The 61,303-nt window shown below is 42.5% G+C and overlaps 2 protein-coding genes across 3 annotated transcripts in view; one reads left to right on the top strand and one right to left on the bottom strand.

The window, feature by feature from the left end:
- Positions 1-15,712: 15,712 nt before the first annotated feature.
- TMEM182 (transmembrane protein 182) lies at positions 15,713-46,134 on the bottom strand. Its single transcript, XM_032790283.2, has 5 exons — positions 45,763-46,134; positions 45,260-45,359; positions 44,692-44,790; positions 31,404-31,541; positions 15,713-16,684 (listed from the first exon to the last, which is right to left on the bottom strand). The coding sequence occupies exons 1-5, from the start codon at positions 45,901-45,903 to the stop codon at positions 16,449-16,451; spliced, it is 714 nt and encodes a 237-aa protein (XP_032646174.1). The 5' UTR covers positions 45,904-46,134; the 3' UTR covers positions 15,713-16,448.
- A 15,066-nt stretch (positions 46,135-61,200) lies between these two features.
- The window catches only part of MFSD9 (major facilitator superfamily domain containing 9), a 15,593-nt gene continuing 15,490 nt past the window's right edge, over positions 61,201-61,303 (top strand). The window contains exon 1 of one of the 2 annotated variants that reach the window (XM_032790281.2): positions 61,201-61,303. This exon is cut by the window's right edge and continues 114 nt beyond it. In XM_032790281.2, coding sequence (XP_032646172.2) covers positions 61,271-61,303 — 33 coding nt within the window. In that variant the 5' untranslated portion in view covers positions 61,201-61,270. The other variant, XM_032790282.2, reaches the window with a different exon arrangement.

Below are 61,303 nucleotides of genomic sequence, written 5' to 3'. Positions count from 1 at the left end.
ACTCAAAATACAGTGTGGACTTTCTGGCCCCCAAACCTTCCCTGGGGACCCAAGATTCAAAACTCCTTGATCTTAAAACAAAGGGAAAATAACCATTCCCTCCTTTCTTCTCCCAGACTCTCCCCTCCCTGGGTTACACTGGGAGATCACTGTGATTTAACTCCTTGAATCTATAACACAGAGAAATTCACCTTCCCCCTGTAATAAAGCCTCCTGTCCACAAACCTGACTTTAGTGATAGTCTGGGGTGTTATTGAAACTCCCCAAGCTCACTACCAGCTTGGATATCTCTCGCTGCCACCAGGTCAGAATTTATAGGGCTGACCACCCTTTCCTCTCTCCTGGTGTCCCCACCTTCCTTTTGGGGACCCCAAGACCCAGACGCCTGGGTCTCTCTCTCTCTCCTCTGCCAGCTTCCCCCTTTCCGGGTTGCCGGTGCAATGCTTATACTTCACTCCTTGAATACAACCAGAGAGGCAATCTAGCTTCCCGAGGCTAGCATTCACCTAGTCAGCTCACACAAGAGATTCCCCCTCCTTTGTCCTGCAGCCTTACCCGCCCTGGACAATGAGGAAGGTGAGACACAGAGTTTTGGGCTTTTCCCTCCCCCTCTGCCTCACTAGGAAAAGAAACTTCACAAGGTAAAAAGAAAATTTTTATAGTTAAAAAAAAGAAAGAAAATTAAAACAACAATCTTGCATTAAGAAACTCAATACAGGCTCTTGCTTATAAGAAAATATGAATAACATCTGATTTAAAAGATAGCCCGATTAAATGTCCAGTCAAATCAAATCATACATGTAAATACAACACAAAGCTTATCATAGCGAATACTTTGCTTTTCCTTTGTATCACAGATGTTTAGGAGAAACTTTGAAGATAGATGGAGTTAGGAGAAAGGCTTGTCCCTCACAGCCGAGGAAACAACCAAGACAGAGCAATCCACATCTGTACATACACACAAGCTCTTCATAGCCGAATTACTTTGCTTTTCTTTGTACCACAGACTTTTAGTAGAATATTTGAGATAAGATGGAGATAGAAGGAACTTTGTTTACCCAAGCGATGAAACACAAGACCGTGAGTATACAAATTCCCCCCCTGACTTTTAAACAATCCAGTTCTCTGATTGGTCCTCTGGTCAGGTGTTTGGTTACCCTTTCCAGGTAAAAGAAACTTAACTTACCTTACCTATCTACTTATGACACCCCCCTTCTCTCCCCATCCCAGACTCTCCCTGAGAGAGAGACAGGATCCTAATCAGAGAGAATCAGGCTTTTCCTCTACTTCTCTCCTTTCTCCACCAATCCCTGGTGAGTCCAGACCCCATCCCCTGTCTCACACAGAAAAAAAAACACTTAGGTTCTTTAAAAAAAAGCTTTAATTTAAGAAAGAAAAATAAAAATTAATCTGTTGAAATCAAGATTGGGAAATGTGTACAGGGTCTTTCAGCTTATTCACGAGAGAAAGTCCTCCTCCAGCCAAAATACAAGTGCAGCAAACAGATTACAATCCTTCCAGCAAAATACACATTTGCATAAAGAAACAAATAAATCTAATCCACTTTCTAGCTATTACTTACTATCTGGAACCTGAGAGTCTGTTTCAGTGTTAGATTGGAATCTTGTGTACATGACTGGCTTCTGTTAATCCCAAGAAACACAATGGACAGAGCAACACACCAAGCAAAAGCTTCCCTCCACCAAGATTTGAAAGTATCTTGTTCCTGATTGGTCCTCTGGTCAGGTGTTCCAGTTACTGGCCTAGTTACCCTTTACAGGTAAAGAGACATTAACCCTTAACCATCTGTTTATGACAGGCTGTATAAGACTTGCTTAAGACAGCCATCCTAGCACCTTTTATATTTCTGCAGAGACAAATTGCCGTATCTGTGATGGCTACCTGGGGCACAACTATGGGTGGTGGCCCAGACCTGCCGAGAACATTGCTTGCAGTGGCTCCAGTCCTATGAAAAGTTGGGGACCAAGCCAAAAATTGTCCTATAGACACGTATCAGAGGGTAGCCGCGTTAGTCTGGATCTGTAAAAGTGCAGAGTCTGTGGCCCTTAGAATCTCTCTCTGGGTGGTGGCAGCGCTATCATTTCTAAGCTAGTAATTAAACTTAGAGGGGTTCATGCAGGTACCCCATCTTTTGGACGCTAAGGTTCAGAGTGGGGAATCATACCTTGACAAGCCCTCACGTTGAGACCCCAGTACAGAGCCTGGGCTGCCTCTGTCGTGTGGAATGCTATCAGAGTGGCCCAGCTCTTTGCAGGCCAGCTAGCCACCAGGGCCACCCTTTCAAAGGTTACCAGTAATGCCTCTGGGTCATCCTGCATCTCTATTTTTTTTTCTTTCAATGGATGACTTGAGGCCAGGTCCAGGCTGGTGTTGTCTGCTGGGGAACTCCCTGTCATGCCCTGGAGATGAAACAGCCATCTGCTGCACCAGTTGCTGTTGTTGGTCTCTTTGCTGGGCCACTAATTTCCTGATGAGTTGTTTGCTGCTGAAAGTGCTGTTATTGGACGGCCAATTGCTAGATTAATTCATAGAATCAGAATTGTAGGACTGGAAGCAACCTTGAGAGGTCATCTAGTCCGGTTCTCTGCACTCATGGCAGGACTAAGTATTATCTAGATCAGTGCTTCTCAAAGCCAGTCTGCCACTTGTGCAAGAAAAGCCCCTGGCAGGCCAGACTTGTTTGTTTACCTGCCATGTCCACAGGTTCTGCTGATCACAGGCTCCCACTGGCCGCGATTTGCCGCTCCTGGCCAATGGGGGCTGCGGGAAGGTGGCCAGCAAGTCCCTCAGCCCACACCGCTTCCCGCAGCCTCCATTGGCCTGGAGTGGCAAACTGGGGCCAGTGGGAGCCCGTGATCAGCAGAACCTACGGACGCGGCTCATAAACAAACTGGCCCAGACCACCGGGGGCTTTCCTTGCACAAGTGGCGGACCGGCTTTGAGAAGCACTGATCTAGACCATCCCTGACAGGTGTTTGTCTAACCAGCTCTTAAAAATCTTCAATGGTGAAGATTCCACAACCACCCTGGGCAATTTACTCCAGTGCTTAACCACCCTGACTGTTAGGAAGTTTTTCCTAATATCCAACCTAAACCTCCTTTGCTGCAATTTAAGTACACTGCTGTTTGTCCTATCCGCAGAGACTATGGAAAACAATTTGTCTTCATCCTCCTTGTAACAACCTTTTATACACTTGAAAACTGTTATCGTGTCCCCTCTCAGTCTTCTCTTCTCCAAACTAAACAAACTCAGTTTTTTCAATCTCCCCTCATAGGTCATGTTTTCTAGACCTTTAATCATTTTTTATGCTCTTCTCTGGACTTTCTTCGGTTTGTCCACATCTTTCCTGAAATATGGCACCCAGAACTGGACACAATACTCCAGTTGAGGCCTAATCAGTGTGGAGTGGAAGAGTTACTTCTCATGTCTTGCCTATAACACTCCCACTAATACATCCCAGAATGATATTTGGGGTTTTCATGGTTAATGTTTTCATAGAATATCAGGGTTGGAAGGGACCTCAGAAGGTCATCTAGTCCAACCCCCTGCTCAGAGCAGGACCAAGCCCCAGATTTTTTACCCCAGTTCTCTAAGTGGCCCCCTCAAGGATTGATCTCACAAGCCTGGGTTTAGCAGGCCAGTGCTCAAACCACTGAGCTATTCCTCCCCCCACTGTTCACTCATATTTAGCTTGTGATCTACTGTGACCCCTAGATCCCTTTCTGTAGTACTCCTTCCTAGGCAGTCATTTTCCATTTTGTATGTGTGCGACTGATTGTTCCTTCCTAAGTGGAGTACTTTGCATTTGTCCTTATTGAATTTCATCCTATTTACTTCAGACCATGTCTCCAGTTTGTCCAGATCATTTTGAATTTTAATTGTATCCTCCAAAGCACTTGCAACCCTTCCCAGTTTGGTATCATCCACAAACTTTATAAGTGTACTCTTTGCCATTATCTAAATCACTGATGAAGATATTGAACAGAACTAGACCCAGAACTGATCCGGCTACTGAAGTTAAGATGACTGGTCTGTAATTTCCCAGGTTATCCTTATTTCCCATTTCATATGGAAATAATATAATTGGGACTGCTGCTGTTGTTGTTGCTGGTGCATAACCCATTTCAATGGGTCATCAAAATCCATCTTTCACTTGTTCCTCTTCTGCTCTAGTGTGCCCACGTTCTCCACCAATTTGTAGCAGGCTTTGGTCGGGGACCAGCAGGCCTCATAGCCAGGCCACAACCAAAGAGTCTCTCTAAGCCTTGAGGCAGTGCTTCCAGATAGTTTAGAGGCCCAGAAACCAAGTCACGGTTTGTTGTCCCCCACCCAGGACCCTCCAGGATCTCTCAGGAGGCTCGGGGAAGTCTAGGGGGACGTCGGCTCTTCCTCTTCGCTGGGTCCCAGTGCAGTGCCCAAGGGGAGAGAGGTGGGGGGTGGCTCAGTTCCTTCTGACTGTCACTCATAATCAGCCTCCCCTGGGCTGCTTCCTATATTCCCTGTTTTCCTTCCATGTGGGGCATGGCCCTAGCCTTCTGCTTACACAGTATCAGTAATTCAGGGCTTCAGCTGTGGGGAGAAGGTGGATACTTCCCAGCTCATCCTCACAGTTCAGTTGTCCCCTCGCTCCTTAGTCAGTGGGAAGGGTGATCCCCAGTCGTCTTACTCAGTCACACTGCTTGACCTGTAGCTTGCTCTGCCTCAGTGGCTGCAGCCTGTCTGCCTTTTTTCAGCCAGTCTCTCCTCCACGCTCCCTCTTGCCAGACTGGCAGAGCTCCCTTTTAAGCAGGCCCTCCATAGGGAGCATGCCTGACAGCTGCTGAGAGGCAGGGTCTTCTTGGCCCAATACTGATCTGCCACTCCTTTTGCCTTCATGTGGGGTCTGTAATCCCATCACAGCACCTTATGCTTTATTTATTTGTTTTGATTTGTACAACTACAATACAGGAGGACCCAGTCAGATCTCTGTCCACCCTTGAGCACCTTTCAGAAATACATAAATAATAAATGACCTGTCAATTACCCCAGTTCAAATAACCAGTGACAGTAACAAACTAATCAGCCTTCCCACACATCCCACACCACCATTACTCAGTTCTGCACAACACACATCTCCTCACAGCCAAGGGAGAAAGATGGGCCTGGCAGTATGCCCCAAGGCTAGAGTTTCTCAAACTGGGGTCACCGCTTGTGTAGGGAAAGCCCCTGGCAGGCTGGGCCTGTTTGTTTACCTGCCCCGTCCGCAGGTCTGGCCGATCGTGGCTCCCATTGGCCACGGTTTGCTGCTACAGGCCAATGGGGGCTGCTAGAAGTAGCGGCCAGTAAGTCCCTTGGACCGCACTGCTTCCAGCAGCTTCCATTGGCCTGGAGCAGCGAACTGCGGCCAGTGGGAACCGCAATTGGCTGGAGCTGCCCGCCAGGGGCTTTCCCTACACAAGAGGCGACCCCAGTTTGAGAAACACTGCCCAAGGCCCAAGACTAACCAACTGAGGTTGTTACAGACCTGGGTAAGAAACAAGATCCAAAGCTGAAGAGCACTAATGGAAAACATCTTGCCAGCACCCCACTATCTTTTATAACAATTGGGCTCTTGCTCAGGTGCCTCTACTAACCACTATTTAGCAGCATGTCATGGGGGAGAGAAGGAGTCTCTTAGATAGGTAGGTCCTGTGATGAAGTTTCAGGTTGATGAGGTGAGGGAAATTCTGCCCCACTTAAACTGGATATAGTGGATAGGGGAGGGCTGAAGGACAATATGATACAATTATACTTGCATATTTCATCTCTTCTGACACCATTAATCAGTAGGTACCAACTTCTGTTTTGTCTTAACTCCTTTTTTACTTCAATTGAGCTACACCAGATTTACCTGGGAGTATATTTTGCTTCTAATATAGTGAATTTCAGCAGTCAGGACTTCTCCACTTGGACCCTGAAATTCTGGTTTTGGATTTCACCAAATGTAAGGTCATAAATCTAGGAACAAAGAATGTAGGCCACACTTCCAGGATGTGGGACTCTATCCTGGGAAGCAGTGACTCTGAAAAAGACTTGGGGATAATGGCAGATAATCAGCAACTATGAGCTCCCAGTGCAATGCTCTGGTCAAAAGGGCTAATGCACTCCTTGGATGTATAAATGGGAATCTCAGGTAGGAGTAGGAAGACTATATTACCTCTGTAATTGGCACAAGTGCAACCAGTTCTGGTGTCCACACTTCAAGGAGGATGTTGATAAACTGGAGATGGTTCATAGAAGACCAATAAGAATGATTGGAAAATATACCTTACAGTGATAGACTCAATCTACTTAGTTTATCAAAGAGAAAGTTAAGGGGTGACTTGATGACAATCTATAAATACCTGCATGGGAAACTGAAATTGGATAATAGAGGGCTCTTCAATCTAGCAGACTCGAGGATAACAAGAACCGGTGGCTGGAAGTTGAAGCTAGGCAAATTCAGACTAGAAATAAAGTGCATTTTTTTTTTAAAAAGTGAGAGTAATTAATCATTGGAACAATGTACCAAGGGCTGTGGTGGATTCTACATCACTGGGAATTTTTAAATCAAGACTGGATGTCTTTCTAAAAGTTATTCTCTATTTCAACTACAGCTATTGGTCATGAAGCAGGAATTAATACAGGGAAATACTATGGCCTTTGATATATACAGGAGGTCAGACAAGCTGATTACAGTGGTCCCTTCTGGCCTTAAAATCTATGAAGCTATGAATAAGTTACTGTTCTAATTAGTATACTGAGGCAGGGTTTTGCTCTCTCTTGAACACATATAAACAGTACATTTTTTGAACAGTGCAAGCAAGCCAGTTTGTGTAAGTCGGCATCCCAACGTATGTACCTTGTTTCAAATTGAAAGAATTCTTAATTGTACCCGCAGAATGGTACATTTGATTCAAGCTATTCAGTAGCTAGCATGCTCAAGACATTACAATGCTCTATGGCAACACTGTGGTTTAGTGTCTGTGATTCATAAATTACTGGGCTTTAGTGCCTCAGCCTTCTGAATTCAGCTGTTACTAGCTCAAATTCCAGCCTCAGGGTGGGGCTAAGTATAGCTATTCCCATTTAAGAGGACAGTGAATTTCTGCTTTGTGCCCTGAGAATATTTTGTAGCCCTTTAGGGCCAGATTGTGAATCTCTTATTCTTACTGGTGAGCAGTTACTCATAGGGGCTAAGATGGTAACTTTACAGTCTGCCCTGAGTAAGGAGCAATGCATAGCTGCACTGCCTCAGGGGCAGACTAGGGACTCAATTATGACTCATATGATCACAGTTCCCCCTTGCTATGGGGAAGAGTTAATTACTTCATCCTTTTAATGGAGCAGTTTACACTTTCTGTGCACCTGGCTAGCTACTCTGGTTGACAAGTGGGAGCAGGAGAGGGAAGCACAGAAGCAGGGCTCTTTCCACTCTACCTACTTCAAGGTTTTATGCCACTGCCCATCAGTGTAGTATCTTTCCTGTAAAATCAATTAGAAATATCAAAGACCCTGGTAGACTTCATGGAGACTCTGGCTCCTTCCTCTCCCTGCCCCCCTACAGAGGAGAGTATTGCACATATAGCTCTTTTATCTTCCCTACTCCTCAGCTGGGGACACAATCTGAGCAGGGCCATGCAGGGGAGTAAGGGTGAGGGGCAGCTTACTTCTTCTTGCTTAGAATCATAGAGATGTAGGGCCGGTAGGCACCTCAAGAGGTCATGTAGTCCAGCTCCCTGCACTGAGGCAGGACCAGGCAAATCTCCTACGCCAGTGATCACCAACCCGTCAATCATGATCGACTGGTCGATCCTGGGGTCTCTCCCAGTCGATCGCGATCTCCAGCGGTGTAGCAGGGCTGCCACTAAGGCAGGCTCCCTGTCTGCCATGGCCCCACGCCACTCCCAGAAGCGGCCAGCATGCCCCCGTGACCCCTAAGGGGGAGGGGTCTCCGTGTGCTGCTCGTGTCTGCAAGCACTGCCCCCGCAGCTCCCACTGGCCAGGAATGGGGAACTTTGGCCAATAGAAACTTTGGGGGTGGTGCCTGCAGAGAGGGGCAGTGCGTTGAGCCACATGTCCCCAGTCCTTTCTCTCAGGGGCCACAGAGACACCTTAGCCCCTTCCAGGAACAGCGTGGGGGCAGGGCAGGCAGGGAGCCTGCCTTGGCCTCACTGTGCCCCCAACAGGGAGCCACCCGCAATAAGTGCCACCTGGCGGGAGGATGCACCCCAACCCCTAGCCCTGAGCCCCCTCCCAGAGCCAGAACCCCATACCCGTCCTGCACTCCGAACCCCCTCCTGCACCCTGAGCCCCCTCACAGACCCAGCACGCTCCACCCCAACACTCTGCCGCAGCCCAGAGCCTTCTCCTGGACCCAAATACCCTCCCAGAGCTTGCACTCTTCACCTCCTCCTGCACGCCAAACCCCAGCCCCAGTCCCAGCCCAGAGCCTGCACCCCCTCCCAAACCCAAACCCCTTGCCCCAGCCCGGTGAAAGTGAGTGAGGTTGGGGGAGAGTGAGTGATGGAGGGGGTGGGGGGTGAAGTGAGTGGGGCGGGGCTTTGAGGAAGGCGCGGGGGCCTCATGGAAGGGGCAAGATAGATCCTGGGTTGCCTTTAAATTCAAAAAGTGATTGTGGGCATAAAAAGATTGGAGACCACTGTCCTTGACCATCCCTCATAGGTGTTTGTCCAACCTGTTCTTAAGAACCTCCAGTGATGGGGACTCCACTACTTCCCTTGGAAGCCTAATCTAGAACTTAACTATCTGTGTAGTTAGAAAGTTTTTCCTAATATTTAACCTAAATCTCCCTTGCTGCAGATTAAGCCCATTACTTCTTCCCTGCCTTCAGTGGTCATGGAGAACAACTGATCATGACCCTCTTTATAACAGCACTTAACATATTTGAAGACTGTCAACTGGTCCCTACTCAGTCTTCTTTTCTCAAGCATGCCCAGTTTTTTTAATTTTGCATCACTTCCTTGCATGACTGAGTAAGGGCTGTGACAACTTATCACCTAACACCTGTGTGAGGTTTAATACTTGGGATCACCTATTAAAAGAGAATAAGCAGTTGTTCAAGGATGTGGAAAGCAGCATGGATACTACTCACATGTTCTGTTATTAACAGTTTACTAACATATTGCGGGGCTTTTTTGGAGTTTGTGACTAATAGCTAAACAGCCTGCAGAGTAATAAAGCCAGATTCTTTCTTTGTTTCCACAAAGTATATAATTCCTTTGTCTCACTAATTTAAATATTAATAAATTACCAGGAACCTAATGAAGATCATGCTCAGCAGGAACTCAGGCAACCCGCCTAGAAACTAGAATAAACTAGGAAGAATCTTTCATTGTAATCGCAGCTCCAGCAGCATTTGCCATTTTGTATCAGTCCCTTCCTCTGGAACCAATAACAGCTGCATCAAATGGCTGCCAGAGGGCACTGCTCCATAGTGTTGCCTCTGCATTGTTCTCTACAAAGTGAATGCCCCTTGCAGCCTCCTTTTTGCTGGGGACCAAGATTCCTAGTAACACTTCCAGCCTCCAACATAGTACTGTGATAAGGACTGGGATCAAAATATTTTTTATTATTTATTTGTCTCCTTGCACAATCTTTTTCCAGATAAATTAATTGATAAACATTTTTCTTACTATTTCCCACAAACTGGTCAGCTGCAAGGTCAATTAAAATAGAGATAGAGTTGCGAAAAATTAATTTGATAAATTTCACCAGATATTTAGATTAAAGCATTTAACCACTTTTAAAAATCTTTTACTGTGCTCTAATCACGAAAATACTGGTGTCACCACCGTGTTTCTAGAGAAAAATTAAATCTGAAGAATACCACAGAGCAAGACTCTCTAGCTAGCCTGCCCTTCCTGGAGTACTTAAAAGGCCGTTTCTCTGTAATTAAATGTATTGAAAACCAAAGTACCAAAGGCTTTTAGGCACAGCTTGACGCATCAGGAAACAGCACGTCTGAGCACCATTCCCACCCTTCTTTCCACACTTTACTGCTGGTCTACAACAGCAGCATATCATAACATTCTGCCCAATGGCTCAGCTCCACCTGCTGCTGTATTGTGAGTGTGTGTAAACATAGCCCCTCTCAACCCAACTAGTCCAAGTAGCCTGCATGACAGGTGTAAGGCAGGGTCTAGCCTCTGCATGGGCTTCACTCCCTCTGGGGCACCTGGCATTGGCCACTGTCGGTAGACAGATACTGGGCCAGATAGACCTTTGGTCTGACCCGGTACGGCTGTTCTTATGTTCTTATGCTTGTAGTGACAATCTGGCCCTGATACTTTTTTATGGAAATTGGAGAGACTACCCAGCTGACAGTAGAACCAAACAACCAAATCAGATCCTCAGGTGGTGTAAATCAGCAGAGCTTTACTGACCTTAATAGAGCTATGCTATTTTACACTAGATGAGGATCTAACCCATGATGTCTAAACAAAAATATCCCATAATCTGACTATTGTACTTCAAATAAATGAGAAAAATGGGTTTAACAAAAAAAGGCAGCATTCTGCTCTCTGCCACCTGAGTTCTGACAAAAGAGCAGAAAAGATTATGGAAATTAAAGTAATTGCTACATCACAATGGTAGAATAATTCCAAAGTGTGAATTTGAGTGAAAATGTCCAGAGTCTCAGCCATTTAGTACAGGCTAGAAAGTGAGGGTAACCAGCTAAATGGAATATTCAAGCCTTTACTAAAAGTTAGCATGCTGTTGAGACATGAGTGACATAATTCATTCAAAGAAAGGCAAGATTTCAAAGTTCAGTAAAAAGGCATCACTGAATTTCCAAGTGAAAGGTATGGGAACAACATATTGTACATCTCTCCTTTATCCTCCTATTTAGTTTATGCCACAATCTGGCCCAAAGTGCACCATTAAGGAAAGCTGAATTGCACATAGGTAGCTATCCAATTTAGCTACATAATAGAAAGAGTTCTGAAAATGCACATAGGCTGAATTAAGGGCTCCACAGGAGCCTTTGGCTCATTCCTTGAAGAATCTATTAGTTGCTGTTGCACACATTGTACGGTTTGCAGGAAGGAGCCCAGCTCTGAGGCTTCTCAGCACTCCACAGCTTCTAAGGATTTCAGGGAAGTGTGTCACTCCTGCTGACCTCCTAAGGGGTTGTGGAGAAGGATTCCCTCCTGAGGAGCATTGGACAGGGCTTGCCAATGTTTTCTAGTCAAATAGTTCTTGATCATCAAATTGACTCACATAATTGCCATTGAATATCCAAGGTTATAGAGAAAAAAAGAGGACATAATGCACTATTTGAGAAACAGCATATGATCATGTAATTCAGGACAGGATCATAATACGTCTGCAAGGGGTGGGGAGTTAATCTGGACTGCTGTTGGACTGGAAGCAACAGACAACCTATCCCACCACATCTTCTAAGAGGTCACTGCTTTCCTGCCAGTTAGAGATGCCATTAGTACTCATAACAGCTGTGGAAGGAAGCACTGGGTACTAGAAGAAACCAACATATAATCTTTATGTTTCTCCATCACCCAAGACTACTTTGCACTGAGTTACAAAGTGCAAACTCTACCCAGGCTCTCAGATGGATTGAATTGCAACCAGAACTAATACCAAGCAAAAGAACTTTCCCTAATATTAGAACTCTAGCCCTCCACTCTAGGAATACAAGCACCTACACTCATGCACGCAGGCACAAACACACACAGCCAGTTATCTCCAGTTACATAATGTAGGTCCAAATCCTGCTTCCATCCTCACTGGAGTAGTCTCATTGCTTTCATTGGGACTATTTGCAGGCAAGCAGGATTTGGTCTATCATGTTCTAGATTTTATATACAAATATTTAGAAAATTGAGGGCTGCAGAAGAATTACATGTATCAGAGGGGTAGCTGTGTTAGTCTGGATCTGTAAGAGCAGCAAAGAGTCCTGTGGCACCTTATAGACTAACAGACGTTTTGGAGCATGAGCTTTCGTGAGTGAATACCCACTTTGCTGGATGCATGTAGCGGAAATGTCCGGGGGCAGGTATATATATGCAAGCAAGAAACAAGCTAGAGATAACGAGGTTAGTTCAATCAGGGAGGATGAGGCCCTCTTCTAGCAGCCGAGGTGTGAAAACCAAGGAGGCAGAAACTGGTTTTGCTAGTTGGCAAGCCATTCACAGTCTTGTTTAATCCTAAGCTGATGGTGTCCAAATTGCAAATGAACTGAAACTCAGCAGTTTCTCTTTTGAGTTCCTGCGTCCTGGAAGTTTTTTTTGGCGCAGGATGCACACGTCTTACGATCTGCTTGGTGTGCAGGAGGTTGCAAGTGTTCTCCTACAGTTTTTGTAATATTTGCATTCCTAATATCATGATTTGTGTCATTTATCCCTTTTCGTAGAGACTGTCTGGTTTGCTGATGTACCATACAGGGGAGCATTGCTGGCATACTGATGGCGTAATTACATTGGTGAACATTGCAGGTGAATGAACGGTGAATGGTGGCTGATTGGTATAGGTCTTTGATGGTGTCACTGGTGTAGATATGTGGCAGAGTTGGCATTCGGGGTTTGATGCAATGGATTGGTCTGAGTTAGAGTTACTATGGTGCGTGTAGTGCAGTTACTGGTGAGAAATATACTTCGAGGTTGGCAGGTTGTCTGTGGATGAGACTGACCTGCACACCAAGGCCTGTGATAAGTGTGGATCATTGTCCAGGATAGGGTGTAGATCCCTGATGAAAGAAGTTGAAGGGTTTTAGTGGGACTGTATGTGAGGCCAGTGGAGTCCTGTTGGTTCTTCTTACGTTTGTCTTCAGTAGGGAAGCTTCTGGGTCACGTCTGGCTCTGTTGATCGTGTTTCTTATTTCCTCTGCGGGTATTGTAGTTTTGAGACGATCTTTGGTTGGAGATTTTGTAGATTGTGGCTCTGTCGTGAGGGTAGGCGTAGATGGGTTGTACTCAGTGCTTGGCTGGTAGACATATGTTGTGTAGTGTCTTGGATGGAAGCTGGAGGCAATGAAGGTAGGCATAGCGGTCCGTACGGTTTCGGATATTGGGTGGTGTTAATGTGACCATCACTTTTGCCGTGGTGTCAAGGAAGTGGCCTCCCATGTAGATTGGTCCAGGCTGAGGTTGATAGTGGGGTGGAAGCTGTTGAAATCGTGGTGGACATTTTCCAGATGTCCTCTTCCATGGCGTCCCGATAATGGAAGAATGTCATCAATGGAGTAGCGTAGGTTAGGAGGGGGCATGATGTGAACGGAAAGCTAGGAACCGTTGTTCAGGTCAGCCATAAAAATGTTGACATATTGTCGGGGCATGCATCAGAGGGGCCTTTCCATAGAAGGTGCCACTGATCTGGAGGTATATATTGTCATCAAATTTGAAATAGTTGTGTGTGAGGATAAAGTCACAGCGCTCAGCAATCAGTTGTGCTGTGTCATCATCAGAGTACTTTCCTGACTGCTTGTACTCCATCTTGTGTGTGGGCAGTTTGTGTAGGGAGCCTCTTCATCCAGGTGGCTAGGATGTTTTCTGGAAGGTCACCGTGCAGTGTAGTTTCCTCTGGAAATTCAAGTGGTGTCACGGAGATAGCTGTGGTAGTTAGTGGGCTAAGTCTAGTAGAGGATCCATTAATCCGACAGTCCTTCAGTGAGAGTGCGAATGCCAGATGATGGGACGTCAGATTTCCGGGTTTGTGGATCTCTAGGTAGTAGACAGACTAACCTGTTGGGCTCTAGGGTATGTGATTTTGTTCACGATGCGGTGTAGTGTAGAGCAGTGGTCAACAGCGCGGTCCGTTGGCACATGGCGGGTCCACTTGGAGGCTTTATTGTGCGCCGCCATGCCAGCAGGGTCGAGAGAAGCTGGGGCCCACGCCTTGCGGGACAGAGATTCCGGGCTGAGGTTGTGGGCAATGCGCGAGGGCTGTGGTTTCTCTCCATCTTCTCTGGGCTGGCGGATGCGGTGCCGTTGTTCTCTGTCCCCACAGGCACCGGGCTGCAGCGTTCTCTTCGCTTTTGAAGCCAGAGAGAAGTTGCCGAGACCCGCCCTGCGGGACAGAGAACTCCAGGCTGGCAGTGATGCAGGCACCGTTAAGCTGGAGAGAAGCCGGAGCCCGTGCCTGCCGCGAGGGACAGCAGAACTCCAGGGCTGCAGGCTTCATTCTATGTTAAGTAGAATAAATATATATTGGACCGAGCAGTTCACAATGTTTTACTTTTTTTAAAATATAAGGATGAAACTGTTTATGATATTTATTTTTGTCAAACCTCCTCCCTAATTTTTCTCACAGCTAGATAAAAAGAGCCATTCACTGGTACGGTGAAGAGTACTTGCCAATATTTATTTTAATACCTTTACATGTAAATTACCTTTTTTCTTTGGATATCATATTTTATGTATCATTAATATGATTTGTGTTTGTATTATTAATGTACAATTACAATAAGCTTGAAATTGTTGGCCGCCGCCACATTTTCTGAAACATGAATGTGTACTCGGCCACAAAAGTTTTGGGAACACTGGTGTGTAGAGAGATGTCCTGAGTAGATGCGGCAGTTTCTTAGTGTTTCCCAGTGAGATCTGGAAGTGCTGTAGCAATGGTATTGGAGGTTGTTCTGACGGCCTCCTTTTTGGTGTCAGCCTGTCAATCAATGACACAGCACCTCTTTATCAGCCTCTTGCTTATAATGTAGAGGTGGTTTCTGAGGCTGTGGAAAGGCCTTGCGTCCTGCACCTAGGTTATGAGGAGGTGATGTTGTTGTTCCACATTTCTGCGTGCATAGTCGGCGGAGCATTCTATGTATAGGTCCAGTAGTCATTTGCGACCCTCAGGGGAGTCCATGTGGAGTCTTTTTCTTCTTAGTGCGTTTGGTGGGAGGCTAACTGTTGTATCAGCACACTATTCAGTGTTATTCAAAAGTATTCTTGGAGTCAGAGACCGCGAAAGTAGCTTCCGATCGCCACGAACATGATATCTGTTAGTGAGGTGGCAGGGCAGAAAGAGGCCTCAGATAGGACGACTTTTCTTCTGGCTGTGGTGAGGTGGTAGATTGACATTATTGCTGGGTGGCTAGCGGGGTTACCATGGTTGTGGCCCCATGTTTGGCAAGTAGGATTTACCAGCCTTACAGTCCTTTTTCCTTTGTAGAGAGGTGAAGTGAGTAATGTAGATCTCCTATCTTATTTTAGTGAAGTCCATTTGTATGGAAGTTTGGTTATTTATGAGAGTCTCCAGGTTGGACAGCTCTTTTTTGATGTTTTCCTGTTTGCTGTATAAGATGCTGATCAGGTGGTTTCTCAGTTTCTTTGACAGAGTACGGCATGATCTCTCACTGTGGTCTGTGTAGTATGTAGATAGCAGTGGATTTTTTACCTTCTCAGTTTCTTTGATAGTGTATGGCATAATCTCTCACTGTGGTCTGTGTAGTATGTAGATAGCAGTGGATTTTTTACCTTTAGTCCATTTGGTATGAAATCCATCCGTTTGCATTTGGAAAGGAAGATGATATCTGTCTGTATTTGTGCAAGTTTCTTCATGTTCGTGCACTTTATATTGTGTTCATAATAAACTTTTTTAATTAAAAATCTCATTATACAGCAATTTTTCACTATTTAAAGTATGTAAATCACAGATAATGTTTGAAAAAGCCAATCATCAAACATACCTACAAAATGTCCAGATAAAAACTTGATATAAAAAATCTATACCATATGTTTTATTATATAATTTTGGCATACCTTTAGTTAGTAGTTTAACTATATTATTTTGGCTTACAGAACCATGCAACAAATGAACACAGATTTCAGAATATAGAAGAATACAGCTTTCAAATGTTTACATAGCAGTAAAACATATCATGTTAACAGTTAAGCTATTACATGTAGATATTAGCTCCAAATCATTATTCACTGGAATCATCTTCTCTATTGCCCAGTTCATGTGGATAGTGCATGAACAACTGTACTCTATTTTTAAGTGCAGAAGTGTTTGTTCATATTAAACCAAAGGAAAGTTTTGGAAAGGGGGAGAGGAGGTGGATTAAATTACTCTGTTGAACACTTGTTTTCCTCTGTCTTTACCATTCTCCACAAGGACTTTTTTGACAGTGGCACAAAGTAAATGGCTAAGACAAATGTAGGAAATCCTGATTTGACCCATTTTTATGTTGGTGGCTTTTGCAGGGAGATCACAATGTTATGTGAAGAACCATTCCATGTAGAACTTAAAGAACTTAAAGAAATTGGATAGGAATGAAAGTTATTTTTTTTCCTATAGCGAGTTTTATGTCCCATAGGAATATTTCAATTAAACAAGTAACTTAAGCAATTCTAGAAGTGCCTCTACAAATGCTATATAGTAGTAGTGGCAATAATGTACATAATTTGTGTTCCAGTTTAAAAATTTTATCACAATCCCAGTATACCCATTATTAGATGTGTGATAAGTCAGAGCGCAGTTGAACAGTACGCCCTACTAATAGGAAGAGCATTCCTGCAAACAAAGCAAAAAATATTCCTATAGGAGCCAGTATGAAAGACCAGCCATAGTGCACATAAGCAACAAAGTCTGGGCAATCAATTTTTTTCATGTTCATGTAGTTTTCCAGATCAGCCATTGCCTGGACCCAGATGACATACATCACGACCACCAGTGAAAACAAGATGCCTGAAAAAGAAACATCAGAATGTTACTGTTAAGAGATATGAAATAAATAATTATTATATTTACCGATTATAGCATCACCTCGCAACCAGTCAATGATGAAGTCCGGTTTGCTAGGCACTGTTAGCTATCTTCACATATTTGTTGCCTACTGCTGCTCTGAGCAGTATTAACTTCCCCTTTTTTGTTTCTGGGCTGCACCAGAGGGGCATAGGGAAGCATCAGCCCAAAGAGAGCCAATTGCAAGAGCACTGCTGGTTCTGGTATGCAGTTCAAAGCCACAATGAAGCAAAACAGAAACATGTTTATGTCTTGGATTTGGCTGGGTATCCACTGCATTGTACCTGAACCCGTGAGCGGTCTAGAGATAGCTCTCTACTCCCCAAGTTCAGGAATTGCTTCTGAGTCTAGATCTTGTGCAGGATGTCAAGAAGGTGGGGAAGGAAGGTTGGGAGGGAGATTCCTGCAATCCCTTCACCTCTTTGATATGTCCACGCCAAGGCACTTCACGATAGTGCCTAATGTCAATGGCATCATTTAGAATGTATTCAGTTTGGATATTCTACTCAATCATTTTACGGGCAAATCGTGCTCCATCACACTGAAAAAGTCTGCCAAATTTCCCTCTAAACTAGGTCTGCAATAGGAAAAAAATTAAAATGTTAGTAATAAAAATGAAGTAGTATATTAATATTTACAACAGATTTACAATAGCATCCTGAAAGGAATCCACCATAATACAAAAGGTCTTTTCCCTGTCACCATTCTGGAGACCCCGTGGATTGCTTACAAATGGAAAAACAGGAACACACGTCCCGTAAACTTTATTAATCGCTTTGCTACTACTTTATGTACCGGAACCAGGTAGATGGAGCCAAATGCACCCCCAGTGCCTGGCTGAGGCATTGGTTACATGCCCACTACTACATTTTATTCCGATGGAATATTAGTATTTCAAAAATACGACCTTGCAGCATGGATGCCGGACCAGAGTTGGGGATCATCTGTTAAGGTAAGAACCTGATCCTGAATTTTTTGCACACTCCAAGACTCCCATTTATGACGACGGGAGTTCTGGGTATACTGAGATTACAGGATCAAGCCCTCAGTTTGCTGCCTTACAGTCATTCAAATGTTAAAATGTTAGAGGGATGTCCTACTGTAGCGGGGTGGTCACCTGCTCCTGCCATGAAGGGCTTGAAATCAGCCGTGGGAGATGGCTGAGACTGCGAGAGGGCTGCTGCTAAGAAAGCAGCAAGCCTCCGCTGATTAGGGAAACAGCCACAGCTGCGGCCATGTCCCAATCACACCGAAGCTGGCCCTTATAAAAGAGCAGCGGGCCAGGAGCAAACAGATACTCTCTCTCTAGCCTTTGCGAGGGAGGGGCCTGGTTGCTGGGAAGTGTACCTGAGTAGGAGCAGGGCTGGGGGAAGGCCAGAGGAGCTGGTGAGCTCTGGCCTGGAAACCTCCCAGGCTGCAGACCTAGTATAAGGCTGAATAGGTACCGAGGTTGCAGGGGGCAGCCCAAGGGTAGACAGAGGCAGCAGGTCCAAACCCCTTTGCCCGTGATGAGTGGTGAACACAATGCAGTCTGCCCCAGTGAATGGGAGCTAGATGGGGACTGGGCAGTAGCCATATGCTGAGGTGAGGTGGGGATAGTGGGTGGGGGTTCCCCTGGAGGGGGAGACCCAGAGACTGTGGGGTTACTGTCAGGGGGCAGCACCCCAGTGGAAAGGGGCACCGGGTCCTGGGAGGGACATGGGAGGCAGTGGACACTGGCCTGCAGAGGGTGCTCCGGAGACTGGAAATGCTAATTCCCTGAAACAACCAGCAGGAGGCGCCACAGGGGTGAGTTGTGCACTGTCACACCTACTTATTAAATCTCCATTCCATGATGCTTATATGAAGAGTCCACTGTTCAGTAATATTCAAAAAATACTCATTTATTGGGCACTTTGCAAAAAAAGTGACAGTCAATAGATTGCACAGGAAAGAGCAGGGGAGTGGGAGTCAAAGGCTTCTTCTGTGTTTACTCTGAACTCTGCTGAAGAACATAAGCTAAAATATATTAAGATGTTGTCTGTTCAATTTGAGCAACCTTGGTACTAATTTTCACAGCTCTCTTTGATTTCAATTGGCATGGCATATCCCGATACTTCTGAAAAATCAGACCAAGGATGGGCACCCAAAATCTTTTGTAAAATTTTAACCTGAACTTCTCTGTGCATTGTCTGTAAAATGGGAATGATATTTACCTACTTCAGAGGTTTATTGAGAGACTTATTGTTGGTGTGACCCTTGAAAAGACAAGTGCTATGTGTTATTAAATAAATAAAGGGGTTTCCAGCCAGACACTCATTTCTGGAATGTGGTAGCACATTTGTGAAAACTGGAGGTCAATTACTTTCTACCAGGAGCTTGGTTTTCCAGGTCTCCAACTGTGAAGTCAATTGCCATCAAGTAGTTAAATATAAAAGGCCTAAAACCAGCTGAATTGTATTAATGAATCATTAGTCAACCCAAAATGAGAGAGTTGAGTGCACTGACATGGTACTTTATCGTCAAAACAAAATACATCTACACTGCCTCATGAACATCTGACAGGAGACAGACAACTGCTTAAGTTTAAGAAAACTAGATTTTGAAGACTACCAAAAAAGAGCTAAAGTGGTTAACCTGAAGCATAATCAAACCATGACTTAAATTCCCAAAGGATCTGCAATTTTAATGAGACTGAAGGCAAGCAGAACTGCTATATAAAGAGTGAAGCAGGCCTCTATACACACTGCCCATTGATGAAATACACATTCGGGATTACTTATTTTCCAAGTGCTTGATTTCATGACAGAGTCAAAAACCCAACTCTACAAGGTATACATTAAATTTTGAAAAATTTTTAAGCAAAATGTTGCATAAACTCAATCTTGATTAAATGTAGTACTGATGTTGTATTAGACATACAACTGGTACTAGTAAAACAATCTGAGATAGAGAGGGATAACCTCAGGGCAAAACATGCACAAGAAGAAATCAAATTGCAGATTCTCTGAATAAATGTGAAATTGAGCAAGAGAATCTTGTAACAGTGGTTCCCAAACTTTAACAACCCGTGAACCCCTTTCACTAAAATGTCAAGTCTCGTGAACCCCCTCCTAAAAATGAATATTTCCAGGGATTTTCTCCTTTACCTGAGTATAAATTATAAAAGCAGCTATCTTGGAAATATAAAATTTGTTTTTATGACATGCTTATTACACACTAATTATTATTTATCATTACAGTACTTTATTACATTATGAAAATGGCAACACTCTTCAAAGATCTCACTTTAGTAGCTTGTATCACTTTGAATAAGCCTGTTATAAGACAAGGCTCCCATGTTTCTTCAAGGAGTATCAGATGTGAAACAGCATGAAGGTATTTAACAAGCCAACTCAAAGAGTTCCTCCCACACAAGCACTCAGCTTGAGCAGTCCAGGCAAACAATGCATGTTACAAGAAAGCTTAAACTTGATCTATATAATCATTTTAAAAACAATACTAGCTGCCTATTTAATTTTAAAAACAACAATAAAAAATATCCACCTCTCTTTCCATTTCTTATAAGGAGTCTTGAAGCTTAAATCTCCTCAGTGTGATAGATATGTTTGCTTTGATCTGCTTAGCTCTTGGGGGCGAAGTCCAGGGGCTCCGGGCTGCTGGCCCCCTGCTGCCCAGGGACCTTTGGGACAGCTCTGTCCACCACTAGGGAATTTTTCCCCAAGACCCCCCTGTAACATTTAGTGAACCCCCAGGGGTTCACAAACCCCAGTTTGGGAACCACTGTTGTAACAGAACACCTAACAATAACAGATACTGTAGAGGACTAGCGCAAAATTGGAACCAAACAGAATTACAAAGGACACATTCTAGTATTTTTCTGTGTAACGGGAGTAAAGTCTCAGGGCCAAATACATTAATGGAGTATAGCAGAGATGGTGTTAGCCCAAGATAGTACCTAAATATTGAAAGATGCCTTAATAATTATGTGACAAAATCCATATAGAGGATGAGATTACCTCTGCAGATGGTCAACTGTGACTGTTCTTGGAGTACCTGGGACCGGAGTCACCTTGTTACCTCCTGCCTCTAGTGAAAGGTGGCCTTGCCCATAGTGGCTGGATGTTATCTCCCTAACACCACCAGCCTGTCTGCCATTCAAGCACTAGTCTCTGAGCTACGCCAGCTGTGTCTTTGCCTTGCGGGTTAACAATAGGTGTGCCCCACATCCCTTTGAAGCGTTCCCCTCTGATATCCAGCCCGACACTGGCTTCTCACAGAAATCCCAGATCCTCTGCCCCCAAAGAAGCACTTCACTCTAGTCTACTAGTTTTACCTTAAATCACTGCGCCTGTATAACACACAGCACTTGTAATAAAACAAGACAGAGTTTATTTAAGAAGGAATAGTGATTCCACTAGAAACAAATGAGTGGTAGAAACAAGTGATTATGAAACAAAACAAAATCATAAAATGCCTACACTTATTAACAATCATGTTTCCTATGTAGTAAAGTAGGTGTTCCCTGCAATGTTCAGTCTATCAGAGAGCTGACTGGTTTTATAGGAACCAAGATGAAAACTTCAGTGAAAACACCCCTACTCCATAATGTCTCCTCTGTTAACGGATACAGAGTGCCCCTCCCCACCGTGTGTTATACTGAAAGTCTTTTGTCTTTACACACCGACAGGGCGATCCTCTGTCTATTGTAATGTGTCTTTTTTTATCTCCAAGTGGTTTTGATTGTTTGCAGTTAACTCTGATGGTTTTCCATTGACAGTCCTGGGGTGGAGCAAGGCTAGACAACTGAGCTTTGCATTACGTCACCAGCTAACCAGGCAGAAGTGACAACTCCCCCTGCACGGCGACATTATCCCTTGGTGACTGAATTTTACTCAAAGTCCACAAAGCATACTTTCACTAAAGTTACATTATTCCTTACGTATTACCCATACATGCATCTCACAATGGTTATGAGTTTCGATAAGTTATGAGCTTTCTGTGGATACCTTATGTTATCTCTTCTGGATAAATAACCTGGAAGAAATGTTTTTGGTGTAGTCAGTTTGTTAAGTCAGAAACAAGATTTGTTTGCAAAGAACAGGGGACCTTTACCAAGGGGCCTACACGTCAGATCAACATCATACCTACAGATCATTTTAAGTCCCTCAAAAGAGGGTGCAATGGGACTTCAGACGCACATGGGCCTTGTGCTGGCCCTCTCCACAGGGATGTATTTCACACAGAGTAAATAAAAAGATGAAGTGGTGACATAGGTGCTTTTATTGTAATAACAGCTAAAAATAACTAGTCCTTATAGACCTCTAGCACTTTCAATCTCCAGTGCACTGTGCAGCTATGTACTAGATAATGTGGTTAGAGCTTCTGGCATTAAAAATGACTGATTCCTAAAACATGATATCTTACTATTATCACCCTTCATACTCACAGCAATAGTGAGCAACCCTTATGAATTGTTAAAAAAGGGCCCAACCTTGAATAGCTGCAGAGATGGGAGCAAAAACTGCAAAAGGAGAGTGAAACAACATAGACTAAGCCAGATATCATCATGTGATTTCACAGCAGGGCATTGAGACTTATGTATGCCAAATTGTAATGCAGGGAAACTTGCTTAAGAAAATGTAACCTAAACAGAGAGAAAAATACTTCTGGAAAAGTGAGATGGAAATGAAAGGGACCATATATAAATTTGTTAACTGAGGCACTAACACCATTTTTATTGTTTCTAAGTGCCCCCACCAGGTAATAAGGACTACTAATTTTTCTATCTTTTAGTTCAGTGCTTCCCAAACTTGGGAGGCCGAGCGGCGATCAGCCAGACCTGCCCACAGGGCAGGTAAACAAACCGGCCCGGTCTGCCAGGGGCTTTCTCTATACAAGCGGCATCCCAAGTTTGCGAAACTGTGTTTATTGATGAATTAAAGTCAGGCAAAAATTGGACAACTCAGAACTTAAATCCTTGTGCATTCTATCACAGAAGAAAACATAAAAAATGGGTTGGGAAGCAGAATTTAGTACAAGGCAAAACCCCATTTTTTTGCCAATTTCATTCTGATTTCGAGATATTTGAGAAAAACACCCTCTAATAGCAATGTCAGGATCTGAGGAGCAAATCATCAGCATACAGTGTTTGCTTTATTTCTAAATCATCTGCTTGGAAATGTCTGATGTTAGGGTTGGAGGCTTCCATTTAGTAAATCATCCCTATTGAGTAAACCACACGTGTGTGCTAAACTTTAAGCACGTTTAAATTTCATTATCTTTAATGAGACTTTCCTCCTGTACTTAACACATAGTGATATTGATTCAAAGAGAAGCTGTTTGCTTACTGAATGGGGACTAGAGCCCTAAACATTTATCTAGTAGTAAGGTACTGACTCTTAAATAAGAATTTCCCAGTTTCATTTGAGACAATTTAATGTGTGGTTGCAACACATCTTTCTAGCAAAACAGAAAGGTGTGAAAGAGTCAAGAGCTAAATATTCCAAAATTAGCACCAAACAAAAGGTAAAAACAATAATCCTGTGGACTGACATAGTTAGCCGTTACCTTATGTACAACATGTAAGAGCATTTTTCTGAAACATGCAATATCAGAATTATTAACAGAATCACATAAACAGCACTCAGCCCTTATATAGTGCTAAGAGATCTCCAGATAAAAAGCACTATATAAGCATGAATTAATATAATTATCTCCATTTTACAGAAAGATAAACGAAGCAGAGAGATTAATCTGATTTTCAGAGGTTCTGAGCATACATCCATTACTCTTGACAACTCAGCTCCTCTGAAAACCAGGTCATAAGTGATTTGCTCAAAGTCTCATAGGAAATCAGTGGCAGAACCAATAATAAAACTCAGGTACATCTTCTAAGTTCCAGTCCTGCAACCTGTGCAAAAGATCATGGTGCCTTCTGGCATATTCAAGCTGCCAAATTGTTGTATCAATTATAACTGGTTGGTGAAGCATATATCACAGTGCACTGGTGTGTATTCACTACATTGGACCTGAGAGAGCAGAATTAGGGCAGGTGGGTCCAATCAGCCAATTAGGCTGCAAAGGGGGAGATTTAGGTTCTGTGTGGGACGCTAGTTAGAAGGAAGCTCATCTGTGAGGGAATAGACAGAGATTCTATAAAGCCAGAAGGCTGGCAACAATGTGGGGAGCAGTAGGGAGGAAGCCTGTGGTCCCTTCGCTCACATCCCCCTTGCCACTCTCTGAGGTAAGGGGAAAGGAAGGGAAGAAGCAGCATGGTAGGAAGAAGTCCATGGGTAAGAGCAGTAAAGTTGATGTAGATACAGACCTTAACTGTTCACTACATGACCCTGGACTGGAACCCATAGTAGAGGGTGGGCCTGGGTTCCCCTACCAACCACTGCTGACTGGAAAAGCTAAGGGCAGTGGATATGAATACTGCTGAAGAGACATAGTGTGAGGACTGCCTGACTAGGGTGACCAGATGTCCTGATTTTATAGGCACAGTCCTGATGTTGGGGTCTTTTTCTTATATAGGCTCCTATTACCCCCAACCTCAATCCTGATTTTTCACATTTGCTGTCTGGTCACCCTATGCCTCACACTGCCTGTGGAGAGAGACCTTGAATGAACATCCTGGAAAGGGAAAACTGCTGCGTGACCTGGCTGGAGGGCCAACATACAGAAAGAAAGCAGCAGCTCCTGGGATGAGAGGGGCTGCACAGAGAGAGAGAGAGGAGAGAGAGAGATGGAGTGCAATCACAGGACGGAGTGTCTGGTTGGTGGAGCTAATCTCCAGAAGAACCAGGAGGATGTGCCTTCCAGCAGTAAGTAGAGCTCCCTATCACACACACAGGTATGTGTCAATACTACAAGCAAGGATTTTAACTAAATGGGAATCATAGAGATGGGAGACTATTCAAAATCTTACCAAGCAACAGTGATTTTTTTTGTTTTATTCTGTGTTTATATGTTTAAGGGTTTTTAAATTGGCAACTATTACCATAGTATGTAAGTACTTCATTTTATATACAGGCGATATAATAATTTTTTAAGGAAGTTTCTCTACAAGATAATAAGAAAAACATAACTAGTTTTGGTGTTTGAAGCTTTGAGACAACAAGCTAAATCAACATAATGCTGTATATTCCCCGATATGTACAAGCTTTGGGCCTCACTTTCAAGCTAATTCACTAGTGTAAATCACGAGAAATAGCAAAGTCAGTGTAAACCTTACATGAGTGAGATCAAAAGTATGTGCTTCATTTGTAATGAGTATTTATTTAGATAAAGTTTACATCACTTGTGGAAGGTTGCAGGAAAATATTTACTGTTAAATAATTTGCTGTGGTTGCTCCATCTTATTTTTATAGTAAAAATTTTGACCACTAGCTCATCTCTCTCCTTCTAAATATTAGGCATGCCAATAAAAATCTAGCAAGCATGCATTCAAAGTATAATTAGAATCTCAGTTGGTTACAAAGCAGATTGTAGCAAAATGAATATCTTTATTGGGGAAATCTTATGCTGACAATCTGTCGTGAACTCTCTTGGTCAAGCTTCCAGCCAAAATGACTGAGATAAAAAAAAAACAAAAAACCTCACAATTTTATGAAACAGATATTTTTAGCAACATTTCAGACTGTGGTATATTTCTACATTTTTGAGCTTCTAGACCTTTTGCAAATGGTGTGGGTGTCCATTTGCCCTTGCAAAGCATAGAATAAAACAGCAGTTGGATGAATCAGGAATGATGGGCGAAATTATTTCTAGAATATGAAATATGTCTGAGAGAGATTAGGATAAATAAATACTCTTCTCCCCCCTACTCCTCGCTTTTCTTTCCATTTTGCATTTTTTTTTTTTTAAGAACACACGTTTGATACACAGTACTGTGCAGTGTGATAAGACATGGACTTCTCCGAGGTCACTCTTTTCTGTCGTTACCATTTGTTCTTTTGAATTTCTTTCAGACAAATACTTTTGCATATTGCAGAAGAAAAAGAATACAAAACCTTTAGAAATGTCTATGAATTCAAGAGGCAGTTTCTTGGCCTTTAATACTCATTCTTCCCTCATAGAAATGCCTTTCACTTGTCAATGTAGAGTGGCTGTTTATAGCACAAATCTTTCACTACATAGATGTGAAGACAACAGGTGCTGGACAGAATGATGTGAGCCTTTTGCTTGTGCCTAGGAGATTAGAAGTCCTCTAATTTGCAGGCAATTTTTTATAATCTCTTTTTGTCCTCAGGTTTACTTCAGACTTCCCTCACACTCTAACCACTGACATTATCACTCCTGGGACCTTAATAGGAGATAGTAAGATCTGAGATATGTGCACCAGATCTCACATAGAATAATAATGGTGTTGGCATGTTACATCTGAGGGCGATTTTGGTTCTAATTGAGCAGCTAAAAAGAAGCCATCATTCTCTTCACATATTCTGCCTCTATCTATAAAAAAATGAAATAATCCTCAATACATTCCTAATCTTAAGTGCCCACAAGGGCCTGATCCTGCAATGTGCTGTGCATTTCACAGGGGATAGTGAGTCCCATCAAGACTCTAAATTCATCCTAGAAGATGCACAATACCTTGCAGGATTAGGCAAATGGTAATCATAGGCTTTACTGCTGTCAGTGAGTATGTTATGGAATGCACCCATTCCCCTTCTGTAATATATTCACACCGGAGACAGCCATAATGCTACTTACTGCCTGCACTATGAAAGCCACTGTTGTTGCATGCACTGAAGGAGGAGCTCTGGCTGCAAGGCCAGCATTCTCAATACACCTCCTCAAGTATCCAGCAGGCATTATTCCTTACACAGGCATACTACTTCCATCCACATTGCTCTCACACACACTTACACATGTTCTCCACTGGTTCTAGCAGCCATATTTTGGTTCAAAATGTACCAGTCCAGATAATGTCACAAATCATTCTCTTTGGTATCACTCCTGGTAAATCAGAGTGGGATTTTGTCCAATTTCTCAGCTTTTCTTCATTATTATTGATATTTCAGTAGTGCCTAGACTAGGGCCCTAGTGACCTAGGTACTGTACAAACCAATAATGAGAGGTAGTGCCTTCCCGGACACTTTTACAATTAAAATAGACAAAAGGTGGGAGAAGAAATGGAGAGATGTGACGTGACTTGTCCGAGGTCACTCACCAGACCAGTGTCAGTCAAGGATACAACCCAAGTGTATTCAGTGCCCTATCCACTAGTTTATACTGCTTTCCTACTGCCTCATCACAAATGAAAATATTCTGCTGTCTCACAAGTCCAGATTAATGTCTTCTGAATAAGAGCTCTGAGAGAGAGAAAGAAAAAAGGACTTCCAAGGATTGTTAGCCTGTAAAAGAATAAAGCTGTACAAGAGAGACAAGGTGGGTGAGGTGATATCTTTTATTGGATAGTAAAAGACATTACCTCTTCCACCTTGATTCTCTAATATCACAGGACTGACATGGCAACAACACCACAGCATAAAGATTTATAAGGCATTTAAAGCTAGGAAAGATACCCTGTGATTTCCTATAAATTCTTAACTTATAAAAAAGAAATGATGAAGTGGGAGCTAGAGGAACAAATGCAAATGTTTGGGGGTTTTTAAATAATCAGTAATAATAATAATAATATAAAATACTTAGTACTTATGCAGGGCTTTCCCATATCAATTGTGCACTTGTACACTGGGAGACTATATATTGTGTAATATGTGAGTTAAGAGTAAAAGTTTCAATTTCAGCTCCGAGTGTTTGTGCTTTTGTAATATTTACATTATACCATCAAAGAGGAGCAGATGAAGTGTAGTGGGGGAAGGAGGTAATACCCTTGCAACTTAATAACCTGCCAATATAGTGTTATTGTTGAGAAAGTTTTACTTTGATGGAAAATGGCAACCAGTTCCAATGAGCTATGGGAGTCAATAAGTGAGGGAATAGCATAACACTGCTTATTCTTTTATGTAAAATGTAAGCACCAGTACAAAAGGAAGCAGGAATATAGGAGAGTATATTTAGGGCAAATTCAGAGATAAGTTTAGAGGGACTCTAGGTTGGTTAAAACTTATGCCTTTTTTCGGCACCCTTCATGTATTTTCATAGCAGCTTAGAGTCTCTGGGGGGGCCACTAAACCCCAATTCCATCTGCACACATGTCTCAGACTCAGGCTTCGAACTAGGATCCTAGGATCCTGTGGGGGTGGAGGGTCTGAGCCCATATCAAGCCAGGAGTCAGGGTTCAAGCCCTATTGCTGTGCAGTGTAGATGGAGTCCTGCTTGACTCAGGTGCTGGGAGTCCACCAAAACTATCTTATAATACCATGGGCCAGCTTCCTTTGTCCTCTCTATCCCAACAATCTCCAATCAACTCAACTTAAAACAGCATTAACCCTTCCATTGTCGTCTGACCACTGAGCTGCAAACATCATTAGAGAGCCTTCTGTGTTTGCAATGGAGAGTGAGCAGAACAAGCCTTTTGCAAAGCGTGTTGTTTCATGGTCGTGGGATCACAGCCAGATTTTGGTGACTCTCTGGTCTGAGGACAGCGCAACTATGGCCTTTAGTAAAAGTACCAGGAATGATCATGCATACCAGCACATAGTGAAGTAGCTGGCAACTTTGCACATTTACTAGACTGATAACCAGTGCAGGGAGTGGATTAAGCAGCTCAAAAGTGAGTACTGGAAGACCAGAAATCAGAACCAAACCTCAGGCAACTCACCAAAAACCTGCTCATTTTATGAGAAGTTTGACCAGGTGCTGGGCACTGCACCCAGCACAGAGCCAATCGTGGTCCATGATGACCTGATCAGCCAGAATGGTGCCCTGCTGGCCCCAGAATCCAGCCTGGAGACTAATGAGAGTCAGCAGCAGGCACCGACTGAGGACCAGGAAGTCATTCCGTTGCTGAAACTGGTCCCAGAGCAGGCCTTGGAACAGGATCAGCAGCAAATTCTGGGTCCACACTCGGAGGAGCTGTTTGATACTCCTGCAAGGAACCTCCCGCTGATGAGTCTGAAGCAGACATGGAAGGGACAGAAGCCACCCCTGATCCCAGTAGGTTCCTGGCTCCAATTTAATGTTAATTGCTACACTAATGGGAAATATTTCTACTCTAAGAACCAATGCAAAAGTTATGAGAAACATGCTGCTAGCCAGGGCATCTGCTAATGGCTAGTGCCTTGTTGTCCTCCTTTTCCCCCGCCCCCACCACATGGAGTTCAAAGGGGTGCCTGGGAAATGCAAACAGTAAAGTACACCTTTAAAGTGTATTTTTTACTGGAAAGACACAGATTTTTGCAAGGGCCATTCCTGTTTCTTAAAAGTAATAACATCACATTGCCATGCATTTAAGCTTGCTGCTCTAATCCTCAACTGTCTATGAAGCTGCCTGAAAACAGTCAACTGTGTGCATGTGTTTGGGGAAATGTTTTCCATTTCCAGAACTAGTCCATTTCAATCAGACATGGTCCATATCAACCATAAGTGACAAAATCCTGTGTCCCAAATATAACTGTGGTTTGAATTTTTATCCAGAAATGTGCTGGCTGTGGGCTGGAGGAGGGCTGTGGAGTTCTGCGTGTTTGCATGCAGCCATAACAGGATAAGCCAGGTGGAAAGCCAATGCAGTGTCCTGTTGATTCCTTCATGAATTCTGATCCAATCCTGGGAGCTGATAGCTGCAAACTTTTCCTGAAGCAGGAACTCCAGATAGGTAGGCACCCTCTGGACAAGGGTGTATTTTCCACGGCCACCTCACACTGACATTCTTTTATGCCCACTATCTTGGGGTAAACCACATGCCTGATTGCCTCAAAAACCTCTGCCCCCACTTTACCCACAGTCAACTTTCCAACACCAAACTGGTTGGCAATGAACCTACACCTGGCCAGCTTCCAGATGGCTGTAGCAACCTGCTTCTGGACCAGCAAGGGAGACCTCATGCATGTATCTTTATGCTGGAGGCTTGGGACAAGCTGCTCACAAAGCTCCAGAAATGTAGCTTTCTTCGTGCAAAAGTTCTGGACCCACTGCTGGTCATCCCAGGTCTGCATGACAATGTGCTCCCACCAGTCTGTGCTTGTGACCCTGTGCCAGAAGCACAGGTCTAAGCAGCGGGCATCAGTGGCTATACTGAGGGTACTGAGCAGCATCTGCCCATGCTAGTCTGCCATGCCATACTCTTCCTCCTTTGCCTTCTCCACTTCCTCTTCCATCCTAAGTTCTATTGAATGCCTTTGGTGGGTCAGAAAAGGCTGCCAAAATGTCCACCAGCACCTCTCCCTGTTTCCTGACACAAGAGTGAAAGCACAAACAAGAGAACTTTTTGGAGGAGGGCTGCATTGCTTTTTGCTTGACAGGCTGCATTGGCAGGCTGTTCAAACTTCCCATAATGTGAAGGGTGGGCAATAAAGATTTCCCACAGTGAACCATGTTCAAAGGACCCTAGCAGCCATATTTCAGAAGGACACTAGGGAGTCTGGGATATTGTTGGTTTGATTCAAGTCTGCATAGTGTAGTGTGGATGCCAGAGCCCCAGATTCAAGCCCCAGTTAGAAAAGTCTTAACGTAGGGTTAAGAATGAGTGTAGACACTCAAGGCCCAGATTCTCTAACACAGGTCAGCTGATTCAAGTCCCAACTAACCCTGGGCTTATATTGCAGTGTACGCTTTCACCTGCAATTTGCCCAATAGTTTTGAAATTTCTGAATACACATCAGTCTCCAGGTTAATAGGCCTAAATGGCCTTTGCCTCAGCATGTTTGCATATATGTTGTTAGTGTTTATTTTAATGTATATTATACATCTGGACACTACTGCTTTAGAAAATTTTCTTTCTGTACTCTGATGTGCAAGAACCAATGGAAACACACAAAAACTTCTCCAGTTTTGTACTGTTCCGCTCAATTTAACTGGACTGTTACTATTCCTATACACATCATATTTTGCTCTTCATCATATTTCCTGGATAATAATAAACATTTTCAATAAAGAAAATGTAAAAAAAGGAAAATATGCTAAGTGTGTAACAAATGAAATCTAAATCAACACATGAACTTTAACTAGGGGACATATTTAGGACACCTGAGAGTCAGAAGAGTCTTTAAGGTTACAATTTCCCAAGGAGACGGGAACTCAGCAATAAGCCATCCTTTGCTGATAATTTTTTTAGAGCTACTATTTATTCAAGTTTCACTTTACAAACAATACTAAGAATCCCATGCACTCCAATCTCAATCAAAATCTTTCTGATATAATGCTTATATGAATGTACTGTGGCTTGCAACTTCAATAAAGTCCATTATGATCGTTTTTCTTGCAAAAATATCACCTTAAATCAAGCACTCCGAAATCATGTTACCACGGGCACCACTAGTAAATATGATTTCATTTTGTTTGTGAAAATTAATCTAAAACTGAAATGTAATTGTGTGATTTAACTTAAATTTTGGGGGTCTTTATCTTAATCAAAATGTAACTTTTATACAGATTTATGCCCAAGAAACATTGGAAATAGCATCTCCAAGTGAGGCCCTTGACATACCCAGAGCACTGAAGTATAGGATTTTTTTTTTTTACTATGGGGGCTAATCAGGTAAATATTTAAAAGCAAGAAAAACAGCCCCACTGTGCTGACAACTACCATTGACTGAGTGTACATGACACCCACCTGCAGTGATGAAAATGCCTCCTCCTGCTTTGTACAGAATATGGCTGGCAAAGGGAGCTGCACAGATGATGAAGAAACTGGCCACCAGAACAGTGATCACCCCCAGGAGCATGAGCACAGTCCAGATACCACGATAAACTGGAAACCAGAAAAGAGGGAAAGAACACAAACATCCTTAGAACTCAAATACAGTTTTGTAGTAAAGATTTTTTTTCTCTTTTCATTTTTTCTTATTATCAAACCAAACAGTCATTCCAGGACTGCTTCCATTGAGGATATATTTTACCATATGGACTGAATTAGTTTTGAACCCTAGATTTTATTTGGTGATCATGAAATAGATAACAGAGGAGTATGAAACCCTGGAGCTCTGTATTTACACAACGTAGGTATGCTTAATAGGTTCTTTTACTGACCAAATTTAAGTAGTTTAAAAAATGGTGCACCAAAACAGTAGCCGGGAAATGTTTGGATCACTGCTCAACTTGACTGGATACAATTGTTCTACCAAAGTTGAAGGGGGATGAAAAGTAGTAAGTAACATATTGATATTCTTAGTGCTGGGCCAATATCACCACTAACAATCTAAGATCCTGTCCTGAATAGTTTTTAAGAAAACCTAACACAGCAAAAATGGAAAGAAAAATGTAAATGATGTTTCTGAAGAACAACTAAGTGCTTTTAATCAGACCCATTCTGTCAGTAAAGCTCTTTGTACTTTATTAAATTTAAAATGTAAAGTTTCACAAAACCCTGTTAGTCAAGGACAAGCCACGCTGAATTAATGGATGAAGCTGGTGATAAATGGGCTAAGAGTTTTGTAATACATTGGCCAAAAAAATGTTTCTAACAATAATTTTTAACTGGTTAATTGCACATCTCTTATGCTAAGTCATCATTTGACAAACGCTAATATAGCAAAATTAATTCCTCTTGTAAATTTAAGAAGGGTATACTAATGCAATTACGATTAGCCAAATTAGGAGTTGTTACAATCTCTGACTCTGGATCTGAAAACTGCAGAGTTCTGGAAATTCAATCAGTAAAAATATTTCTACCTGTCTAAGGAAAAGCATGCAAACCCAATAACATCTAAGAAAAAGAGGTACTACTGTTGTTGGCATGACACAACTAAGCAGCTTTTACATTTGGATTTGTAAACTGAAATTTTCAAATTTACAGCTCTTCAGAAGCAGCCACTCTGCAGTCACTCAGATTTTGTCTAGACTAGGATTTTAAGGTACACTGTACAATGTTAGTTAACATCGTCTAAGTAATGTGTTCTAAAAGTCTACAGCTTTAACTTGACCAATTTAGCTTGAGTTGAAGAATACACTGCCTTTTCGAATGTGTTAGTTATAATATGCTAACTAATGCCTTCTTGTTAACTGAGCTTCAAATATTAATCAGTCAAAGCTTCAGAGAGGTAATCATATGCCTCTAGCATCCATGGTCCAGCTCAGGGGTAGGAAGGACTGACCTTCCATCATCTGTCCTAGAGTGGCTATCAGAGCAGTTAACTCTATTTTTAGGTTCACATCCAGTGCAAAGGGTTCTTCCTTCACAGATGAACGTTGACAAAGATGCCTCCTGGGAACTAGGGCCCCAGTTCAGTAAAGCATTTAAGCACATATTTAAAGGTAAACATATACTTACATGACTTACTTAATGGACAGTGAATCAGGGGTTGAAGGAATAAATCTCTCAAGGCCTTCAGTCTTGGCCCTTTGAAGAAGTGTCCTATTGTGATATTCACATTGGTAGTTCAGGAAGTTTCATCACAATCTGCAGGCCCATTGGACATTACTTCCCCATTTAAAAGCTAAGTTGCTAAACTAGTCTATAACTACCCAACTATTTTGTGATGGCGGCTCAGGAGACTTGAAAGTCGCATACAGAAAAGGACATATTGGCAAAAACAGACCTGGCAAAAGCTTTCCTCTGTATCTTTATGGTTGGTCAGAAAAGTCACATGGAATTGTTTCTGTTTTCTGAGCGGACAAGAACACAAGCAACTTCAGCATAAAAATCTTGGTATGTAATCTGAATATTTACTTTCTGGAACTACTCATACAGACAGCTTTGAAATTTGCTTTCTGTGAAAATTCTACTAGCAGACCTTGATTTACTCAAATGTTCATGGAAAATGAACACAAAAGGGGGTACAAATGTAACTAATTCAGATTCATTAAAACCTTCACATGAATAAGGAAAGCTTTCCCAGTTCTAATAATATAACTATCTTATTAGTTATAAACTAAATCCTGCTAACATCTACATGTGGCAGGTGGTTCGTGTGTATATATACATTTGTATGTATGGCTCCAGGTTTTTTGTTTTAAATACTTACTTATGACTCGTAAAAACAGTGGCCAACTGCTATGATGATCCCAATCTCTGTTCTTGCAGCCAACCACACATTAATTGCCAATTTTGCACACTAGAAAGTGAAGCAAAGCAGACAAGCAAGAGTATATAACTTTGCAAAACCAAAAACTGGGATTTTTCAAATCCACTATATATTTGCCAAAAATTATCCTAACGATTGTCTCCTAAAAGGGAAAAAGGAGAAGTCATGGTAAAAGACATGGAGGGAAGCACTACCAGTAATGAAATGCTCACTTGTCAATGACATTTGTAGCACTAGACTGGGGGAACTCTATGGTGTGCCTCCTTCCTGAAGGGCAGCATCCAGAAGGTGGTAACATGCAACTTCTCTCCTGGCACCAGAGCTCTCACCTGTGGCACTCTATAGGATTCAGACCACTCTCCTAGCCTATTCAATATTTACAAGTGGCATCGGGACAAACTGTGAGTCTCTATGGACTGAAACGCCAACAATTTTTAGACTCAGCTATTTATCTTTCACAACATCCATGAAGCCCTCTGTCATTCAGTTATCCTAATGTCCAGCCAAGATCAGCATATGGCTGTGAAAGAGTTGGCTGAAGCTAAACTCAAGCAAGAATGAATTTATTCTGGTAGTCAAAGGGAAAGACTTTACAGTGCTTGTCACTATGTGATGTCTCCACTAGTCAAGGAAATTTGCCACAGACTTTAAGGTAGTCAGAAGTCTAGGAGTCCTTCTGTACTGTCCACTGAAACTGGCCTCCCACACAGCATCAGCCACAAAAAAATGTCTCTGTTCATCTATCACTAGCTAGGAAACAACATGCCAACTTGGCCAGGTGTCCATGAACTCCTTCATTACCTCCAGCCTGGAATATTGCAATTCCATATATGGTGGCTTGAAACCATCATTCTTTGAAAAGGCTGTAACAGGTCAAAATGGAGCAGCTTGCCGTGTCAGCAACAGTACCCCAGTACTTCTCCACTCTGCTGGGTTCCTACTGAACAATAAGTCAACGTTAGGATCCCAGTATTCATTTTCCAGGTCCTTAAGCACTTAGACCCAGGATAACTAAAGGACTCCCTCATTCTCCAAGATCTCACCAACTCCGCTTCTCAATAACACTGAAGCTGTCTAAGGGCTTGTGTGTGCAGGACACAGGTCATTCTTGGTGGTGGACCACTGACTTTAGAATACATTCCAATGGGAACTATGAATGACCACGAACCTCACTACCTTCAGATCCAAATGCATATCCCACTTCTTTGACCTTGCTTTCCAACACAGTAACACTTAATCTATTGGCATCTCAGGAATAAATACACCAAATTCCACCTAACTCACTCCCCTTGGGGGCAGAATAGGGAGTATCTTTATCTGATTATGTAATACACATTTCTGTCATTATTTTAAACTCTGGAAGATGTTTAGAAACCAAAGCGATGAGGCCTGTCTAAGAACCAAGACTTAAATGTTTCAAAGCTTAATTTACATGTAACAATGCCATTTTATTTTAGACTGATTGTGTATATAGTGAGTACTATGCATTAATGCATTCTTAGCCATCAACATGGGCTACCACAAGTGCCCAAAATGAAAGTACAAAATACTCCCAAACTGCACAAGAGTGATATGTAAAAACTTGCCAACAACCTGGGAAAACGAAGGGTCAAATTATGCAGTCTTTACTCACACTGAATAATACCTTACTCCACAAGTCAAACCACTGCTACTCCTAAGTTTACAATACAGCCCATAGAAAGGGACAGTATGTTGTTGTGCTGCCTGAAGTAGCCTGGGATGGGGAGATTATAATTCCCCAAATCACTATCTCTCTGTCTCTCTGCTGCTTTGGGGAGTGAGTAAACTGCAACAGGTCTATAAGTGTTGCAGCATGCACTCCTCTATGTGCCAGTGTGCTGCTGGGCACGTTGCAGGGAAGGGAACAGAGTCAAAGCTCTCTCCATGCCCTGCCTCTCTACACCTATGTAAGGAGGGACATAGTCATTCTGGGAAGACTGCTTGCAAGAAGCGATGGTATTGTGCACCTGTGCAAGGTATTAAAGGGGAGTCTTACACTCCTTCTACTCCCTTGAGAGAGTGCTTAGGATAGGCTATGTTCTGGCTCAGAGTAAGGTACTACTCAACGGTAGCCAGGGTGGAAGAATCAGATCCTAAGTAAATTAATTTCCCAGATGTACTGAGTTAGTTAACTTCAGTAGTATTTAAGGGATTTCCTACAGTCAAAGAAAGAAAGTGCAAGGGAATACTGCACATTCTGAGGTAACCCTATCAACAGTATTTATCTTAGATACCACCGCTTTATGGTGCAATAATTTAAAACTGAACAGTTCCATAAATCAGCTCAGCAAACTTTCCCTTCATCTCAACACACAACTTCCCTTGGGAGTGTTAGGCAAGCCTGAAAATATAATAGTGCTTGGAACAAAACAAGAGAATAGGCTGTCTGCTCTGCTCCATTCCGAATAGAGCATAGGAACATTAACATTTTCATGTGTTACCAATTTTCCAAATTGTTTAGCATGTAATTTTGTCTTTTTATTTATTTTTTCTGAAGAACATCTTCAGTCACAAGTGAAGCACTCAGGTTGATTCTCTTGTTCCCTTATTAGCCTTCTTTATTTACGAAACCCTGACCATCATCTTTCCAACTGAGGATTAAGGGGATTCCCTTCTGAGCATCTCTACACCATTTATTAATGAGCTGAAGTGGCTGGTCTTCAGCAGTGAACTGAATGTTGAGAAATGGTTCCCATGGTAGCTGGGAGAAATAGGTCCCTACCCCTGCTAGCAAAGGAATTTATGATCTGGTGTTTTAATGTATTATGTACCTGTGCTATAGATAGAGAAGAAAATTAGTGGTATGTTTGATCTAGAAAGACTTAAAGGGTGCCTAATGTAACTACAGCAGTACGACAGTGTCAATGACTGTAGAGAAACATGATAGGACATGATCATATTGGCTTCATTAAGCAGTACTCTCACATGTTTTAAATCTTACATCAAGGAATGTGAGAGGATTTTCCAAAGAAAGAGGGCATCTAAAGTATCACTGGTGACAAATATATTGTGAAATGTTATGCAGCTGAGAATCAGGACTTAATTAGTTCACAGTACACACAGCATGTGCAAGGGTGATATATACCCCAGAAACTATAAAATAAGATATTCAGGCATAGGCTAGCTGAGGACACAACTGTAAGGAGGGTGTGCACAAATCTCTAGCTGGAGATGTTAATACCAAATTTCATGAAACCATACCAATTATTGTATTTTTCTTTCTGCAACACCTACAACTCTAACTGCAAATGCCTTACAATTTGGTCCATTCAGAGAACATACCAAATACATTTCTATAGAAAGCAACAATTTAAAGCAAAAAATACATTTATTAAAATAATGTAAAGCCAAAAGCCTTTTTGACCTGTGTGAGTACAGGTGTATGTAATCATGATAAAGGAGTGCTAACTGTTTTGGATAAGAATTGACCTGAACATTAACCCACAAACTCCAACCCTGAACTAAAACTTTTTTTTCTTTACCTTCTTGTTTTCTGCCAGGGACAGAAGTATCAAGATGTCCCCCCCAAAAAATATAAAATAAAAGCTAGAGATAGAGGGCCTGACACAGCAGTGTAAATCAGGAGTGGCTCCCCTGAAGTCAAATCAATGTAAGGGAGATCAGTTGGCCCATCCTATGAGTATTGGGCCCATCCTATCTGAAACCCAGCTGGAAACACCATAAACCTTGCCAGACAGTTTTTTCTCATAAGATTTCCATTATCAGCAATTACCCCTGAGTAATAATTACTTCTTTAAAAAAAAACCCAAAAAACCCACTAAATCTTAACAGTAAAACACACATAATTTTCATGCTCCTGATACATTTCTCTGTTAAATATTTCTCCCTGGAAATGTATAGCTGGAAGGTTTCCTTTATTAATGTACTACACTGCAAGCTATTGGGCTCAAATATATACCTGTACTATCAATTCTTGCTCTGGAGATAGAAACCCTAGAGGTAACATATGAAATTATTATTTTCAAATGCCATGGCTAATATTTCACAGACTAACCGACTAGAAATGTATGCTAGCTCTATTAGGCTGGTCTCAAAACAGCAACACACCTGCCAAAAATTTGATTCAGTCATCAAAACATAATAGTTGAAAAAACTGAAATTCTCCTCATCTCTACGGACATTCTGCATCCATATAATTATGTATTATATGTTAAGTGTTGACAGTGTGTGCTCAGTACTGTACAAAATATAAATAGATGGGATCAGGAAAAAAACTATAGGTCAGATTATTCAGCTGGTAGAAATCAGTGTACATTCATGAAATTGAGTGGCTTTCTGAGTTGGCTTCAAAGGAGCTATGCCGATTTACAACAGTTGAGGAATGGCTCTTTATTTGCAAATCAGTTTGAAAACATCAATTTTAAAATCAAATTAATGTCTTGACTAGGGACCAAATCTTGCAACCCTCATTCTTGGGAATAGTCCCAAAGAGGCCAATGGGATTACATGTGCAAATCAGGACTATTTGCATTGCAAGACCTGCACAATCAGTTCCAGATTTGAAAGAATAATAATAATATTTCTTTAATTCAAAAAACACATTGTAGCAAAAGTTATTCAACAACATAGCAGATACTACTTGAACGTTGGTGTTAAGTGATCTGGTATAAGTAATGAGATACAATACATTAATAATGACATCAATACATTACTATTTTAATACCATACCCCTACTTTTTCAAAATAGTGTGCAATGTTATCTGTGCAGTTCCCTCTAATATCATGAGAATTACGTGACTACAAATGAGTGTGCATGTTTCTGATTAATGTATTTTGATGATTTATTCATATATTTATGCACAGAATAATTTTGGTTTTCTTTCATTGTTCGTTTGTAACTTTTATTATTTTATGAAATTCAGTGTAAGTGGAGCCAATTGCAGCACAGCTAGAGTCTGTAGGTGTTTGCCTATTATCTGCACACTGTCATTGTAAACTGTCATTCTATCACCAAGAGACATATGGTGTTTCCAAAAGTGAACATGTAAAATAACACAAAATAATGGTGACTGTATAAAGTGTAACAAGTTACAGTTTTGAAGCTGTGACTCTAACTGTTAAAAGCTGATCATGTGGGGGGGCGGTTACAATGCAAGAAAACCAGGAACACTACAAAATATATTTAATTCTCTGAAAAAGCCAGGATTCTGGGTGGCTTGTGTCACCATCTCTCTACCGGAGTTGCCCACCGAGGGCATTGCAGCCTGAGTTTCGGCAGTAGAATGAATTGGGGTCTGTGCCTGATGTTTTGTAAACTTGTATTTTAAATGTATCTAGCAGTGTTTAAAGACAGCCACAAACTCTAAGGCCTCCATCCGTATGTGCAATTTTGATCACTGTCACCTGAGCATACAAGCATTGCAGCTTGAAAACTGAGCATGCAAAGGAATAAGCAAACAAATGGAGGGTGGATTGAGGCCCCTTTGAACTGTTGCCCCTAAATGCTTTGGGCCAAATTTTCATTGAAGTTATCAGAGTTATCCCAGCAGGGAATTTGGCCTTGTGTGTGCTACTTAAATCTAGGTTTAGAAACTCCTTGGCTTGGGAGACTGTTTTCTTTCCTCTGCCTGAGCATCTTTAGCTGGGCAAACTGGAAATGATTTTCACAAATAACTGATCTCAGTGTGGGACCAGAAAAGCATGAATATTAGTGTTTCTGCTACAGCCTGCAGCTAGCGCCAAATTGTTCTGATATGATGCAAAGCCCATTAAAGTCAAATAGCATATACAGGGCCAAATACTTTGCCTTTACTTGGTTTGAAAAATAAATAGTTTAAGAAAAATTTAGGCACCTTTGAAAATTACATACATATTATATTTTTTCACACGTTTTAGCTTTAAAACTTCAGTTGTTGTTTTTACTCAGATTCATAGATTTTAAGGCCAGAAGGGACCACTGAAATAATCTATTCTGACCTCCTACATAACATAGGCCACAGAACTTCATCCAGTAATTCCTGCATCAATCCCATAACTTTTGTTTGAGCTTAGAGAATCTCTTTTGCAATACACATGTTACAAAAAGGGTGGCTAGAATTTTTTTCAGAAGGAAAAGTGGTTCTATTTTTTATCCCTCACAGTTTCACAGTTAAAATATGGCTTGCAGGATTCACTAAAAAAAAACAGGTCACCTTCAGGAAGAGACAAACTGTGGAAGATTTTACCTCCAAGGCTGAATGTTTGAGAAAGTTATAAGCATGTTAAAATGGGGGTTATAATAGAATTTGTTTTGCAACACTGAGGCTGAGGTTAAGGTAAGCTGGGACCATCAACCAACAGTAGAAGAACAAATAAAAGGGAAGCAGTAATATCAATATTTTAATAGTTTCCTTTTATTGTATGGTTAGTTGAGATACAATATTGGACACTGCCAAATGGATACAAAAAGTAATAGGTGAAATCCTGGATTGACTGAAATCAACAGCAGTTTTGCTATTCACTTCGTCAGAGCTAAGATTTCACCCAGAGTATGTTAAGAATAAAAGGATACACTTCTAGTATTTCTTAATTTAACAAATGCTGATCCTGCAAGTTGTCAAAAGCTTGTTCTACTAAAATACTGTGGATAGGAGAGTGCTAGACTAAAAATAGGTAAATTTCTGTACTAGCAAAAATGATGATAATGTAAAAAGGCATTAAATAGCAAAGGGAGTTATTATGATCATGATAAAATATTCTTGAATGTAAATATCTGCTCTAATAAAAAATTAGACTCAGATGCTGAAAATGAACTTGTGTGGCATGAACTGGATGCAGAAACAATCTCTTTCTTACCAGAATTTTAATGAGCTCCAAACCAATCCAACTGTTTCTATTTGTATAGTAGGGATGGCTCTGAATATAGAGTTCCTGGGACATCACTTATAGTACAATTTTCTCTGTTTTTAATCTCCTAATATGAAATATTGCTAGGTAAATTATATTTGAGCAATGAATCTATTGGCAAATATTAACTAAAATTAATAAGAAATGTTGATGATGTTCCTTTCTCTCATTCTTATTCTTTGTTTGTCCACTTCTGTGTAATCATATAATGTAATTTGGGGATTCCTTATGAATTTATGAATGATTGGATGGATGCAAACTCCTCCTACATTATTAGGAGAGGAAGGTTCCACAATATGTCACTGGAAAGACAAATTTCTCTGGTGTGCTGCAAAGTCATGGGTTTGACCTATGATCTTGATTGGCCACCTTTGACCTTCTCCTGGACTACTAGTTAATATTTTTAAAAGGTCAACAGAACTGTTGACAGCACAAGTTATTTTCTTATGTAAGCAGTATATGCAACAAGAATCAAATCCTGAAAACACTTACTAATAGGGATAGAGCAGGTTCAAGGACATACAGCAGTCATGTATCTATACATTATGAGACTGAAAGACATCCAGCATATATCATTTGAAAAATAATTTCCCCTAGAGTCCATAAAATCTACGATTTGACCTTTGACAGCAACGTCACAACAATTGGCCCAATTTGTTTTAAATGGCACTTGCACAAACTCAGTTTTCCAATCATAATGCAGAAAATAATGTCCTTACTACAGTATGTTAGAGATATTGTAGTACAATATCCATGTTATTATTTCAAATATCTCACTTTAGGAGAGTACATGTTTTGAAATCTTACACTGCATACATGCAAACATATCAGTAAGACTCTGATGGGGTGTCCACATCACACAAGGCCTGAGCACGTTAAAAAGGGCCAATTAACCTGGTAGGCTACATCTGGAGGAGAGCCAAGGACTGATAAAGTCTAACTGAAGATGAAGTCCATCTGGGCAGGGGCAGGCTGTGGGTAGTATAAAGCTAGGAAGTGGTGAGCAGGAGCAAGCTGCAGGGAGGGGCTCTGCAGTCACTCCCTAGACAGAAAGGAAGTTGGCTAGGGAGGAGTTCTAGGAAGAGAGTAAGCACTGGGATCCTAAACTGAACTAGAGTCTGACAAGAAGCCAAGAGAAGTGGCTACTGGGATCAGAGAAAGCTCAGGCTGGCAAATCCTGAGGGGACCAGGAGATAGAGAAGTGAAGTGGGAAGGCACACAGGGAAACGACAATAGGGTCTGAGACTGAGCAGGCCATGGCTGCTAGGCATAGTGTCCCTGGGCTGGAACCTGAAGACAGAGGGCGGACCTAGGTTCCCCTAGCAGTCACTGGGAAAGTGGCACTGGACCCGGACTTTGACCGGAAGACTGTCTGACGCTGCAGAAGGGGAGGACTAAATAGGGACTGGCCAGAGAATGGAGGCACAAAGAGGAACACCCGAAGTCCCAGAGATAGAGAGAGGGGCCATGGTGTGAGGAACCAAAGGAAGGGGTTTCCAGACCAGGCAAGAGCCAGTCCCCAGATCCAGCCATGAGGAGATGCCCCCAGCAGTGAATTGTACCCTGTTACAAATCTGGTGAAGCATAGTGGGCATGGCAGTCACCTCCAATACAAGGGTAGGGTAAGACGCCATACTAGAAAGAGACACTGTAGCGACAGTGTGCAGAGACCTTTTCTGCAGAAGGCAGATACACCCTCTCAAGTTGGACCCTTGAGTTTCTGCTTCTGGTTAAAGGAGACAAAAAAACAACCAAAGGGGATCCAGGTGCTACTTACACAGGTCCTGGAGAACCAACAGAGTCAGTGGGAAGCACAGTTATACCCGCAGAACTATTTGGCAATGCTAGCAGAACAGCAGCAATATTTATTTAAGATCCTCTGAGAAGAAATTTTCAGAGGCTGCAGAAGGGAACAGAAAAGAGATCTCAGGGCCAGGAGGCCAGAGGCCTGGCAAGAGAGTGTTATGCCTGTTGGGGGGGTGGGGGGGAACAGTTACAAAAGGGAATCCCCCTAGCTAGTTCATGACAAGAGGGCTTGTCCTGAAGGGAGGAACACAGGACAGACCAAGAGTCCCACCTGTTGCGAGAGCAGGAAGCAGAGGTGTCTGTTTTTTCCTGTGGGGAACTGGGACATGTGAGGAGGCATAATCCTCACAAGAAGGTAAAACATAGCCAGGTAAAGGACAAGATATCAAGAAAGGAAGAGACAGTTGCCCTCAATAGAGGCATAGTAGTAGTAGCAGTAGTAGAGAAAGCCATCTGGTCTATAATGATGAAAAGTGGGAAGGAACTGGAAGGAAGAAATGGTCCCATGAAGATAAAACTGAATGATAGTGGGACAAATACAGAGATTAACTAATATACAATGGGGAACTCAGACCCTGAGGGAAAGGATGCTGAGGGAGAGCAGACCCAGGGCAGGAGTTACAAGAGAAGTTGGTAGCTTAGAGCAAGCCATGGAAGTGGCTTCACAAGCCTTAGGGTGTTAGCAGAAATACCAGAACATCACAGAAGAGAAGAGTAAACTACTTCTCATGGTGGGTGACCCAGAGACGGAGCAAGATGACTTGCAGGCCCAACTTCAGCAACTCCAGGATAGAAGGTACCCAGACCCTCCCCCACAAGTTAGTATATGTCCACCACCCCACACAAGGCATGAGCTGGTTAAATATGGCCAATTGACCTTATAGGCTGCACCTGGAGGAGAACCAGGGACAAAGTTTAATTGAAGATGAAGCCCAGCTGGACAGGAGCAGGCTGGGGCTTAAATAAAGCCAGGAAGCTGAGAGCAGGAGGGAGCTACACGGAGAAGCTCTACAGTCACTCCAGAGAGACAAGGAAATGTATGGAGAGAGTAAACCCCGGACTATAGAGTGACAAGAAGCTGAGAGGGGTGGGGTAGCCACTGCAAATAGAAGAAGCTCGCATTGGTAAATCCTGAGTGGGGCAGAAGACAAAAAAGTGAGGTAGGAAGGTGCCCAGGGAAATAGCAACAGGGTCTGAAATTGAGCAAATGATGGTTGCTAGGCATCAGGTCCCTGGAATGGAATCTGGAGATGGTGGGGAGCCAGGGTTCCCCTACCAGCCAGTGGACCTGGACTTGGACCAGAAGACTGTCTGAAATGGGATATGGACAGCTTGTGCAGTGGGATGCTAACACCCTGGAAGTGGAGGACTAAATAGTGATCTGGCTGGAAGGTCGAGTCACGGAGAGGGAGCACCCCAAATCCCAGGGGGGTGGGGGACATGGTGTAGGAACCAATGGAAGGGAGTGCCAGACCAAGCAAGAGCTGACCTCTAGACCTAGCCACAAGGAGCCATCCCAGCAGTGATCAAACCCCATTACAAGCCCAACGCAAAGACACAGGAACAAAAAACATCGTTCTGGAGGGAACCACTAACTCAACCAATCAAAGAAAAGCACAAATAAATGCAGTAGGATAATTCATCACATGGACAACCTAATTCTATGAGACTGACTTTTAATTTAGTGGAGTTTAAGATAAATCTGCTCTTTGAAGACATCAAATGGTTCTTTTATATTCTTATACTATATTCAATTTTAAAATTTTGGGGGGAAGATATTTTGTTTATTGGGAAAACAGAAAAACACACACTTAAAAAGGAAATTTTACATTTGCAAACTACGCTCCCTATCCAGCAAAGGCCTTAAGCCCATGCTCAGCTTTAAGGTTGTGAGTAGTCTCATTGACTTCTATGGGACTATTCACACGGTTAATGTTAAGGATGTGCTTAAGTCTTTGCTGAATAGTAACCTAAATATTATGGCTTCCAGAAATGAGCAGTCCAGTCCTGGTGAAATGAAATGATAGAATTTTTACTTATATTTTTAATTTCAAACACAGTTTAAAATCATATGGACTATGGAATTCCAAAGCTCCATTAATTAAACTGCATGAAATGATAAACAGCTGCTTCATAAAGAAGTATCCAAATTGTTCTCCTGAAATTATAGGCACTGTATACATCTGAAGCCAAGAAAGTACTTACTGATTGCAGAGTCATAGGAGGTTGAGTTGTGTTCATCTCGAATAAAAGGAAATGGAGAAAGATAGGCATGTGTGCAATTCTTAGACGGCGACTGGTTGGCTAGGGGGAAAAAAACCTAAACATTAATGTCTAGTATTTATATGATCATGAGTTGTATTTGTGCTGAGTAGAACACTTTTAAACACATTCTCTAAAGTGGCAGACTGAATTCTATGGGTCCAGCCTCCAAGTTCATATTCAGGCAAAAGCTCCATTAACCTCAGTGAGGGTTTTGCCTGAGTAAGAGATACCAGCACTGTCAGCTCCATGCCATCCGGGGATTCCTCGACCTAGGGAGAATGCCCAATTAGGGAAGCTGTAAGGGTGATTTGCACTGCCAGAGCAGTAAAAGCAATCATTTGGGGGGCCAGAATCGTGTGTGTGTGTGATAGAGAGAGAGAGACTCCTTATTTATGAGATAACAGCATATATGTATATATATAGATATTGCACCAGATGACCAACAAAAAGAATTTCAGCCTTTGCATCAAAATGATAAAGGTAATGTAAAAATATAAACTACACTTACTGTACCAAAATTTCCAAATATTGTTAGTCTCCTCTTCTACATCTGCAACAAACCAGCACCTCCAGAAGAAACCTTCATGGTGGAAAGTGACCTTCTCCTCCTGGGCAAAACAAACACAATCTTTGTAGCCTGCATGCACGAGCAGACTCAACGCATTTTTCAGGTAGCTAACAGAATCAAATCCCATCAAGTATAGGTTTTTAGTTGAAAATAATAAGAAAACGCATCTTATTTGAATGCAGATTATTTAAAGAAAACCTGTACAATAACTCCTTTGTCAAAAGCTCAGATCGCATCTCGTGGTTCTGAGCACAATGGCCCTGATCAAAGCCAAATTAAGTAAATAAAAATCCACTAACTGCAGTAGGCTTTGGATCAGGCCTATAAACACCGGAATCAGACTTAGTGTCCATACAGTATGTTCTTTCCACATGAAGAAGAAATTAACACATCTGTGAAACTAATGCCAGCTATTATTCTGAAGAAAAAATATACATACTAACCGTGGTATTGTTTGGACCTTCTGAACATCTTCCAACTTCTGTAGCAAGAAGCCAGTAATCTGTCCCAAAGGCCACCAAAAAGAGCAAAACTCCCAGTGCCCCGAAGAAGCCTCCAAAAAATATCCCCACACTCAATTTCATTGCTGATTTGATTCCAAATGAATCTGATTTTTTTATTATTATTATTTTAAAAATCAACCCTCTCAAAGTAAAAAATTAGGCAAGTGGACAATAGGTGCGGGTTGCAGTATGCAGCCTGTGTTTGAACAAATTTCTCTTTCTTTGCCTTTCTGTTTTTCCCTGTGCCTGGTGGGTTGATTTTGTGTTCCCTGACTTGTGTTCCACAAGGCTGACTTCAGACTGACAGATGGAAAAGCCCTTCTATTTTAGGACATTGATGGAAGAGCTTTACTCTGTTTCTCTATCAGGCCGTGGCCAGTCAAAAATAGCTGACCTTCCCTTAACTATCCAGAGAGACAGGGAGTGACTTGAAATATTATTGCAGTTGGTGCATCAACAACAGTGGCAGGGAGATGAAGTTGCAGTGACCTCATCATTCCGCCTGGGCTGGATTACAGCACATAGTTACAAGCACTTCCAACGTGTAAATTTGGCAGCGAACATTTCTTCTGCCATTAGCAGGAAAGAGAACACATATAAAATCCCAACTTGAATGAAAACTTTTGTTGTAAATTCAGTTTGCTTTAAAAGGGTATATTTTACGATTAGCTTCAGTTAATTATGCTGGATTAAGTCTTCAATTGCTTTATTTATTTATTCAGATTTATATACAATATTTAATAGCACCTATCCAAGGCACTCAGCTCCCTATAAAGGAACTGTATAAAGAAAGCGGTCACCAAAACCAGAAAGAGAATCGAATCCCTGCAGCCACAGGTCCCAGTCCCTGCTGCATAAATGTTAGCCCTTCTAAAAAGGAGCTTTGCCACACGCCCTGAAGGCCAATTGAATATGACAAGGGAATGACTCCCTAAATTCCAAGTCCCTCACACAGAAAGCCTACCAGCACCCTTCTTTTTTGATGCCAAGTGAGCATTCCCAAGAATATATGGCACAACATGAGTACATGGAACATTGCCAAGAACAGGTGCTGATATGGCACAATGCACCAAATCCTCCAATCCTTACCCAGGCAAAACTCCATTGATTTCCTATCCTGGGAAGCAGTGAAGTCAAGGGAGCTATGACAATTTATCCCAGCAGAGGATCAGCCCCAGAGAACCCTCTTATTTTGGATAAGCTACCTACCCCACCACAGGATCACTGCTGTCAGCAATCTTTCTGGATCTTATACAGGCATGTTTGGAGAAAGAAAGTGAATGAGGTTCCCAGTGCCAATGAACATCAAACCCATAGCAGAAGAACCCACAGCTGAGTGGTAAATGCTTTTTCAGTGTCTGGATAAGATTTCACACAATTAGTATATCTAACCAATGCCACATCTGCAGGCTGTTAGAAGACATATTTACTGCAAACCTGATATATATTTATAAAATTAGAATAGTGCAAAATGTAAGTGTGATATTCTTTTACGGCAATGGCCCTTTTACACTGGATAACTTAGATACATGAAAGTAAATGCATTTTTCAATCAAACAGATTCTATGTCAGCAGGACCAGTGCAAGGAAGTTTCGCGCCCTAGGCGAAACTTCCACCTTGCGCCACCCCTACCCCCAGCTAATTCCGCCCCCCGCGGCAGCTAACCCCACCTGGGGAGACTTGTCCCCCATCCCCTCACGGCAGCTAACCTCACCCAAGGAGACTCCCCTCCTGTCCCCCCCGTGCAGCTAACCCTGCCAGGGGAGACTCATGGCAGCTAACCCTGCCTGGGGAGACTCCGCCCCACCTTGGCAGCTAACCCTGCCTGGGGAGCCCACCCCAGCTCACATCAGCTCCACCTCCTCCGCTGAGCATGCTGGGGCAGCTCTAATTCTCCTCCCCTCCCAAGCTTGTGGCGCTGATTGGAGGAAACTTAGAGTGGGGGCTGTGTCCTCAGCAGAGGAAGCAAAGTGGAAGTGAGCTGGGGCAGGGAGCGGTTCTCCTGTGCCCCCCTCCAATTACTGTGGGCAGCCCTCCTCGCGCCCCAGCTCATCTCCACTCCACCTCCTCGCCTGAGTGGGCTTTTAGGTGCCCCCAACCACTAGATCCCCTAGGCAGCCGCCTACTTTGCTTAAATGGTTGCACCGGCCCTGAATGTCAGTATTTCCTTTTCTTTAGAGTCACTGAAACTATTTACTTTGTCGCACTGCAAAGAACAATGTGGTTCAATTATAAAAGAAAGTAAAGCAACTTTTATTAAGGGATTAGTCCTGGATTACAATGGCGTGTTCTACTAACAGAACCATGGAAAGTGTCATGAAACAGTTATTTGAAGTCAAAAAGTTATTCTATTACCTTGGGAACTATTAACTTACAAATCATTGATGCCCAAAGCTCAACAAATCTTGATCTTCCTACCACTGAAGTTAGTGGGGACAGGGGTGTTGCCATTGACTACGACGGATCTAAAGTCATGCAAGTTCCTACTATAAGTAAAACTTTCCAACATCATCTTACACATATTCTATTATTTGTATTATTTTTTCAGAATGATTAAATGTGTTGTAATACAACCTATTATGATGTAAAGCTTTATTTAATAACTGGACACAAAAAGTCAAAGTGAGCTGATGTGGAATTCATTTTGATTTGCTGTACATCATAGATTTTCTTAGAGAACATTATTTCCCAATGTTATGAAATATAAATGTATTTCCAGTTTTATTAATTTATCCCATCAAACATATCAGTTGGACAACACTGGTGCCTGTATTTAGAAGTATCAGAGGGGTAGCCATGTGTCATGGTATAATTCCCCACTCTGAACCTTAGCGTCCAAAAGATGGGGTACCAGCATGAATTCCTCTAAGCTTAATTACCAGCTTAGACACCATTACTGCGCGCACCAACCAGGGAATTCCACTGCCTGTACACTCTGTCCCCCAAGACCCAGACCCTCTGCTATCTTACCAACAATGGAAAGTGCAAACCCTTTCTACTCACCGTTCCTCTCCAGGCTTCCCCTCCCTGGGTTTACCCTGGGAAGATCACTTGTGATTCAAACTCCTTGAATTCTTAATAACAGAGAGGAAAATGCCCCTTCCCTTGCCTCTTCTCCTCCCCCCTCCCAGCCTGCTCCCTGAGAAGACAGTAATTCAACACAGAAGGAAAATTAGCCTTTCCTCCCGTTCCCTCCTTATCGCTCCCCACCGATTCCCTGTGAAATCCATGACCCCGTCCCCTGCGGGTCTCACACCAGAATAAAAAAAAAAAATCAGTCTATAAACAAAAACCTTTTATTAAAAGAGAGGAAAAACAGTTAAACAAATTATGCTTGTAATTTAAGAATGGAATTAAGTACTAAGATCTTCAGCTACAGACACTGCGAATACACCTCCCAGACCTAAGATATAACTAACAACATTAAAATGTCCTCTTCAGCAAAATACAAAATTGTGAAACTCCTTCCAGCCAGAAGCACATTTGCAATATACAGAGAAAACAAACATCTAAGCTTAACTCACCTTATCTACCTACGTACTTACTATTTTTAAAACTTATAAGAGCCTGTATGGATGAGATTTTGGAGAGAAACCTGGTTTGCCGCTCTCGGTTACCTCTCAGAATCCCAGAGAGAACACAACAAATTCTAACAGCACCACATCAAGAAACTTCCCTCCGCTCAAGAGTTGAAAGTATCCTGTCCCCTGATAGTCTCTGTCAGTGCACCATGCTACGACTTTAACCCTTTACAGTCAAAAGAGATATAAAGTACTTCTGTTCTATTAACTCCTACTATCTGTTTATGACACCATGTTAGTCTGGATCTGTAAAAAGCGACAAAGAGTCCTGTGGCAACTTATAGACTAACAGACGTATGATGAAGTGGGTATTCACCCACGAAAGCTTATGTTCCAATATGTCTATTAGTCTATAAGGTGCCACAGAAATCTTTGTCGCTTGTATTGAGAAGGTGAACAAGCCTGAGTTTGGTCTCCTTTACAATATTACTCTAAGTAAAAATAATAATATTAATACTTACAGGGGGTCCCCGGTATACTTCGGGGTTGCGTTCTTGAAAAGGATGATGGATATTGAAATGACAGATACCAGGGAATTTTTCCCATAAGAAATAAAGCCTCACCCTGCCTCTTTCCACCCACTCGTCTCCACTCCCACCTCACCTCTTTCCATCCAGTTCCTCCCTCTCCTCCAAGTGCCCCCCATCCTTGCTCCTTCCCCTCCCTCTCAGTGCCTCCTGCACACGGGTGAACAGCTGTTTCGTGGCATGCAGGAGGCACTGGGAGGGAGGTGGAGTTGCAGGGCCACTGGCAGACAGGAGACCCTGGGGGTGGGGAGGCGCTGGCTGCTGGTGGGTGCAAAACACCCACAAAAAATCACGCAAAAGGTGAAGCGACCGATATGCAGATCGGGACCAACGTTAATCGGAACACATTCCCCTATTGATGAGCAATGTATATGTGAAATGATGGATAATGGGGAGACATATACAGGGACCCCCGGTATATAATTGAGTTCTTCCATACATCTCAAATCATTTTATGAAGATGGATAAGCATAATTATTCCTATTTTTACAACTGAGGAAAGTGCAATTGCTTATCCAAAGTTACAGAGTGAGTTAATACCAGACCAAGGAATAGAATTTAGCTCTCCTGACCCCAAGTTTTGTACCATAACCACAGGACTACAGATTGTGAAAGTAATAAAATGCTTAGTTTAATTCTTGTTATATAAGCCTGTGCAAGAGACACAAGCTAGGAGCATCTTCAGTGCCTCCCCTGCCCCTCCATTTGTTAATTTTAATACCTTATTTTTATTGCATTTGTAGCCCACGTCATGACATTGATGCACCATTTGCATGCATGATTTATCCCTGTCATATAAGAAGATAAATTTGGATGCTAGGATCTGTAAATCTGTATTTATTCATGCCATATATACACAAATAAAAAAATCTGTTTCCTCTAAGCTTACAGAAACTTTTTTTATTTTTAAGAATAATTAAAATAGTCTAACATCAAGAAATTTAACTGTCCACCAACATTGGGTGGACCAGTATTTAATAATGTTACAGTAGGTGACAGTCTTGGAATTCTAATCCTTTTGTTCAGAAGGCCGCTTTTCTCACCTTTGCCCTCACAAACTGAAGCACAGCATCAGAGAGATCCAAAGACTGGCCAATGGCATTTTCAAGCAATAAAATAGCAAGCCATGTCAGTCTCTCATTAGCCATCATTGATCGAAGTTATGTTTTAATGAACCTGTGCTTCTGAAAGCTAGGTTCACCACTCACGACTGTGACTAGCAGCATGAGCAGAGTCCTCAAAGCTATCCACACATTAGAAAATGTGTCCTTCAGTTCTGTATCATGAAAGAATTGGAGAACTTGAAGTGGAGAGTGCTTCCCGTGTGGCAAAACGTGACGGATGTTGTCCAATTCTACATAGAGATTTTTGTCATTGACATCCAAACATTCCCTATGTGTCAGCATCCAATGAAGGTTTGTACAATTCTTCAGGAGTGTTTTCCTGTCCACTGTCAGCTTACTAAGGTCATACCAAACCTCCCAGGTCTTTCTGTGGTGCTTCATTTGTCTGAACCTTTCTCTGATGGACACCTGAGCAGAGTCAATGAGTAAGCAAAAAAACTCCCATTTGCATGTTTCTTCCACACTTCCCATCACCTCATCTCTGTCCTTGTAACCAAACTGTCTCTTCTTCCAATGTATATGAGTTTCCCTGAAGACAGACTCAACTCCCAAGTTTTCCACCATTCCTGTGCAGCAGTGATGGCATCTTCAAATCCATTGTCTCTGTAGGCCACAACAAAATTAAGGCAGCTTCTCATCAAAGTAGTAGCAGTCGCGATGTCCAATGACTGAGTTTGAAATGCCTTGTTTACAATGTTTACTTGGAACAGGATATCGTGCCAAACCACAACTGAGACCAGAAATTTGAAGTTAGTGATCTGGTTTTCCAGGCTTTCTTCTTTGTGTCTGATTTTGGCCTCAGCTTTACCTGACTGTGCTAGTTCCATTAGGGCATCATAAACTTCAGTCACTTAGTATCTCACTGGCCTTATGTGTCAATGCGGCTCTCCCGGAGAGTGTATATCCTATGCAATATTCCGAAGAGAGATACTGAATCTACAGAAGATGAAGCTGCATCTGACACAACCGGTAAGGGAATGGCAACCAGAAGGCTTGAAGAAAGATTCAGCACAAGGATCCTTGCCTGGGCACCACTGTTTCTTCCCTTCATGTTCACACCACTGTCATAGCCTCAGTAAATCTGCTAATTCCTTAGTAATAGGATTTCCATCATTTACGCTTCACTCCTCAATTTCTTCTGCATGAGATGATCACTCCTGCCTAACACGCGGTCTACGTTGTTCTGTTTCAGATATTTTCCCATCAAATTTGCCCCTTGCTGAAAACTATATTGCAATTGAGCTTTTCACTTCCTATTCAGAGCTCCTGAAGGTTTCTTTGGAGCATCTTTTATTTTCTGTGAGGGAAACACACAGTATGAGGGAGAGCAAAAGTCTATGTTCCGCATCTTAGAAAGTCATTACACATTATGTGTTAAGCATGACAAAAGAAGTAATCGTATTTCTTTTATATTGTTGCATAGAAATGGGTTTCATAGATATCTCTGGCATCTCATTAAATATGTCCTTTATTAGTTGCTACTTATACCCTTCAATTCTTAAAACACAAGTACACTTTCACAATTACACAATAAAATAAGGTTCACAATATTGCAGCTGGGCTCTTACTTCACTTTGGTTCATCCTATACCTCACTGACTGACTGGACACGCCACGTCACGCCCCTTATATACCTGCAAGGGCATGGATGACAATATTCTATGAGGTTCAAGGAAAATGTAGTTCTCAGAAAGTCTGTAAGATTCCCCAAGGTTCCACAAAGGTCCACAACATTCTAGGAGGTTAGAGAAAAATTAATCCATGCATGGAATACCTGAAACATTTTACCTCAAACATTCTATTTTCCCTTTTGTTGCTAACAATGAAACAAAACTCTAAGCCTGGCACCCCCTTCCCCCCAAGCCTGGCACCCCATGCGATCGCCTGAGTTGCCTGCCCCTAAATCCAGCCCTTCTTATAGCAGAAAGAAGGAGAGATGCTTATGGCTCTGATCCTGCAAGCACTTCCACATGTAAGTAACTTCACTCCTATGAAGAGTTTGATTGAACTCAATTGACAGCTATATCATTCGCTATGCAGTTCAAGTATTTATTTTTAAAATACTGTACATGTTGTGTTTTGGTTCTTAATTTAGAATGTTCATTCTGCGAGGCCCTAATTTAATTATTCTCTTTTTTATTTATGGCATGTTCTCTGACCTTCATATCTTCCAAATATTCTAACATCTTTGGTATTATGCCTTTCTAAATTGGGAACGAATCAAAAGCCATATTAAGACTTGGTATGTCCTAGTGAAAATTCATGTTGTCTTCCACTTGAATACTTGCATTAAACCCTGAAGGTTCATCATTAGAAAGTAAAATCAATCAAGGTAAAGAAAAGAGTCTCAGTCTTATCAAAATAAAACAATCATTCTTTTGAATTTTACTATAAGGTCAGTCACTGATTCATAATCTCTAATGCCCATAAGTGACTGCAGTAAGACTAAGATTTTAAAAACAAAAGTTAACTGGGCCAAATTCATCCCTGCTATAAAAAATTCCACTGAGTCAAATGAGTTTATTGTAGAGATCAATTTCTCCCATTATGCCTAATTTTTGTTAACTGATTTTGTTACTTTTTAGTGTGGCAGACTGTAGTGAAAGATCGGATAGAAAGGATTAATTCAGATATATCATTTAAGAAAACTTACAAAATTTTTATGATTCAGTCTGTTTTGAATAAGCCTACAACTGACTCCTAACTCTGCATGTTTCTGTTTACGTGTTTCTATGGCTCTGCTGTAAGTGCAGCATCTGAACACCTCCCGAGAATTTAGAAGTGAAATAACAATAGCAGTCTGTCTCTTTTTTTCTTTCCCAGTCAGTAGGAGAAATAGCTTGATTAGTTTATTTGGGGAGAGGGGGTGTTTGTTTGCTTGTTTATGTTTGTGTGTGATTGAGTCAATGTTTTGTGTGTATCTTTAGATTTGGCAAGCAGTTCCTTATCTGTGCTGGCAGATACATCCATGATCTAAAACCAGCATTTTATATTGGCTTGTGCCTCAACATATACCAAGAAACTATTATTGCAGTTGGTGACGGGCATGAGTGAGTGAGTGAGAAAATTGCTCCTGCAGTTGAATCCTCCGAGGACCTCATAGTCCATTAACTGCTAAAGAAAGACATGTTAAATAGCATTGGAAGGTCTCGCTTACTCATACAGAAACCAGTCCACAGCAACCATCCCCAGTTGGATTATATGTTATCTATTACATTATATTCAGAATACTGGGCATGCACGCTGGGTGAAAATCATCTGCCTAGGAACCTCTTAATGTCTATGCAGTTAGGCTATAAGTAATTACAACAAGGCTTAAACTAGACTAAAGTGGTGCATATGCTGTGTGCTGGCACTCTGCAACAGGGTGAATGTAAACTGTTCACATAAGGATTTGCAAGTGGTTCAATCCTCAGCCATGCTGAACTCGTACTTGATGCAGTTTATGAAGAAATAAAGGTTGCCCTGATGTTCCTTTATTCTTCCCTAATCCTAGGCACTAATCCAGCCTCCTATACAAGTTAAAGTTGCTCTAACATGCACCAACAGGAGATCAGCAGAACACATCACACTTTGGTCCTGTCCTCATCACGTTCCCTCTCCACCCCGGTATACCTCACTCCAGCTGGGATCTGGGGAAATTGTCAGCTACCTCTTTGCAGTAGCTTTAAAGTCACTTGGCACTGTCTGGAAGCACAAAGTGACCTTTGTAGGACTCAGGATCCTTCCCTATATGTTTATATGAGATAGGTATCATATATTGGATTAATATTTTATGTAAGCACTGCTCCCAGCAAATGCCACTGTGGGCACTGGCTATCTGACAGGTGAAAAGTTTCCCAGTGTGAATCCATGTTATAGTCATATGCAAGGCAGATGTTAGCAAAATGTGTCTGAAAAGTGAAGGCATTAATACTCCTGTGATGGAAGTAGAACTGCTCTGTAATAATGTATGAGTGCTGTCCGATAACCTGGTTATTGAATGAATGAACGTAGGATGAACAGGACTACAGCAGTTTCAAAATGGTTGAGGGCAAGTTGTTTGGGGGAACCAGATTAAGACACTGGCACCTGCTGGGACGTCTGCCTGGGCTCCCATCAAGGAATAGTAATACTTCAGATAAAACATGTAGACTGTTATTCTAAAGTCCTTTCTTATTAAATGTTTTGTTCCTATTATTAATACAAACAACACTTTGGTTTTAAGCAGACTGTCTGATCGCTATATACTGCTGGCCAAATATTCCCACAAAGAAGAATCACAGGTATCTGAACTCAGTCAGAGATGCCTGGTAAGCACAGTTGATACACGGAATACTGTAGCCCCAAGCCCAGCCTAGGAGTGGGAAAATTGTGGAATTCCACCCCAAGATAGGTAAAGGCATAGGGCCTGATGCCTGAGGTGTGCTCATAGCATCCAGAAAAAGGGCAAAAGTGCAGATAGCCCTGTAATCATGACAACTCTATCCTAAGATGTCCTTAAGATGCTTCATGAAAGTCTGAAAAGTGACACAATCTATTTGCCTTCCTGAAGGATTATATTCTGTTCAAATAAATGATTAATAAATTAGTAGTGTCAACAAAATGACATAGCCTATTTAGATTAGATTGGTGTTGCTGGGACAAAGAGCATTTACTGTTGTTCTTTAATCTCAGAGGTAACATAAAATTGAGCTCAGATCTGTAGCAAGCAAGAGAACAAGCCAGGCTGTATCACACCTCAACCTCTAGAAATCATAATGATCTCACTAAATTGTAGTTGGAGAAGCGGGGCCTGCAACAGCTCATACCTCAACTGTTGAAACGTTGATATCATGTACCAATTGTTTGGACCCAAGCTACTCTTGCAAAGGTACTCCTAGGCTACCTTTTAAATTTTATTATTGCTCATCCAGCAACTCTGCCCTAGAAAAAGTGGCCAGAGTTCTCAAATTTTGTTTTAGGACAAGCACATCCTTTGGTGTTTCTAGGACCGTAGCATCATTCCATAGTCTTAACCATATGCTTGGGTCTCTAGAATTTCCTGGTGATATGTGACATGGAGTCAGCAGAATCCCCAGAGCTCCAAGCATAAAATGCACAGATTCAAGGTGTGTAGTTTAAAAAAATAGTTCTAACTTATTAACACAAACAAAAAAATAGATAAAGAGACAAAAGTTGGTTCTCTAATTGGGCCTAGATCCCTTCAGTGTCTGCAGCCTACCAAATTAATCTTCTTCTGCTAGGATTTCTCTTTATATGTGGGAAAGATTCTCACCATGCCTCACTCTGAAAAGGCACTCAGTCATTTCTCTGAAGGCACCATTATTCCCTTATGCAGAACTCCTGAAGCACAAAAGTATCTTGGTTAAATAAATTAATAGGAATATCCTATCTCCTAGAACTGGAAGGGCCCTTGAGAGGTTATGGAGTCTAGACCCCTGCCTTTGCTACTAGGACCAAGCACTGATTTTGCCCCAGCTCCCTAAGTGGCCCCCTCAAGGACTGAACTCACAACCCTAGGTTTAGCAGGCCAATGCTCAAATCACTGAGCTATCCCTCCCCCCAGTTAATATTTTTGATAGACAGAGAAAAAGAAACAGAAGGCAAAGGTAACTACTATACTCAGCTCTAGTTACACTAGCAGTGAAAACAGCTGAAGAGGGGAGAAAGCTGAACTAGGTTATAACCTTGAAATAATTCCTTCCATTAGCCAGATTTTTTTTTAAAAAATTCTAAGTTACTCTGTCACTAGGGTGACCACCAGTCCTGAACAGGGCGGGACAGTCCCAAAATGCAGAGAGCTCAAGTCCCAGTGCCAGGCTGAATGATGCCGGGACAGCATTTGTCCTAAATCCCTTGCAGCGCTGCTCTGCGCCTACCAAAGGCTCAGGGGTGGTGGAGGGAGGAGAGGCTGAGGTGAGCCTTAGTCCCCCTCACCACAAGGCCCTAGCCCTGCTACTCTTCTTCCCCCCCAAGGCCCAGACCCCGACCAGACCAGAAGCTAGAGGTGGCCTGGGCCATGGTAAAAGCTGCCTAGGGAGCCTGGGCCACTGTGGGGAGCTCCAGACCCTCCACCTGCCCTGGGCAATGGGCCAGGTGCCTGAGAGTAGCCCCCAGCCGGTGTCCCCATCCCCTGGGGTGTGCTACCCAGGGCAGGAGGAGGATCTGGGGCTTCCCACAGCGGCCTGGGCTCCTAGACAGCTTTTACCACATCCCAGCTCCAGCTTCCAGCCTGACCAGGGGGAAAGGAAGAGGAGGAGCAGGGGGCAGGGCCTCAGTGGGATGAGGGGGGGCACAGAGCTCCTGCGTGTATCCCACTTTGCCTTTTGAAAAAGAGGTCACCCTATCTGTCATACTCACCAAAATGTATAGCTTTGAGGTTGCAGTCACTAAAAAGACTAATTTTCATGTCTCAGATGTGTAGATAAGAATAATAAGAATGGCCCTACTGGGTCAGACCAAAGGTCCATCTAGCCCAGTATCCTGTCTTCTGACAGTGGCCAGTGCCAGATGTCCCAGAGGGAATGATCAGAACAGAACAGGTAATCATCAGGTGATCCATTCCCTGTCGCTCATTCCCAGATCTTTTAGAAAAAATTACTCTTCAGATACTATTAGTATGATCAGCAGTTTTAAAATTCCAATCCATTTACAGTGCCTCAACATTTTCTGGACCAGTGGATTGTAAGTTTTTCTTCTGGGCTCAATCTGTATAGGAAAAGTTGAAATCACTGCTAAATGCACCCTAATGATCTGAAGTTGTAAAGCAGAATGAAATAAGTCATTGTTAGATCTGGTAAGTTTGATGACAAATGATACATTTGGGGGTCTTGATCTTGCCTATTTGTAATACTGAAATCCAAGAATATGTTCCATTTACTGCAATAAATTGCATTCGTTGTCTTAGATCTGTCTCACAAAATGATTTTAAGAACTTTAGTTGAAAATTTATAAGGCTTAAAATTCTGTCTCTCTTACTGAGGGACTGAATATGTTCTCGAAACTTTGTTAAATGTTAGAATGTGACTGTGATGGGGGTTCAGAGGGCCAGGCACTTGGTTAGCACCCCTGACTTCCAGCCTTTTGCCTGTGTCAGGGCAGTACAGAAACAAGTTCCTGATCTTAGGGTGGGAATCTTCAGCTTTCCACCCACATCTGGGCCTCCTTGGCCCTTAAGGTTACATATCTTCAAGTTTGGACTGTCTTCTTCGTATCTTCAGGTCTTGTTCTCAGAAGACAAACACAATTCCATCTCCTACCAACAGGACTCCACTGGCCATCACATACAGTCCCCAGCTAAAACCCCTCCAACGCATCATCAGAGATCTACAACCTATCCTGGACAATGATTCCACACTTTCACAGGCCTTGGGTGGCAGGCCAGTCCTCGCCCACAGACAACTTGCCAACTTAAAACATATTCTCATCAGTAACTGCACACCGCACCATAGTAACTCTAGCTCAGGAACCAATCCATGCAACAAACCTCGATGCCAACTCTGCCCACATATCTACACCAGCGACACCATCATAGGACCTAACCAGATCAGCCATACCATCACTGGTTCATTCACCTGCACGTCCACCAATGTAATATACGCCATCATATGCCAGCAATGCCCCTCTGCTATGTACATCGGCCAAACTGGACAGTCACTACGGAAAAGGATAAATGGACACAAATCAGATATCAGGAATGGCAATATACAAAAACCTGTAGGAGAGCACTTCAACCTCCCTGGCCACACTATAGCAGACCTTAAGGTGGCCATCCTGCAGCAAAAAAACTTCAGGACCAGACTTCAAAGAGAAACTGCTGAGCTTCAGTTCATCTGCAAATTTGACACCATCAGCTCAGGATTAAACAAAGACTGTGAATGGCTTGCCAACTACAAAACCAGTTTCTCCTCCCTTGGTTTTCACACCTCAACTGCTAGAACAGGGCCTCATCCTCCCTGATTGAACTAACCTCGTTATCTCTAGCTTGCTTGCATATATATACCTGCCCCTGGAAATTTCCACTACATGCATCCGACGAAGTGGGTATTCACCCACGAAAGCTCATGCTCCAAAACGTCTGTTAGTCTATAAGGTGCCACAGGATTCTTTGTTGCTTTTACAGATCCAGACTAACACGGATACCCCTCTGATACCATCTCCTACTGTGTACCCTATTCTTGATCAAGACTGTAACTCTGTAACTGACTGTTTAAAAACACATGAAGATATATTTTATCGAGTTCGCAGGTACACATCAATTGTTCATTTGTTTTGTCAAACATCAACTTTCATTCTTGGTTTTACCAAGTGCCTAGAGTAATCAGTAAACTGATAAGGACTGACCCAATTAATTTAGGAGGACATATTCTATAAGAGAGGCTATGGCTAGTGAGGTGATGGTAATAGTGTTTGGACAGATTGTATCCTGAAAGATGCCTACAGGTCCAGAAGACTCTTTAAACATAGTTATTATAGCACAAGCCTAATGTGGAGTCTAATTCGTCTTAAGACATTATTGCAGGCTTCGAAGCATTGTCCAAGACTTTAATATTTTAAAATAGGTTTTGTTTTATAAAGAGATTAGGCTTAAAGTAAAAATATTGAGTTGCTGTTCCTTCAAATTTCTTAAGTTTTCAGAAAGTGAAGCCTTGCTGGTTGATTCCTGACCAAGTCGCTGAATTAGGAAATCTTTTCTGGTTTTAACATAATACGACTACTTTGCATTATATAGCAATCTTTATTTGAGGATCTCAAAATGCTTATAAATGTTATTTTATCTATTTAAATTGAAAGGCAGCAAAAAACAATGCCTACCAAAGTCTTGACGTTCAAAAATAAACAGTACAAAAATACAAATACAGAGCCAAAACAGCACAGCTTCTGTATTACAAGCCAGAACCTCTTAGCGCCCACCTCTTCAACCATCTTAGCCCATTCCAAACACCAGATCGAACAAAGGGGCTTTGCAGGCTTTGGGGCAGGTCAACAAGATGAGAGCCATTTCAGATTACTGGGTGAGAGGGCATGAGAAATTTCCTCTATAAGAATGGCCATACTGGGTCAGACCAAAGGTCCACCTCGCCCAGTATCCTGTCTTCTGACAGTGGCCAATGCCAGGTGCCCCAGAAGGAATGGACTGAACAGGTAATCAAGTGATCCATTCCCTGTCACCCATTCCCAGCTTCTGGCAAACAGAGGCTAGAGACACCATCCCTGCCCATCTTGGCTAATAGCCATTGATGGACCTTCCTCCATGAATTTCTCAAGGAGCCAGACTTAGAGATTTATAGTTTGTGTGGTCAGAGTCTTCTTTTCAGGGCTGGGTGCAGAAAAGTGTGTCTGAGTTGAGGGAGGGGCGGCTTTAAACCATCTTTAGTACCCCTTGAGTTTTGGCTCCAGCGCTGTTCTAAGATGTGCTCCTAAGGACCATGAGTGTGCTGTCTCACCCCTTTACAAACTAGCTGTAGCACAGTGTGCTCTGACCAAGACCAACTCCTGCCCTTTTCTCCAACACAACCCTTAAGCCAGAGCTGTTATACTGACCCGCAGAGAATGCCCGCACCCCATGCTGGGGGCCATCAGCACAGCCACAGCCCGTGTTTGACATGGGTGCAAGAGCAGGGCCAACTCTAGACACCAGCATTCCAAGCATATGAATGGGGCCGCATTCCAGCTCTTTGGAGCGGCACTTTTCAAGGAGTGGCATGCTGGCTTTTTTTTTTTTTTTGCTTGTGGCAGCAAAAAACCTGGCACGAGCCCTGCAAAAGTGGGACTGCAGGAAGTGAGAAAGGATACACACAATGGCATCCTTTCATCTGGCCTAACAGGTGCAGTCTGGTGTTGGACACTGCAGGAAGGCACTGACAAGGCTGGTCCCCTCCCGTGACCGGTATCACCCACCTCTTAAAGCCCCAGCTCCTGGAATCCTGTGCCAATCCCAGCAGGGGTCCAGCCGCTGGGCAGGGGACTAGAGAAAAGCTGGGGCACATGATCCTCAAAGGCTTCAAGCCCGGATGGCAAATCAACCCCACCCCCACTTATCACTCGTGTGAGATCATGGTTGGCAAATACGCGACCCGATCTCTGAGGATCTGGCCGCACCGCCTCCCCACGACAGCCTGGGCTCAGCCACGCTGGGTTCCTCCCCAGCTCCGCCCCAGGCCTCAGCCCGCCCTCCCCGCGCTGCGCATGCTCGTCCCCAGCTGCGGCCGCCGGCTCCGGGCCTGGCTGGAGAATGGGGGCCCCGGAGCCGCCGCCAGCCCCGCGG

Source organism: Chelonoidis abingdonii, chromosome 1, assembly GCF_003597395.2.
Source record: "Chelonoidis abingdonii isolate Lonesome George chromosome 1, CheloAbing_2.0, whole genome shotgun sequence".
Classification (NCBI taxonomy): domain Eukaryota; kingdom Metazoa; phylum Chordata; order Testudines; family Testudinidae; genus Chelonoidis; species Chelonoidis abingdonii.
Note: the sequence above shows the minus strand (reverse complement) of the source record. Positions and strands in the feature narration are given on the sequence as shown.

Coding starts and splice junctions, on each gene's coding strand:
- TMEM182 (XM_032790283.2), bottom strand. CDS start 45,903: ATGAAATTGAGTGTGGGGATATTTTTTGGAGGCTTCTTCGGGGCACTG. Junction 45,360..45,762: donor AAGGTCCAAACAATACCACG/GTTAGTATGTAT, acceptor TGTTTTGCCCAG/GAGGAGAAGGTCACTTTCCA. Junction 31,542..44,691: donor CTCCTATGACTCTGCAATCA/GTAAGTACTTTC, acceptor TCTGGTTTCCAG/TTTATCGTGGTATCTGGACT.